The sequence below is a fragment of the Bos indicus genome, chromosome 1 (genome assembly GCF_029378745.1).
Source record: "Bos indicus isolate NIAB-ARS_2022 breed Sahiwal x Tharparkar chromosome 1, NIAB-ARS_B.indTharparkar_mat_pri_1.0, whole genome shotgun sequence".
Classification (NCBI taxonomy): domain Eukaryota; kingdom Metazoa; phylum Chordata; class Mammalia; order Artiodactyla; family Bovidae; genus Bos; species Bos indicus.
Genome location: NC_091760.1, coordinates 143,060,281 through 143,131,779, shown reverse-complemented (window position 1 = coordinate 143,131,779; position 71,499 = coordinate 143,060,281). Strand labels below are relative to the sequence as shown.

General features: G+C 46.9%; 1 protein-coding gene across 2 annotated transcripts; it reads right to left on the bottom strand.

Moving 5' to 3' along the window:
- Positions 1-15,323: 15,323 nt before the first annotated feature.
- Positions 15,324-58,257, bottom strand: UBASH3A (ubiquitin associated and SH3 domain containing A). 2 transcript variants are annotated; one of them, XM_070795337.1, is made up of 14 exons: positions 58,105-58,257; positions 55,900-55,953; positions 51,316-51,502; positions 48,679-48,877; positions 44,038-44,207; positions 42,635-42,843; positions 30,008-30,134; positions 26,073-26,172; positions 24,425-24,547; positions 23,341-23,433; positions 22,258-22,402; positions 21,522-21,628; positions 18,312-18,418; positions 15,324-16,869 (listed from the first exon to the last, which is right to left on the bottom strand). In XM_070795337.1, the coding sequence occupies exons 1-14, from the start codon at positions 58,215-58,217 to the stop codon at positions 16,732-16,734; spliced, it is 1,872 nt and encodes a 623-aa protein (XP_070651438.1). In that variant the 5' UTR covers positions 58,218-58,257; the 3' UTR covers positions 15,324-16,731. The 2 variants fall into 2 exon arrangements, with proteins under 2 accessions (XP_070651438.1, XP_070651444.1); XM_070795343.1 differs by lacking the exon at positions 23,341-23,433.
- Between the last annotated feature and the right edge of the window lie 13,242 nt (positions 58,258-71,499).

Below are 71,499 nucleotides of genomic sequence, written 5' to 3'. Positions count from 1 at the left end.
CTAGGGACCCTGTGAGCAAGGAGCCAGCAACACGGTTGCCCTGCTCTCCCTGGGCCTCCTCCCTGGTGGTTGGGCACTGCCCTCTTCCTGGGGGCCCCATTATTCCCACCAAGATGGGGAATTAAGCCCCCAACTTCACTTCCAGCTTGGAGAGGACAGACCCCCAGAGCTCCTTAAGGATGCTTTTTTTTTTTTTTTTGCCATCTGGCTTCTGGGGAGAGGGCTGCAATTAGGGGCTGGCTGAGTCAGCTGCAAACAGCAGACCCATTTCCACAGTTCTATTTCCCCGAGCCTTTGGCCTCTGTTCTGCACAGCAGGCCAGGGATTTCAAGCAGTTTTACCTCATTAATTCTAAACCACCCATGTTCAGGATTCAATAAGTCAACCTGGTAGATTATTAAACACCCTCTTAGGGCTTGAGCCAAATGTAAACCCCAGATGAGAGAACCTGTGTCAAACATTCCAGCCAAATCTAGGCGTTTTTCCATCCATTGGGTCCAGTAGTCTAACTCCACGTCCACGTGGCCCCCCAGGCTCTGCTGGTGGCACCAGGTGGACCTGTAATCCTCTCCCTGGGGGTGCCATCTCCCGCCCCGCTCCAGTGTGTATGTGGGGGTGTCCTGTGCTTCACCCCTGGGCTCTGCTGGCCTCAGCTCTCTTCTAGGTCTGGGGGGCGTGAGAGGTGATGGGTGGGTCCTGGGCAGAACAGGCATCAGATTGCAAAGCCACCTGCTCCCAGCAAGTGTTGAAAGGCTTTAATAACAGAGGTTGGCTTCCCTAAGGGAGAGACACGAAGGAGTGAAGGAGAAAGGAGAGGAGGGGCGAGGCTGGCGGGGAGAAGGGGAGCGGACCTTCCAGCGGGGTCCACACAGGTCAGAAGACACCCAGCTCTGCACCTGCGAACCCAGCCCTCACCACAGACTCTGGCACCACGTGGACACGCAACAGTCAACCTTGAAGGTTTGGGCAAGAGTTGTTTTAGCAGCCCTATCGCGCAGGCCCCGCCCCACCTACCCAGGCCGCCCGAAAGCGGCGTTGCGCATGCGTTCTTCAGGCTCCTTGCTGCTGGTTGCGTTCCTCTTGGTCGTCTGTCCTTCTGTCTTCTTCCTCAGACATCTGGAGGAAGATAAGAAAATGAGCATTAGTTGAAATGCCGTCTATGTCTCTAGCTTCCCTAAATTCAGGGTCTTCTTTTTCTGAGACTTAAAGAAAAAAAGGAATAAGTGGTTTGCTTACGACTCCACCCAAGCAGCCCACTTTCCGTTGGGTCCCTGGGAGTCCCATCCGGGAGCAAAAATCTGTGCACCCTTCCCCTCCGCCTGGGGGCAGTCCACAGGGGGCCTCTCGCCAAGACCAAGTGTTGATCCTGGTCCTGTGAAAACAAAGCTGGCTCACCAAACACTGCTTTTACAATTTCAATATTGTAACTACCCGGATTACAATTATTGTAATCCGGGTAATTATGCAGTAATTTATTTTCCCACAACAGAAATTTGGCAGGAAGAACTTACTGGTCAGTCTTTACTGAGCTCTTGGGAGTATCCTCAAACACCCAGAAGCCCCCATGAAGGGTGGATGGGGTCCCAGGAGCTTCTCTGGGGAGAGGGTCATTGCAGTGCAGAGCCTCAGACTGCAAGGTGGTGTGTGCATTTTTGAATTTCCGTGTAGTGAAGACCTTATTATTTCTTCATCAAAATTGTAACAAGGAACAAATATGCACATATATAAATACATGATATACATGATGAATGCATATGTATATGTATGCATATATATGTCACGTCATGAGATCATTTTCTTGTCATATAGTGCCTTGCCTTTGAGCAAATCTGACCTGCTGGCCTCAGTTCTCTTCTAGGGCTGGGGGTGTGAGAGGTGGTGGGTGGGTCCTGGGCAGAATGGGACATGAACACCTGATCACCAACCTCAAAGGGCCAGCCTTCCTAATGGACTTGCAATGGGATTCTTTTACAAAGCTAAGTTCCCTCACTGCAGTGGTTCTCAAGCTTAAGTGTGTACTGGAATCTCCTGGAGGGTTGTGAAAACAGATTACTCTTCTCCACCCTAGAGTTTCTGATTCACTGAGTCTGCGGTGGGCCCCAGTGTGTTTGTCACAAGTTCTCAGGGGATGCAGGTGCTGTTGGTCCAGGTGTTGCAGGAAGGGGGACCCCTGCCAGGGCCCGAATGGGGGCCCTTGTCTAGCATTCAGAAATGAATTGTCTGAAGAGACACACGTGATGATGAAGCCAGAGGCTTTATTGGGAAGGGGCACCCAGGTGGAGAGCAGTAGGTTAAGGGAACCCAGGACTGATTTGCCACGTGGCTCACAGTCTCTGTGTATTGCTGATCCTGTTCACAGTGCCAACTGTCTTGGGGTTCACACTGTTTGCTGAACCCAGGGTAGGCAAGGTGTGGGCTAAGAAGCTGGAAGGAGACGCAAGGAGCCATAGGAATTGCATACACATTTATTCTCTCCTGACTGACGCAGCAGTCATAGCAATAGACAAGCTATCTTCTGTCCTCCCATGGCTGACCCAACAGATACAGCTTGCACAATTGCGCAGCAATCGCCCCTGCTTTCTAGGTAGAGCTCACGCAGGCATACAGCACAAGGTAGCCTGTGACCAAGTGGGTACCTTGTGACACGCATTCCCAGTGCTATAAGGGATCTCTGCTGTTACATAATCATTATTTACAAAACAGGGGCAAGAGCGAGAGGCCGTGGGACAAGAGAGCCTGACCATGCCATCTTGGTTCATTTGCTCTTTCCCTATGCTCGGGTTTTATGGTGATGGGATTAGTTTCCGGTTGTCTCTGGCCAATCATTCTGACCCAGGGTGCTTCCTGGTGGTCCATGCATTGCTCAGCCAAGATGGATGCCAGCGAGGAGGATTCTGGGAGGTGGTGGGACATGAGGTGTCTCCTTTTGACCTTTCCCCAGTTATTCCGGTTGGTGGTGGCTTATTAATTCCTTATTAATTCAACGTCCCTTACCAGTACTGCCTGTCATAAACTAACTCATGCAAATAGTTACTGTGGTGCCTGGGCACTGTGACCAGTTTCTGTCAGTGTGCTTCTCCTAACACAGGGACCGAACTTTGAGAACCACTGTCTTAGGGCACTTATAACATGGCTCAGAGTCACGGTGGTAAGGACAAAGGCAGATGCGTCCCAAGCACCAAAATTCAGACACCAGCCTTACAGCCAGCTGGCATCATGATCGCTGCATGTTACTTTTTTTTTTTTTTTCCACTGTATATCTCAAAGAGTTGCCTTAAGGATTGAATGAGAAAATATAGGTAATATGGTTATGTACCATGATGAACAGTGATTACTGTAGCTGTGTGATTAAGTCCACTCACATTCCTTTTATACACCAGCGATCCAGAACATATCTGCTGAACACAATAAATTTATTTGAAAACAATATTCTAGAATTTAGATTATTTAAAGTATGTGAAACAACTTACACTAAATGACTGGATTGTATTGCCTTTTGCGAGTTTAATATAAATATATTTTTCATAAGTGTCACAGAATTATGAAGTCACAAGCTATATTAAAGTCATAAAATGTATTGTAAGTGGGCTATTTTAGGTTTATCACCACAATAAAACCAACTACTGAAATAAAATTATAAGCCATTTTACTCCAGGGATTCTTCTATTTGCTTTTTCCATGACCACGATTTGCAGAACAGAGACTGTGATCAAAATATTGCTTGGAGTACGCACAGGATGGGTAGCTCGTGTCCCATCCATATCCCATCACAGTGTACACGTGTCTGAATAACTCTCAAGTGCAGACTGTAGGGAGGTGTGTGCAAGTGGGGCTGGGGAGTAAGGGGTGGGTGGTGGCCAAGGGGTTGTTGCTCTTGTTATTTCGTCACTAAGTTGTATCCGACTCTTTGTGACCCCAGGGACTGTAGCCCGCCAGGCTCCTGTGTCCATGGGATTTCCCACCCAAGAATACAGGAGTGGGTTGCCATTTCCTTCTCCTGGGGAATCTTCCAAATCCAGGGATTGAACCCTAGGGTTCTGCTAATAACTCTACTGTTCTGAAATGTTTAATATTAAAATAGCCATTCCAGCTTTATTCTGAATAGGGCAAGCATGGTATTTCTTTCTCTATTCTTCTATTTAGAATAAGTTAAAAAACACATACAAAAGATATTTCATGTATGTAGCATATAGTTAGGTCTTGATTATATGTTTATCTATGCTTTTTAATTGGTGTGTGCAAGCATGCTAAGTCATTTCAAACATGTCCAACTCATTGCAATCCCATGGACTGTAGCCCTTGAGGCTCCTCTCTTCATGGAATTCTCCAGGCAAGAATACTGGAGAAGGTTGCCATGCCCTCTTCCAGGGGATCTTCCTGGATCCCAGGAGGACTGAGCTTGGCTCTCCTGCATTGCAGTGAGATTCTTTACCATCTGAGCCACCAGGGAAGCCCCTTTAATTGGTATGTCTTTTTTTTTTTTTTTTTTGATAATTTTATTTATTTATGACTGTTCTGGTCTTCACTGCTTATGGGCCTTCTCTAGTTGCAGAGAGTGGGGCCTACTCTTTAGCTGCAGCTCAAGGGCTTCTCACTGTGGTGGTTTCTCTTGCAGAAATGGGCTCTAGGGCATGAGGATTTCAGCAGTTGCAGTTCCCAAGCTCTAGAGCACCGGGTTGTGGTTAAAGGACTTAGTTGCTCTGCAGCCTGGGATCTTCCCAGACCAGGGATTGAACCTGTGTCTCCTGTATTGTCAGGCAGATTATTTACTACTGAGTCACCAAGGAAGCCCTGGTATGTTTATTTTTTATTTTATTTATTTCTTTTGACCATGCCTTGTGGCTCGGGGGACTCTTAGTTCCCCAACCAGAGAATGAGCCCAGACAACTTCAGTGAAAGTGCCCAGTCCTAACCACTGGACCACCAGGGAACTACATTAATTGGTATGTTTAGACTATTGATATTTATTGGTATTATTTATTGATATTTATTGGTATTATTGATATGGTTAGGTTTAAAGCCAACTATTATTGCCTTTTCCCCTCCTTTTTTGTCTTTTTTTGGATTATTTTTATGGTTCCTTTATCACTTAGATATTAGATATGAATTTTTCTCATTTTTTAGCAATTGTTTTAGGGTCTATAGTACACATATTTAAATACAGTCTGCCTTCAAATGATAGTATACTAGTTCCTATGTTGTATAAGAATCCTACAATATAATCTTTCTATTCGTGTTTCCAGTCTATTGTTGCCCTGTATTTTAATTCATCAGATATTACAAACCCTATCCTACATTGTTATTATTATTTTTGTCTCTCTATCCCATGGTCTCAAAAATAACAATAAGAATAAATATTATGTACTTATCCATCCAATTACCATGGTAGATGTTCTTTATTTTTTGGGTATACATTCAGATTTCCATCTGGCATCATTTCCTTCTGATAAAGAATTTTCTTTATATTTTTTATTATGTGGCTTTGCTGGTGATAAATTTCTTTAGCTTTTTATATTTGAAAAACTTTTTATTTCACTTTTTTTTAATGCATGTTTTCACTTGGTATAGAACTTTATGTTGACAGGTTTTCCTTCAATACTTATAGATGCTTGTCCACATTCCTCTTACTTGTATTATTTCAGACACAAAGTCTGCAGTCATTCTTAAATTTGTGCCTCTGTATGTTTTGTATAATTTTACTCTTTCTGCTTTTAAGATTTCTATTTATTCCTGGTTCTGAACAATTTGATTATATTTTTTCTCATGTAATTTTCATTATATTTCTTGTGCTTGGAGTTTGTTGAAATTCTTGGCTGTGGGTTTGTACTTTTCATCAGACTTAGAAACGTTTCAGCCATTGCTTTTCAAAAATATTTTTTCCCCTTTCCCTTTCAAGGACTCCAGTCCTTCATGCTCTAGCCCACTCAAGATTTTCTTACAATTCACCAATGTCCTATTTTGTTGTCAGTCATTTTTCTCTGTTTTTATTTGGTTGGTTTTTATTGTTATGTGGTCACATTTACCAATCTTTTCTTCTGCAATGTCCAGTTGACCATAAATTCTATCCAGTGTGTTTTTAAGCCTCAGTTTTAAAATTGTAGTTTTCATCTCAAGAAACTTGATTTAAGTAAGTGTGTTGGGGACTTCCCTGGTAGTCCAGTGGTTAAGAATCCACCTTCTAGTGCAGTGGACATGGATTCTATCCTTGGTCAAAGTACTGGGATCCCACATGCTGCAGAGGAACTAAGCCTGTGTGCCACAACTCCTGAGATCGTGTGCCACAATGAAGTTTGGAATACCGATGCAATAATGAGCCCATGTGCCACAACTGAGACTTGAAACAGCCAAAGAAGTAAATAAGTGTACCACTGAATAACTCAAGTTTACCATCCACATATCCCTGGAGTTCTCTCTGTGCAACTTTCTTGTCTGGTACTGGTGAATTCCTGCTGCTTTGTCACTACAAACTCTCACCCATCTCATCTACTCAGGCAGCCTGCTGGGCTTACCTAGGCTCGCCCTCTCTGTACTGTTATCCGATCCTCTCTCCCCAGGCAGTAAGACAGGCGATTGTACAGCCTACCTTGTTTGTGTCTCTCTCCCAGAGTTCATTGTCCTCTGTTGCCTGGTGTAAAAGATCTCAATAACCATTATGTTATATGTATATATTTCCATTTCTAGCAGGAAAGAAAGCCAATCCCTCTAATTCCATCTTGACCAAAGGCTGAATTCCTGTCTAGTAATTTTCGATTATATGTCTGACATTGTCAGTTTGATGCTGAGCTCTGGGTTTTATTGTACTTCATTGAAGACAGTTGGAGTTTTTTTCTGTCTCACAGTTAAGATATTTGAAGACTGGCTTGATGTTTTTGTTTTATATTTGTTTGGAGCAGGTCTAAAGTGTCCTCTTACTCTGCGTTTGTCCCACTGCTAAGGTGTGACTCATGCCATTTATCAGTTGTTTGCCTCTCAGCTCCTGCTCCACCCGTGGTTCTCCTGTGTGGCAGTAATGAAGCTTTAAGCCTGTCTCCTCTTCAATGGGACTTCCCAGGTGACTCAGATGGTATAGAATCCACCTGCAATGCAAGAGACCTGAGTTTGGTCCCTGCGTTGGCAAGATCCCCTGGAGAAGGGATTGGCTACCCATCCCAGTAGTCTTGCCTGGAAAACTACACGGACAGAGGAGCCTGGCAGTCTTCAGTTCATGGGGTTGGAAAGAGTAGGGCATGACTGAGTGACTAACACTTCTCTTCCTCCTCTTCAAAAAGCACAATATTAAGTTTTGTCAGCAGAGGGTGCTGGAAGGAAATTTCAGGAGGAAAGAGCTTCTATTTCTGGTTCTGGCATGTTGTCTTATTTTTTTTTTTTTTAAATGCTGAACACAGTCTGGTCACCGCCTGGATATGGCCCTCCAGACACGGACACCAGGCTTCACGCCACTCTGTTGGCAAGTGGACTTCCAATGTCCCGTCCCTCTCTGCACAGTGGCTCACCAGCCTTGGTCCATCTGCGCCTGCAGGGTGTTTCCTGTTTCCATGGTTGCTGTGAACCAACTCTGGATTGCACAATCTAGCAAAGTTCTTTGCACCCAGTGACTTGCAAATACTGTCTCCAGTGAGGTCTGAACCCCAGCCACAGGGAGGAAGCCCTCCTCCCACAGTTGTCCATTCTTGGATACGGTCCCTCAGCTTTAAGTTGTTTTTTAGTATTCTCTTTCAATTTTTATACTTACTCCCCTGTTACAGTTCATAATTCTTTACGTTAAATGTTCCTGTTCAAATTATTGGGTGGTATCCTGATTTGTTGTTGTTGTTGCTCGTTTGCTAAGCTGTATCTGGCTCTGTGTGACCCCATGGACCACAGCACGCCAGGCTCCCCTGTCCTTCACTGTCTCCCAGAGTTGGCTCAAACTCATGTCCATTGAATCAGTAATGCTATTCAACCATCTCATCCTCCGTCACCCTCTTCTTCTCTTGCCCTCAGTCTTTCCCAGCATCAGGGTCTTTTCCAATGAGTCAGCTGTTCACACCAGGTGGCCAAAGTATTGGAGCTTCAGCTTTAGCATCAGTCTTTCTGATAAATATTCAGGTTGATTTCCTTTAGGATTGACTGGTTTGGTTTCCCTGCAGTCCGAGGGACCCTCAAGAGTCTTCTCCAGCACCACAATTCAAAAGCATCAATTCTTCAGCATTCAGCCTTCTTTATGGTCCAACTGTCACATCCACATATGACGACTGGAAAAACCATAGCTTTGACTAAATGGACTTTGCTGGCAAAGTGATGTCTCTGCTTTTTAATACACTATCTAGGTTTGTCACTAACATGTAAGTTTTTTTGGCCCCTATTGAATGCCTTACATATTCAATGAGCAGTTCTGCATGCTGACTGGGGGAACTCAAGTGTTTCATACACATGTAAAGCTCTGAGAAGTATTTTGCTTATGGTTCAGTGGTCATTCATTGCCTGACTTGGTGGAATTTCTCTCTCCTCTTGCTCAGATGGGAATTCAGCCAGAGACTCAAGGGAGCCTCCATGTAGATTCTAGACCTCTTTCTCTGTGTCTCCCTCCTTTTGTGTTCCTTGTCCTACCATTTCTATCTGCTTCATCCATCACTCAACTCTGGAAGATCTCTAGATTCTGTTTATATTTCCCTCCCTGAATTCTGGTTTATAAATTACTTCTAGGTAGAAAGCTGAAATTATATTAGGGCTCATTTAATTTTTTTTGTTTGTTTGTTTTCCTTTTCAGTCATCACAGTCTCACACTGCCTCTTGTCCAACATTTGAAAAAATTCTATTTCATGTATTTTTGAGACCAGATTTCTAGTTATTCATGGTGAGAAGCAAGTCCCATAACAAGTTACCTTTAGGACTCACTCACTTTTGATGCAGACTCTGCATTTCCATCAAGCTCCCAGGTGACGTCCATCCTTACACAATTTTGAGAAGCAAGATGTTAGATGGCTTATTCAGAGTTTCTTGCTTTTCCTCAAAGACTGGTTGTGTTTCCCCAGATTATAAGCTCTGAGATCCCCGCTTTTTAATAATGATGATGTGAGCCAGGGTACAGTGTCTGCCCTTCTGTTAGCACCCAGACCAAGGACAGCAAAATTTGTTCAAGGACCACTGAAGGCAGTAAAACATGTTTTCCAAAATCAGCGGCTAAAATAAGCTGGGCTCTCTTTCCATAAAGGGTTCTAGGGGAGAGCTTACCTATGGCTCATTCAGAGCACCTCTCTTTGGGGATTTTTTCACTTTTGCGCTACGGTTTCTTTGGAAATTGCAGTATTTGGCCTACTGCACTAACAGATCCTCATCTTATTGTGAATGGAACAGCATGAAAGATAATGAGTTATGAGTTGAAAGAGACATTTTTGGAGGGAGAAGGAGAAATCTGAGATTTCCAGATCATTAATTTGGGGAATGACTTCTTCCAGGACATCTTTACCTCACTGAGAAGATTGTGTGTGTGTGTGTGTGTGTGTGTGTGTGTGTGTGTGTGTGTGTTTGGTTTCTAGCTTTTTGGGAGGCTGAAGTCTTAGAATAAAATGGTACCCAACAGCTGGAAATGGCATTTCCTTGGAACCAGACAGGAATGAGAAGCTAGGGATTCTGGGAATTTTCTGCAGACACTTGCAAAGATCTTTAGACACAGCTGGCTTCCTATTACCCTTTGTGATGGAGCAGCCTTGTAAAACCTACAAACTCTAAATGTCAAATTCAGTTGGTAGTTTGACGCCTCCACCTCCCAGCGTTCACTCAGCGTGTGGAGTATTTGGCTTTGTCTTGCCTCGGAGGAAGTGTGTCCGTTTCCTGTGTGGGGGAGGCAGCAAGTCAGGGCGGGTGGAAGCAGGCGGCATTCAGTTGAACGGGGTGGCTGGGTACAGGCAAGGAGAGAGGCTCCCTCCAGGCAGGGTGCAGGCGCCAGAGTCGCCATCTGGACTGGGAATCCAAAAGAGAGAACCTTGGAGGGATCTTAGGAGCCAAACGTCTGTCCGGAGGCTAGCATTTCACTCTAAACCCCGGCCCCAGCTCTTCTGAGTCTTTCCTCCCAGGCCAGGGCCATGGTCTCTTCTGATCTGGCCCCTTCCTCCTGCCCCTCTCCGCTTTGTGAAAGAGACTGGTTTTCCCCCGCAGGAAGTGGGCACCGGCCTGATGCACTTGCTGCGATAGTGCCCACAGGCCGGTCGAAGCCCCTCCCACTAAGCCAACGGAGCATTGGTGGGCTCAGCCGGTTCACACCAGATCAAGAGAGTGGGTTTTGAAATTCTCAGGCACTTTGTAAATCAACTGTTTCAACACTGGTGGTGGCTCAGAATCAACCAAGGTGAGAGGAGGATTTGCCCTGCGGAAATTAACAAACATCAGAGACACTCCAGATCAGCCCCCCCTCCCCCACCAGCCACCGGTAAGAGAATGAGGCTTCCTCCAGAACAGAGTGAGGGACGTTGCCCTGTGTCACAAAGGTGAGCCCAGGACACACGGAGATTGTGTCTTCAATCTCATGAGTAAAGACAGAATTGGAGCTCACACCTAGGTCCGTTGAACCCCATTCATTTCCCCTGCTGGAGGAAATGTTTATACACAATGCTGGAGGTGTTTATACAGTTGAGTAATTAACGTCGCCTTCATTATGGAACCTATTTCAAGCAATTCTGTTAATCTTTGTGCATCCACACTCTCTGCTGGCCCTTGGGGCCTGGAGAGAGGGGAGTGTAGGGAGGGACTGAGGAGAAGATTACTCTGATTTAGGATCATGCGCTAGTTCCAAGGACTCTACAGCCTTTGGGTGTTCGTGGAAGACTTTCATATGGTATTGCTTTTATGTGGAATCTAAAAATGCGAGCAAATGAACTTACTTACAAAACAGAAACAGACTCAGGAAACAAGCTTATGTTTATTAGAGGGGAAAGATGGTGGAGAGGGATAAATCATGAGGTTGGGATTAACATACATATACTACTATATTTAAGATAGGTAATCAACAAGGACACGTTGTATAGCACAGGGCACTCAATACTCTGGTAACCCATGTGGGAAAAGAATCTGAAAAAGAATGGAGATATATATATATATAATTGAATCCCATTGCTGTACACCTGCTGTACACCTGAGACTACCACAGCATTGTAAATCAACCATACTCCAATACAAAGTTAAAAATTAAAAAACAAACAAACAGACTTTAAAGATCTAGAATTTGGTTGGAAGACTCAGTCAAACACACTAAAAGACTAGAAGCAAGGCTGGGCTGTCACCAGGACTGGCCACCAGGACAGAAAGCTCTGGCCGCTGGACAGAGCTTATCCATGCTGTTCTCGGGCCCCTGCCAGAGCAGCATATCCCTGCCACTCACACATCTGTTCATGGGCACCTCTAGGCCTCCTCTGTCCACTAACTCACAGAGCCTTGCGCTTCAGATCATCACAAGCTGCTCTGCTCAAGAAGGGTCCTATTCATTCTGACATCTGTCTCACAGTAGCACGTGTACCCAGCAGGGGTTCTGCTGGCGTACCTGTGTGGGTCCTGGGGAGCCTGAGTGCCTAGATATGTCATCACCCAGGACCAGGGTATTTGGCATCTCTGCCAAAGGAATGCATCAGTGGTTCTCAACCAGGGCTCTTTTGCTCCCAGGTACGTTTGGCAATGTCCAGAGACATTTGGAGGGCTTCCCTGGTGGCTCAGATGGTAAAAAGAATCTGCTTGCCATGTAGGAGGCCTGGGTTCAGTCCCTGGGTTGGGAAGGTCCCCAGGAGAAGAGAATGGCCACCCACTCCAGTATTCTTGCCTGGAGAATCCCATGGACAGAGGAGCCTGGCAGGCTACAGTCCTTGAAGTTGCAAAAGAGTCAGACATGACTGAGCAACTAAGCACACACAGACACACACACACACATTTTTTGGTTATCGTAATAGGGAGGAGGAGTGCTTCTGGCATCTTACTGGGTCTAGACCGAGGATGCTGTTGAATGTCCCTCAATGCGCAGGGCACCCCCCACAGCAAACCATGGACCCTCCCCAGTGTAAATAGAGCCAAGACTGGGAAACCCTGGACCATGTGAATGGAGTGGGTTTGCAGGTGCATCACTGTCTCAGAGGTGGCTGGTTGCCGCTCTGTGCCCAGGTCCTTGGCTTACAATGAACTTGGCACCCAGTCACCACTGCACTCCCTGAAACAAGTGATGCCCACACAAACAAGTGGCAGCAAACAGCAGAGCAGGGCAGAGCATGGCTGGGCATGGGGGTCCCTGGGGTACAGAAGGCAGAGGCTGGGAGGGTTGGACAGCAGGAGCACTCCCGGGAGGAGGGGCTGCAGGTAGGGAGGAGTGGATGGCTTTTCCAGCTTGTACTTTTAAACTTTGTTTAAGGTGCCTTTCAAAGCAGATTTGAAAAATGTTTTAGTTGAATTTATCTCTTTTTCCTTTTACAGTTCCAGATTTCTGTGTCATGGTTTTACAAAGGCTTTCCTCATACTTTGAAATACTTAAAAAAAAAAAAATTCTCACAGGGTATCTTCTAGTACTTCTACAATTTCACTTTTTACATTTAAATCTTTGATTTTTTTTTTAATGAGTGAAAAAATTTCCTTTCCTTTCCCCAGATGGTGACCCCATTGTCTCAACATTGCTGACTTAACCGTCCAATTACCCCCAGTCATCCCATCACCCAGTTTAAGGAACATAAACCCCTGTATTCTGTTTATAGCTCTGCTCTCTCTGCCTGAAATCCAGCATGTCGACCACACTGTTTTAACTACAGTAGCTCTGTAGTGTGTTTACTGTCTCTTGGGGTTACTTCCCTTCCTTCCCCCCATCTCTCTCTTTGGAATTTGTTCATTGTTCCTGGGATGTTTGTTATTCCACATGAACTATCAAATCCACTTATCTCCCTCAAAAGTCATTTTTACAATTTTCATTTGACTGTGATCCCTCTGTGGGTTCATTTAGGAGACAGCATCTTTGTGGATGTTGAATCTTCCTTTCTGTGTGGAAACTGTCCCAGCCTTCTCTGCGTCCCTCAGGGATAAGCTATGTTCACCAGTCCTGTAAGTGTATTCCTAAGGCATTTATGTTGTGCTGTCATGGCCATGCAAATAGGACATTTCCTGCATTATAGCTCCTAAGGATGTGGCCATAAAGAAAAGCTATTGCCATCTGAATTCACCCTTGAACTCAGCCACATTGCTGAATTCTCTTCTTGGGGTGTGAGGATTTCAGTCTGTTTCATGGGGTTCCAGGCTTGTGGTCCAGGCAAATACTGACAATTGGCTTTCCATGTGACAGTTGCCTGGAAGGAGTGGGGGCTCTGCACGTGCATGGGTGGGAAGGATGTTTCTGTTTCCACTTCATCTTCCACGGCTCCTTGTGCTGATATGGATGGTGTGGGAGGAGCAGTTAGAGCTGTTTGTAGACCTTTGTGAGCCCCTGAGACCAAGTAGTAAAGGGCCTGGGAGAAGGTGAGAACCTCAACTTGTCTCTGTGCAAAGAGGTTCTGGGAGCCCTGGCCGTGACCTAGATGGGTGCCTGGCCCTCCTCCAGGTGGCAGTTTGGCAAAGACATCATGAACTTGGGGGCTGAGAAGGGCAGTGTCCCACAGACCCCTCCTCAAGCACCCATGCTCCCTTGGGGACTCTGGGAAATACATCAGGGTGTCGGCACAGTGTCCCCAGGCCTCATTCTTCCCCAGGGCCAGGGCAGGAGGACCTTTGTGTGGCCTGGGTTCTTGCCTTTATTCCTTGTAAGAGCTGCCCACAGGGAGTCAGATCTTTGTGTTTCCTATTTGAAAATAGGTACAGAAAGAGTCAGAAGAGGTCATGCATGAATCTGGATGCATTAAGTGGGTTCGGTTGGTGTGACATTTATTATCTTCCTTGTGGGAACTGCATGCCTCTGGCTGGTCCAGCCCTTCAGAAACATCTGTTTTTGGCATTTGTATCAGTGTTTTTCACGCTCTGTATTAGTGTCCTGGGGCTGCCTTGACAAAGTGCCATAGGCTGGGCAGCTCAAAAAATAGTTGCTAATTAGTCTTACGCTCTGGAGGCTGGGAATCCAAGGCTGAGGTGTGGGCGGGGCTGGTTCTCCTGAGGCCTTTCTCTGGGCATATGGATGGCCATCTGCTCCGTGTCCTCACGTGGTCATCCTGTGTGTGTCAGGGTCCTCATCTCCTCTTCTTATAAGGACATTGGTCATCTTGGGTTAGGGCCACCCCAGTGAGTGCATTTCACTTTTATTACCTCTTTAAAGGCCTGTCCCCCCCCCCCCCCAAAAAAAGTCCCATTCTCAAGTGCTGGGGTTAGGACTTCATCTGAACGAATTTTGGGAAGGGAAGACAGGATTCAGCAACACAACTCGTAGCTGAAGCGTCTCAAATTTGGCTCTAAAATAAGACTGGCTTCAGCGGAACGTGACGGGTCTTTCTTCTCAGAGAAACTCAGCAGAGTGTTTGCAGGGACTGGTGGCCCCAGAACCTGCGGCTCAGTGCTTCTCCATCACGGGTGTGAGTTCAGGATCCCCGGCTCCTCGGCAACCCAGCCCTAGGCCAACTCCTCCTCCAGCTTCAGCCTCCTCCCTTCTTCTGAGAAAGCTCAGCTGGGAAGAATCCCAGTCATCGCACCCCCAGATTCATAGACAGCGTTTGCTGGGTCGGGGATGCGAGTAAACCACGCTGGGGGGTTCCTTTCAAGTTTTGTTCCTGTCCATAGGTGAAGACATCGAAGAGATGATGTGGGGAGCGGGGAGGGTTGAAGGTGGGAGCTTGTGGGAACAGGATGTCTGTTTCCAGATGATATCAGCAGGGGTCAGATGAGGCTTGTGAACCCTGAGGAGCAGCAGGGCCAAAGGAAAGAAGAAAGTGCTCAGAAATTTTTTCTTTTTTTTTTTTGGTTTCTTATTAGTTCACCAAAAACTTATGCCAAATAATGAAACACTTCCAAAGGCACCTCGCTCTGCACCCCTCCCCAGCACAGTTCTGTACTCCAGCCGCCTCCCACCCACTCCCCCCACCTCCCACTTGAGGGTCATTCTAGAAGTCAAGAATGACAGAAGAGGGCTTTTCTACCTTTGTTGCAGAAGGAGGTCTTGTCAACCAGCATTATAGGACATAAAGAGAACTGTGTCCCTTGCATACTTGACCTCAAGCTCTGAGGTTCAGACCCATCTTGTTGTCTGGTGTAGACGCCCACAGGTAGTCCAGTGAGGAGGAGGTGGTGGTTTGTCTCCTTCACCACTCAGGCCATGAGACCCAGAAGCCTCAGCCCACAGAGGGTGAACCCAGATGTCTTGGGGACCACCCCAAAGAAGTGGCGAATGTGTAAATCCCACGAGCTTGACTTGTGACATTTTTATTCACCATCATGATTAGGAATGTCAGTGTGGCACTGGTGTATCCAGAAAAGAATAGAGGTGTTGGGGTCAGCAGAGTGTCTCAGCGTGACTGCGCCCTCCCTCTGAGCACTCTGAGGGCTATTTCTTCTTCTTGGGCAAGGATGGGGTGAGAGGACGGAGCTGGGTGCCCCCTCCATTGACTGCCTGGACCAGCTTGTTCAAAGTCAGAGCACCCTTGGCTGCACCATCCCTGGAGGCTTCACTGTGCCTGGGTGGGGGTCCTCTCTGGTTTCTCTCTCCTGACAGTCAGGGCAGGACCCAACCCCTCCATTTTTCAAAGCCCTCCTCCCAGCTCCACTGGATCAAAATGGAGCAAAAGAGAAACTGAGTAAGCCCTGCACCAAGGGGATGTCACAAGCCTTCCACCCTGGCCTCTGCATAAATAGCCCAATGTGCTTGGGAGGACTGGGGGTGATGGGCTGAAGGGTGGCCCCTGAGAGGTGCACGCCCTGATCCCTGGGCCCGTGACTGTGTCACATGGTACGGCGAAGGGGACTATGCGGGTGGAATTAAGTTAAGGGTCTTGAGATGGGGAGATATTCAGATTGTTGGGTGGGTTCAGTGTAATCTGAGGGAATTCACAAAAGGGAGATGGGAGAGTCAGCAGCAGAAGGCGATGTGACTGTGTAAGTAGAGGAGCAGGGGGATCTGAAGGGGCGCCACTGCTGCCTTTGAGGATGGAGGAGGGTGCCAGGGGCCAGGAGTGCGGGCACCTCTGAAGGCCAGAGAAACAGAATCAGACTCTCCCTGAGGGCTGTGGAAGAAGAGTACTCCTCTGGCCCATTTCAGAACTGCTGGCCTGCAGGGCTGCAACAGAGTAAATGCGTGTGTGTTTAAAACTTGTGTCTCTAACCACCACCATGGGCTCACTCATTATAGCAGCAGCAGGTCACTGATACCTGGTCTGTGGACACCAAGCTCGGTTCCTGGTTTTTATCTGGTAGGTGGTTTCCTTGCACCATTTTATTCAATATTTTACCTCCTTCAGCCTGTGTGGAAACAGCCCAAGAGTGATTGAAACAGAAAAAGGAAAAATAGCTGGGAACTTGACAAAAACATATAAAGTGGAATTTTCCCTGGGGTAGGCTTGGGGTGGGTCTGGAACCAGAGTCACGGGTCCTCATCTCCCGCCAAGTGGCACGGCAGATGCACAGGGTACAAGATGGTGTCCCCACAGCCTAGCTCGCAGGGTGGCAGTTGGCAGATGACCAACACTCCGGTGTCTGAAAGTGCGTTTTGTGCTTCTGTGAATCACCTCGGGGAAACCCCCATCCCTTCAAGATAGCAGTGCCTCACAGCCTCTGCAGAGTCCCTTCTCTCCAATGTGAGGCATGCAAACAGAGGTGGCATCAGTTGCCCTGGATCCAGTTCCTCCAGTTAAACGCAGAGTTGGAGCCGTGAGTCAGCGTCTTCACGGGTGGGTTCACCAACTCCCATTTTCCTTCCTCTTTGTTTTCTTCACAGAAGCACATACCCAGAGATGGGACCTGGAGCAGAGTTAAATCAGTTATTAATATTCCATACCAGGTTGATCAATTTTAGACTTGTTCTCAAGCCAGCAGCCTTGAAGCCTGGCATGATACATCCATGCTGGCACTGTGACCTTGAACTCGGCACCAACATCTAACACAGTGGCCCCCAGGGGGACTCCCTGCCCCTCCCACAGCAGTGGGGAGTGTCTGCAGACCTCACTGTCTGTCACAACTGGGGGTGCCATGGCATCTCAGGGTGACGGAGGACTGTATTTTTTCCTGGCAGCGCAGGGAGGGGCTCAGAGACCCAAGGGCTTTGCACAGCAAAGAGAGGTGCTGGCTGGGCCAGGCTGGGCCAGGGGTCTGCTCTTCTGCAGCCCCCAGGCCACTCTGGGGCTCAGAGACACCTTGCTGCCCACACCTGCAGCAAACAAGCTGTGGCCGGCAATGGTGCCGTGACCTGGTCAGAGACTATCTCTCGTCACAGGCGTTGTCTGCACTGCTTCACTCCCAGCCTCAAGGCCGGTCAATCAACTGATTAACTTGATGAAAAGGACAAGGGCAGAGGGCAAGTCTATCCCTGAGTAGGTCTCTGGGGCAGGGAATGGGGAGGGCTGAGTCCTGAGTTTGCCTGCCTCCTTCATCTTGCCAATGGGAGGAAAGCCATCTCTGCTTTGCTGGGTGATGCTCTACAGGTTGGTCCACTTGTTATTCTTCTCTACACATCCATCACCCACTTGATTTTTCAGTATGTGTTGAGGGCAGGAGGAGAAGGGGACAACAGTGGATGAGATAGTTGGATGGCATCACCGACTCAATGGACAAGAATCTGAGCAAACTCCCAGAGATAGTGAAAGGCAGGGAAGCCTGGTGTGCTGCAGTCCATGGGGTCCAGAGAGTTCATGACTGAACAACAACACGTGACCCCAGCCCAGCACCAGGCACTCTGACAGCTTCAACAAGCTCCTATGTTCCATGGCTTGATGACTCCAAAGGCTAGAGGGAGGGGCTGCTTTCTGTCTGTCTGCAGTCTCCCCCCTCACCTACCACCATCCCCAGAGCAAGCCAGCCCAGTAACTGGTCTTTCTCTTCTTTCTTAATTTGCTTAACCCCCGCACCTACCCTCACCAAATGGACCATGTGCTCGACTACTAGAGTGGTAAGGACTTATCATATGACCTGATTATAAAAGTCCTCTGTCTTGTTTTTTATATTAACTTGGCAGCAAATGGCCAAAGCTGCCATGATGATAAAGATGACATCCTCTGACAGACCCCTGCCTGAGGCTACCCTTTGCACAAGAGCCAGTGGACACCTTCTCAGGGGACAAGGTGGGGGTGTCCCTGCTGCCCTGGGTTGTTCAGGACATTTGTTTCTGTTCTGAGAAGGGGGTGTGGGGACCCGCATCCTCAGGCTGCCTGCTTCCGTGGCCCCAAGAGAAAAGAGGGGGCGCGTACCTTTCTCACGAGCTGGGCGAAGTCCGCGCAGTCCCGGGGCGGCAGCCCAAGCAGCGGGCGAGTGCAGGTGTCCAGCGCCGAGCTGTGGCCCACGACCAGGATGACGCCTGCCGTTGAAGGAAAGCACCCCGTGTCAGGGCAGGCACAGAGGATGCCCCTTATCAGACAGGGGCCCCAAAGTGGTCGAGTGGAATAAACTTGTGGTACCCCGAGGCCTTGGCAACCCCGGGTGGAGGCAGACATGGTTGGTAACAGGTTAATAACACTGGCAACTGGCCTCTGGTTTGCGTGCAAGGTCTTCTGAGCCTGTCACATCCTCACACAGGGTGGGTGCAGACATACCCGCCCTCGAGCTTCAGGGATGGGACAGTGCCATGCTCTGAGCTGTGTCGACAAGGCCTGTGAACTTGAGCTTAATCAGCTGGTCATCACAATGGACCACAGAGGACTCTCACTTTATGGAAGGACCTTCAAAGTCCAGGGCAACATGTATGGGCAGCCAAGGCTGGGATGAAGCCAGGCTGGGGAGTTAGACCTGCTGCTGAGTCAGGGAGACCCTGCGGCTGTACCCACTGAACCACCTGAGGAGGAAACTGGAACCCGAGCTTCCTTGGAAAGTTCTGGGCCACAGAGTGATCCATTCAGGTGACTGTAAGGACTTCCCAGGTGGCATAGTGGTAAACAACCTACCTGTAATGCAGGAGACACTAGAGACGAAGGTTCAATCCCTGGGTTGGGAAGATCCCCTGGAGAAAGGCATGGCAGCCCACTCCAGTATTCTTGCCTGGAGAATCCCATGGACAGAGGAGCCTGGCAGGCTACAGTCCATGGGGTTGCAATGGCACCATTACTTTGGAGGCCACATCTCGTGCATCTCCTGCACTGCAGGCAGGCTCTTTACCACTGAGTCACAGGTGAAGCCCGTAACATTCTTGCTATTCCAGACATGTCCGCTTCTTTCCTCTTTAGTTTTTTAGTTTAGTTCAGTCACTCAGTTGTGTCCGACTATTTGCAACCCCATGAATCGCAGCACGCCAGGCCTCCCTGTCCATCACCAACTCCCGGAGTTCACTCAGACTCACATCCATCGAGTCAGTGATGCCATCCAGCCATCTCATCCTCTGTCGTCCCCTTCTCCTCCTGCCCCCAATCCCTCCCAGCATCAGAGTTTTTTCCAGGGAGTCAACTCTTCTCATGAGGTGGCCAAAGTACTGGAGTTTCAGCTTTAGCATCATTCCTTCCAAAGAAATCCCAGGGCTGATCTCCTTCAGAATGGACTGGTTGGATCTCCTTGCAGTCCAAGGGACTCTCAAGAGTCTTCTCAACACCACAGTTCAAAAGCATCAATTCTTTGGCACTCAGTTTTCTTCACAGTCCAACTCTCACATCCATACATGACCACTGGAAAAACCATAGCCTTGACTAGATAGACCTTTGTTGGCAAAGTCATGTCTCTGCTTTTGAATATGCTATCTAGGTTGGTCATAACTTTCCTTCCAAGGAGTAAGCGTCTTTTAATTTCATGGCTGCAGTCACCATCTGCAGTGATTTTGGAGCCAAAAACATAAAGTCTGACACTGTTTCCACTGTTTCCCCATCTATTTCCCATGAAGTGATGGGACCGGATGCCATGATCTTCATTTCCTGAATGTTGAGCTTTAAGCCAACTTTTTCACTCTCCACTTTCACTTTCATCAAGAGGCTTTTGAGTTCCTCTTCACTTTCTGCCATAAGGGTGGTGTCATCTGCATATCTGAGGTTATTGATATTTCTCCCAGCAATCTTGATTCCAGCTTGTGTTTCTTCCAGCCCAGCATTTCTCTTGATGTACTCTGCATATAAGTTAAATAAGCAGGGTGACAATATACAGCCTTGACGTACTCCTTTTCCTATTTGGAACCAGTCTGTTGTTCCATGTCCACTTCTACAACATTCAAATATCCCTTGAGGGTAGATTATACATCTTCTTCACTGAGATTTTCCCCATGATGTTCTATTTGATGCCTGACACATGGATGATGTTCACATTTGCTAACTTAAATCTTATAGGATTGGCTTTTCATGTTTCACCATGGACATTTTCATATATACCCCAAAGGCAGGTCTGATGAATCCCTGTGTCCTCATTAGGGAGCTCCAACATTTGCTGATGTTCTGCCCATCTGGTATCATCTGTTACCTGACATCCTTCCCCGTGAGGTATTTTTATTTTTACTGAAGTATAGTTGATGTATAGTATTATATAAGGCATACAATATAGTGATTTGCAATGTTAACAGTTATACTCCATTCATAGTTACTGTAAAATATTGGCTATTTTCCCCGTGTTGCACAATAGATCCTTGCAGCTTATTTTATACCTAGCAGTTTGTATCTCCTGCTCCCCTCTTCCAACTTGCCCCTCCCTACTTCCCTCTCCCCACTGCTTCACTCTCCCACCACTCATTCATTCTCTATATCTGTGCGTCTGCTTCTTTCTGTGTTGTATTCACTAGTTTGTTGTATTTTTAGATTCCATGTACAAGTGCCGTGTTTGTCTTTCTCTGTCTGACTTATCTCACTTAGCATAATGCCCTCCAAGTCCATCCATGTTGTTACAAATGTCAGAATTCCATCCTTTTTATGGCCGAGTGGCATTCCATTGTACATAGGTACATCTTAATTTGTTGGTTGGATGATGAACACTTAATGCAGTTTTTTAGAGCATAGCCCAAACATCACGCTACTTTGCAGGATGTACCACAGTTTGCATCTCCAAGTGAGAACTTCTCATTTTTACACAACTGCCATACCATTACCCCACTAACAAAATTAAGTGTTTTTTAAATATTTCCATATTCACCTTCCATATTTAAATTTCTCTAATGGTCTCAGCCATCAACTTAAACAGATGTTTTGTTTGAATTGTCATTTAGACACGACCCAACATTTGGTAGTTTGGTTCTTAGCTTCTACTTTTGTTTCCTGGGAAGTGGGCATGGGTGGTCTGTGTTGACCCTGTGATCCTGGGTCCCATCGGTTCCGGAATTGGGGGCCCCAGGTTTGGGGGCGGTATGTGTCTCTACAGAGGCAGTGTGCAGCACTCTGGAGGTGGGGAAACTGGATGGGGAGGTCAGGGCATTCCTAGGTTCAAAATCAGCCATTTCTAACTCAGAGGTAGGGGACTCTGGCCCCAGGGGCTGCTGGCACCAAGGTCGCTGGGGCACTTACCATCCTGTGGGCAGGTGCTGACGATCTGTTCCATGCTCACTGCACACCTGTGCACGTAATCATCATAGCTCTCGGCTGGCAGGAGAGAGGCGAGGGGGAAGGCGGGCCTGGAGGAGGAGAGGGGAGCTGCCATTCTGGCCCATGTGTCAACAGAAGGAGTGAGATGGCTCTGCCTCTAGCTAGGGCTCATGGTCAGCAGTGAGCCTCCAGTTTTGTGCCCCAAACCAGCAAAGGGCTGGTGTTGGGGGCTGCAGCCTGCATTGTCACTGAGCAGCAGGCACACAGGCTTGTGGTGGCAGAGCCAGCTACGGGCAGTTCTCTGGCTGACACATGCTAGCCGGGCTCCCTGACCCTCTTCTCAGTGGGCTGGACCTGTAGGCTTCACATCCAACCTTGTGGACTGAGTTCAGTCAGAACCCCTCACCCCCTGTATCTGACCACCCTGGATACCTGAGCAAACTCGGCTCCCCGTCCACCTCCAGATGTGTCTATCCCCCTACCTGTCTGCAGTAAGGATTGTTTAAGGTCTGCAAGAATTGCCCTATTCCAATATGAACTTCCCACCCCACCCCTCTCCTGGTTGAAAAATCCCCACTGGGCCTTGTATTTGGAGAGGAGTCCCATCTCTCTTCTTCTGCCACGCCCCACTGCAATGGTCCCTTGTGAATAACACCTTCATCATCATCTTTAAACAAGCAGCAGGAAGCCTAGTTGCAGACACCGTGAGGCGGCTCACCTGTAATCCAGGCTGACGTTGAAATCCGCCTCCTTCATCTCTTCCAGGGTCATGAGGGTGGGGGTAGTTTTGCCGGCCTCCCATTTGGTCCATTCAAAGATGCCAGGTTCCACTCTTATCTTAACTTTTTTCTCCAGTTTGAACTCTGAATTCAACAGAACACAAGTGTTTATCATCTTCAGGGTTTATTTTGGCTTTCTGTAAAAAAGTCTCTTCCTAGGTCTAAATCAACCCTTTGAGGGCAAAAAACGTGATTTTATTTCACACACAGTCATGCTAGTTCTCAGACAAGAGGCACTAGGCCGCTGGAGGCTATCAGGATGACCCTCTGTCCATCAGGAAGGACCGGAGTCTCCCGGGATCTGGAAGACACCTGCAGCCCCCTGGTGCTCACCCTATCCTTGCATGGGCCCCACTGCACACGGCACTTGGGCTCATCCTCAGGTTAAGAAGGAGCGCACCCATGAGGACTTGGCTGGTCCACTGATCCTCGGAAAAGATGAACAATTGTGGAGCCTGTTAGTCACACAGAAGTGCCATCCTGGCAAACACTTAGCCCAGACCGAGCCAAAGCAGAGGGTGGATCGGAGTCATCTTCTAGAACATTCTAACTCTCCCAACTCACCCTACCCTAGGATTTTTTTTTTAATGAGAAAAAAAAAGCTCCACTTTCTATTGTAAATTAGAAAACTGGAAATGGAAGTCATGATCTGTTTTGCCAAAAATAGCACATATTTTTGCTATAGAAAAACACATTCCATAAACTGATTTTTTTTCACACCTTTGATAACTCCTCCTCCAATGACATCCTTTCCACTGCTCTTCTAAGCTCAGCACCAACCTCTCTTAAAAAACTCATGCATAAGGTGGTCAAAGGCAAATTAAAATCTTGACCTTCCAGAAATGCTAACAGGCTCAGTGCCTCCTCACAGTTCTCAGGGGCTGGTTCGCAACTGTCTTGTAAATTTAGACTGTCATTCACAGCCATCCACTTTCTTTCCACCTCTGCTCACTGCCCTCTCCCCCCAGAGAAGAGCCATGAGGTCACGGCCATGTGAGAAGGTTGCTGCAGTTCTCACTGACCTCCCAGTATATGTTTGGCCGTCTGCAAACAGCGGAGGGCGGGGGAGCTGAAGACTGAGGTGATCCTGATGCCGCTGTCCAGCAGAGCTTCCCCTGGAAAACAGCAGTGGGAAATGTGCCCTCTTCATCACTGTAGCTGCCCAAGGGGGCAACTTCGGAGGGCAGCTTACTACCTGTGGCAGGAAAGCTTTTATGTAGCTCCATGATTCCCACCCCCAGTGTATGCACCCCGTACGATTGTGCCTGATGTGTGGGTGGAAACCGTGATTAAGGTCAGCCAGCATGGCCCCAGGGAGGAGCTGGTTTTAGTATGTTCCTCCAGTTAACCACTGTGTGACTTGGGAAGCCCATGAACCTTCCCGATTCTATATTTGAGTTTCTTAATTCATAGAATGCAGACCAGATGAGCTCAATGGCCTCTTCTCTTCCATAAGGTCAATCATGTGGAACCAGAACCTCAGACAAAACAAAAGCCCAAAGGGACAGATTTTGAAATAAAATCAAAGACAGGATGTATCTTTCAATTTTTAAAATGACATCCTTAGTGTACACAGTGATCACTGATTTTGTTTTTTTTCCCTTTTCTCTCTTGTTCTTTTTATCCCTTTCATTCCTCCTGACTTCCCCACCAACCCATTCCTGGGTCAAGTCTCTGAGCTTCCTACTTGCTGTGTGATCTTGGGTTACTATGTGATCTTGGGCAACATACTTAACCTCTCTGGGCCTCAGTTTCTTCATCAGCAGAGTGAGGATAATGCTATTACTGCCTTCAAAGCATGTGGCAAGGGCTCAGTACCAGTGAGTGATAATCACTGCTACAATCATTGTTACTATTCTCTTGGTTGTTGCTGTTTAATCGCTAAGTTGTGTCTGACTCTTGCAACCCCATGGACTGTAGCCCGCCAGGTTCCTCTGTCCATGGGATTATCCTGGCAAGAATGCTGGAGTGGGTTACCATTTCCTTCTCTAAGGGATCTTCCCAATCCAGGGGTTGAACCCTTCATTTCCTGCCTTGGCAGGCAGATTTTTTACCACTGAGCCACCTGGGAAGCCCCATTCCTCCTAGGTTGAGCCTCAAACATACCTGCCATCCTGGACTGGAAAATTCCACAAGACGATAATGGTGGATCGTTTTCAAAGTCTTTGATGCCGCGGCTCCGTTTGGGCAGGCTGCGAGGGAAGTTCAGGTCTGGCCGGTAATATCTTCCTACAGCATAAATAAGCACCAGTTGTTCAATTCCATCAAGTTAGGTCATACCTGTCCCACTAAATGCTTAAGATCAAGACCCACATTTGAAGCACGGTAATTAAACTGTTGTCAACGGTGTTTTTTCTTGAATGCACCCTGCAATGTAGATTAAATTTCAGGAGGAAATTCTACTCTACTCAGCACACATTTCCTCAAACTCAGAAAACCTGTGTTTCATCTGCAGGCACCACCAGACCTTCTTCATCTTCTCAAACCCCTCCCAAAGATACACTCGTGCAACTGCCCTGATTAAGAACAAGCATCTCCATGACTGACTTAGCTTAACTCAATACGAATCTCAAATTGGCATTAATTAGTTAGATGCAATTCAACCCATCTCCCTGGCTTTAAGGTGTCACATTGCCTGTGGGCCGGAATACAGAGGGCAGGAGTGGGTCCTGCCTTGTGTGCTGTTAGTCAATTGCTTCAGGCTGGAGAATTCCATGGACAGAGGAGCCTGGTGGGCCACAGTCCACAGGGTCGCAGAGAGTCCGACACGACTGAGCGACTTCATGTTCACTTTCACTTTTCACGGGGATTCACTGGGACTGCCCTGCCCCAACCCCAATCCATTCAGAGGCTCAGAGCACTTTGGTTCACCTTGAGTTTGACCTTGAACTCTGCTTGGACGGTCTGGTGCACATCCTGGCACCACCAGTGACTAGTTGTGTATTAGAGGCAGCTGACTGACTCCCCCTTATCTGTAAAACGTGGGCGACGATATAGTTGTTTGAATGAGTCAGTAAGGAGATGCCTGGAGCCCACAGCCTGGCTCAGAGTAAACAGTCAGTAGGGTTAGGTCTGATCTCATCCTCAGATTATCTGTGATCCCCACAGAGGACTCCGTAACACACCAAGCCCTCACATCCTCTCACATGTCTCCCAGACATCCTGGCCACAACAGATTCTAGCAGCCAAATTCCTCTCCCGAGACCTGCTCTATGTATGTCATGTGGCCGGTCAACACTTGTGCCTGAACACACCAGCCCAGCCTTCCAACAGTTCACCAATCAGAGAGAGGTAGCGGCTGTTTTCCATATCTTGTCTTTTTAGGTTCTATGCAAGATTTTTCTAGAAGCTGCCTCCCCAGAATTTCCATTGACAGAGACTTTGCTGGAACTGGAAGCTTTAAGGGCTTTTATTAAATGCCAAAGTGTTAACTGCTTCTGCACGGAAGGTGGTATTTGTTTTCCATTCAAAGAGAAGTTCCGTCATTTTTATCATATTCTCAAGAGCATCTATGACTCCCCACATGTGAACCTATTCTATTGAGTCTTCTGCCTCCGTGATGCTTCATCTGTGGTCACTTTGTGAAGGAGAGGGCAGAGCTCCAAAGAAGCTGAGGATCTGGGAGGAGGTTAGGTTCTGATGGGAGTTCAGTCTGAGTAAAGAATGGTGCCCCAGGGCTCTGACTAAGCATACTGAGACGTGATCTGTGTTAGCTCTAATTCCTCTGTTTGGATCCTGCCAGGACTGTACTTACCATCGGGTGTTGTACACTGCTGCAGCCAGGACTTCCCGAAGATCTGGTCCACCCTCTCCCCATGGCGTACCACCAGGACGCTTCTCCTCACTATCGTGGCCTGGGATGGGGGGAGGAGAGGCGCCTGAGGTTTAACACTGCGTTCTGAGACTTGTCCCCGGCCCCTACTCCAAGGCATCCCTCCCGTCCTTGTTCAATAGCTATGCTGTGCTGTACTCAGTCACTTCAGTCGTGTCTGACTCTTTGCAACCCTGTGGACTGCAGCCTGCCAGGCTCCTCTGTCCATGGATTCTCCAGGCAAGAATGCTGGAGTCGATTGCCATGCCCTCCTCCAGGGGATCTTCCCCACCCAGGGATTGAACCCACGTCTCTTATATGTCCTGCATCGGCAGGTGGGTTCTTTACCACTAGTGTCAGCTGGGAAGCCTGTTGAGCAGCTGCAGCCTGTCTTACCGGGGCCTTTACAATGAGGTGGGAGTAGAATCATCTGTTATTTCTTGCAGCCTTTAATGTTCTGGGCACTAGAGTGCACACAGGAAGTGGAGAGAAAGTGGAATGAATGGTCCACCCCTCAGCACATCAGTTTTCCACCTTCCCTCTTCTTCCAAGTGCCTACCCTGGTCTTGTCCCTTCAGGCTGCTGGAATGAAACATTTTCTGACCCAGGGATTGAACTTGGGTCTCCCACGTTGCAGGCAGATTCTTTACCTTCTGAGCCACCAGGGAAATCCATAATCTATAGTATTAATATAATAGTATAAAATACATATTACATGGTATAATAGATCTATATATATGATACGTAGATAAGTACAGATCTTTTCTTAACTTGTGATGGGTTACATTTCAATAAAACCATCATAAGTTGAAAATGTCTTAAGTCAGAAATGCATTTAATGCATCGAAACTACTGACCATCTAGCTCAGCTCAGTCTGCCTTAACCATGTTCAGATACCTACATTAGCTGACTGAGGGGCAAACTCATCTATCACAAAGCGTATTTTATAATTGTGGTGAACATCTCCTGTGACTTGCTGGATACGGTACTGAAAGTGAAAAACGGAACGGCTGTCTAGGTGCAGCATGGTTATCAGTGTATCAGTATTTCACCCTCGTGATCAAGGGCTAATGGGGCTGTGCTGCCACTGCCAAGCATCAGAGAGAGGACTGGACTACACATCACTAGTCTTGGAAAAGAGCAGAATTCAAGTATTTAAAATTCTACTGAACGATTTGCTTTTACATCATCGTAAAGTCAAAAGATTGTAAGTTGAACCTTATAAGTTGGGGACCACCTGTATCTAATGTATCTGTCTATGTATCTTCTATGTATCTATTATCTGTCTATCTGTCTATCTATCATTTATCCATCCATCCATCCTAGTCTCTTCTGTTGCTGGCACTGGTCCTCTTCTGAGGGGCCCTCCAGGACCACCCAGGTGTTGGCATGTTAAAGATGGTTCTCTGCTTGGTGTCAGGGTATATGTTTAGCTATGAGTAACCAGGGAAGAGGGGCTTCCCAGGTGGCACTAGTGGTAAAGAACCCACTTGCCAATGCAAGAGATGTAGAGAGACACAAGTTTGATCCCTGGGTTGGGAGGATCCCCTGGAGGAGGGCATGGCAACCCACTTGGAGAATCCCAAGGACAGAGGAAGCTGGTGGGCTACAGTCCATGGGGGTCACAAAGAGTCGAACATGACTGAGCGACTGAACAGCAATTCTGGAGCAGAATGGGAAATTCCACATCAGCACAGGCCCGTGGTCTCCTGTGACTTGTGCCGTCAGCATCCGGAGCACCTGTGCCTGATTCTGGGACACAGGGAGTCGTCCACAGGTGCCCCACTTAGGGGGTCTCACTGGGGCTGAGGACAAGCGTGGAAAGATGAGTCACAGATGCTAGAGGATGGAGGGGGAGCAGAGCTGATGGTGCTGCCACAGGAGGTGGGCAGGGGGGACTCCACGGAGGACGCAGGACTTGGTCATGCCTGGGGTCAGGGTCACCAGGGATGTTATAGCACCCACTTCAGGGGCTGAAAACAAAAGTAGCTTGTTCCCTTCTGGTTCTGAAGGCTATCACAGGGCCAGTTCCCCTCAGAAGCTCTAGGAGAGGGTCCTTCCTGCCTCTTTGAGCTCCCGGCAGCCCCAGCATCCTTGGCATGTGGCTGCCTTGGTGTGTGGCTCCAGGTTCTGCCTCCTGGGCACATGGCTTCTCCCTGAGTGCTGTGTCTCCTCTTCTACGCGCATCACACCCCTGCTTTTGGTGATTCGGTTTAGGATCACGGGATAATCCAGAACAACCTCTCCACTGAGATCCTCATCTCAGTCCCACAGGCAGACACACGTTTCCTTGTAAGTTTCACAGGCGGCAGGAATTGAGACCTCACTTCTTTGGGGCCGTTGTTCAGCCCACTACATGATTGTTCTGGCATACCTGTAGCCAGTTTTCCTTTCTCACCATGTGGATGAAGTGGTCTCAGACCAGAGGAGGGTTCCATTCACAAGGACTGGTGTCAGGGTCTCACCCACTAAACACCAGCACGTTCACACAGAGGCTGAGCCTGAGGCTGAGCTTTTCCACCTAACTCCTCTCCTTGTTCAATCTGAAAAGAGGGGGCTCAGCCTCAGGGGGCCCCCAGCCCTACTCTAGGCCAGTTCTCCCCCTCCCCAGTAAGACTGAGGCAGGCAGCCGGTGGTGCCCATCTGTGTCTGCCTGGGGCCGGCAGGCCTCTGGCCCCCAGTCAGTGGCTCCTCTTCCCGGGCTGTGGTCCCCCTGAGGACCGGGCTAGAGGTCACCGTGATGCCCTCACGCTGTTCTGGTTCCCCTGCCCTGTGTGCAGCTCTTGTCTGACCTAGAGGCAGCCTCTGGGGGCTGGGGGGTACTTGGGGCAGGAGTCAGCTGGCTGATGGCAGAGTTAGGGAGAGAGCATGGCAAACTGGGAGGGCTGGGCCTCTGCCCCTTCCCCAGCATGTGTCCTGGCCCCGTGAGTGACTGAGCTTTGGTCACGAGTACTGAGCTTTAGACAAGAGCTGTATGTGGACACTGTGGACACTGTCCTGTGGACACTGGACAGGTTCACAGCCATGTGTGTGTGTGTATATGTGTGTGTGTGTATATGTGTATGTGTAGTGTGTGTGTATGTGTATATATGAGTGTGTGTATATGTATATGTGAGTGTGGATATGTGTGTGTATGTGTATATGTGTGTATGTGTGTGTATATATGTGTGCAAGTGTATGTGTATATGTGTATGTGTAGTGTGTGTATGTGTGTATATGTGTGTATGTGTATATGTGTGTGTATGTGTATATGTGAGTGTGTGTATGTATATATGTGTGTGTAGTGTGTGTGTATGTGTATATGTGTGTGTGGTGTGTGTATGTGTGTGTATACGTACATGTAGTGTATATATGTATATGTGTGTGTATATGTGTATGTGTAGTGTGTGTGTATATGTATGTGAGCATATGTGTGTGTGTGATGTGTATGTGAGTGTGTATATGTGTGTGTATGTGTATATGTGTGTGTATGAGTGTATGTATGTGTATATGTGTGTGTGTGTATATGTGTGTATGTGTATATGTGTGTATGTGTATATGTGAGTGTGTGTATGTGTGTGTGTGGTGTGTGTGTATGTGTATATGTGTGTGTGTGGTGTGTATATATATGTATATGTGAGTGTGTGTATGTGTGTATGTATGTATGTGTGTATGTGTGTGTATGTGTATATGTATATGTGTGTGTGGGTCACCCTCTTCCCCGGATGGACGGAGCAGAGGGATGTGGTAGCAGAAGGATGGGCCCTTTGCTGGCCCACCCAGGCCTGAGCTCCAGGAATCAGTGTCTGAATGAAAGCTGCTCCTGGGGGGCCAAGTCTCCCCGGAGCTGACCCAGGGCATGGTTGCGTGGTTTGTTTGGCATCAAGGGCCCCGTTACCTGTAGAGACTGCAGGCTGCTGAGGCTCCTGGACGAGGATGGTGGGTTGGGCTCCCCGTTCCGTCTGCTGCTGGCCTCGCCGTCCTTTCTGGAGCTCAGGTCAGGGGTTACACTGAAGGTGTATGTCCTGTGGGAGAGGAGAGGGATGTCATGTCACATGGACACTGGGAGGCACTCAGTCATCACGTGATTGAGAACACAGGAGACTAGATGGGTGGGTGGGGTCATTTTGAGGGTGAAACAAAACAATGGTTCAAAACAGCTCTGTGCCCAAAGCATGGCATCTCCAGAGGAATGGTGGTGGTTTGTCTTCTCCATCACCACCTGTTATGGACTGAACTGTGTGTCCCCAGATGTCTAGTTGTGATGCTCAGGACCTCCAAATGGGACTCTATGTGGAGGTAGAGCCTTTAAAGAGCGGATGAAGTTAACATGAGGTTACCAGGGTGGGTGCTCATTCAACCTGCCCGGGTCCTCCTGAGAAGAGATCAGGACTAGAGTGAGGACCCTGTGGGGACACAGAGAGGAGACGACCATCTATACACCCAGGAGGAGGCCTCGGGAGCTTGAGCTTGGCCTTCCAGCCTCCAGGACTGTGAGAGAAGGGACACCTGCTTAAGCTGCCCCGTCTGTGCTGCCTTGTCACTGGGCAGCCAGGGCATCATCCTCTTAGATTCACCTTCCAAAGGCATGAAGATGCTCGTGGTGGGGATGCAGGGCTAAGGGAGCAGAACAGACACATCAGTGCCATGGAAACACACAGAAAAGGCACCCATGCATGAGTGGGCAGGTGGGCAAACTCAGTACCCAAGCAGTTGTAGACAGAGTGGAGGCTGCTGCTGGTCCAGGGGATCAAGAAAGCTGCCCTGGGTGGGCAGTTGCTTGGGAGCTCTGAGGACCACCCAGGGCACACAAGAGCTGTGAGAACCCCAGAAGGCCAGCGGGTGGTGATGCCGAGGTAGAGGACAGGGTAGGGGCCAGAGGAGGAGCGTGAAAGAGGAACTAAGAGCCAATGGTCATAGAAATCCTCCAACAAGAAATTGCCAGGTTCCCCCAGGGGAAACTCAGTTTACAAAGGGAAAGGTCATCTTTTTAAACTGTATGTAAGAATCATCTGGGCTTGCCAGGTGGTGCTAGTGGTAAAGAACCTGCCTGCTAAAGTAGGAGATGCAAGAGACATGGGTTTGGTCCCTGGGTCAGGAAGATCCCCTGGAGGAGGGCAGGGTAATCCACTCCAGTATTCTTGCCTTGGAAATCACATGGACAGAGGAGCCTGGCGGGATACAGCCCATGGGGTCACACAGAGTTGGACAAGACTGAAGCGACTTAGCGTGCACACACACAAGAATGACCCACAGTCATCTCTTGGTTCCCTTTCTTACTGGACCTGAACCTGGGTCCTGGTGATTGTGAGGGGAGGACTAGTTATACTGGAGTATAACTATATAACTAGTAATATTAGCTACACTCATGGGCCTATAGGCTGCTTTATAGCATGTGGGCAAGTTTCAAACAGGGTCGAGCAAAAGACATAGCCATTCAGAGCAAAGACATGAACAGTAGCTAGAGAGGGAAACAGGACGAACTTGTGCTTGGTTTTGTTTTTAAGACAACAGCATCTTTGTCTGCTGGGGGGAGCCATTGGGGAGGGTCTCGTGGGGACAGGTGATGCTGGTACAATGCCCTTGCAGGATGCAGGATGCCCAGGAGGTGTGGAATAAAACACACTATGAACGGGCACCCTCAGCTAGGGGTTGGGACCAAGCAGCACAGTGTGACGAGGGGAGAAGGGTAAATGTCCCAGAGGCTGCAGGTGACCGGAGTGGGGGACATTCTCCCAACGTTCACCTATCATAGCGGATAGGAGTGAAGAATGCAGTAGGTGGCTTTTTTCATCTTTTCCACTAGATAAAAAAGTCAGATGCCAGGCAGCTGGTGAGCAGAGTGTCTGGGATTTATGGTGGGCGAGAAGGAGGCAGACAGTCCTCTCACATGAGTGACTGGTAAGGGAGCATCGTCTTTATTACTATTAACTTTCTGAAAAGCATTATCACCTTGCTCTTTATCTTGTAGTTTTGTCTGTGATTTTAACATAGAGAAGGCTTACAATTTAAGCATTTAATAATCATTATTAAAGATGATCTGATTAAAGATGAAGTCTGTAGCCCAGGAGACAGCACTTCAGATAGCTCTGAAAAAGCAAGAGAGTTCCAAAAAAACATCTATTTCTGTTTTATTGACTATACCAAAGCCTTTGACTGTGTGGATCACAATAAACTGGAAAATTCTGAAAGAGATGGGAATACCAGACTGCCTGACCTGCCTCTTGAGAAATTTGTATGCAGGTCAGGAAGCAACAGTTAGAACTGGACATGGAACAACAGACTGGTTCCAAATAGGAAAAGGAGTTCATCAAGGCTGTATATTGTCACCCTGTTTATTTAACTTCTATGCAGAGTACATCATGAGAAACGCTGGACTGGAAGAAACACAAGCTGGAATCAAGATTTCCAGGAGAAATATCAATAACCTCAGATATGCAGATGACACCACCCTTATGGCAGAAAGTGAAGAGGAACTCAGAAGCCTCTTGATGAAAGTGAAAGTGGAGAGTGAAAAAGTTGGCTTAAAGCTCAACATTCAGAAAACGAAGATCATGGCATCCGGTCCCATCACTTCATGGGAAATAGATGGAGAAACAGTGGAAACAGTGTCAGACTTTATTTTTCTGGGCTCCAAAATCACTGCAGATGGTGACTGCAGCCATGAAATTAAAAGACGCTTACTCCTTGGAAGGAAAGTTATGACCAACCTAGATAGCATATTGAAAAGCAGAGACATTACTTTGTCAACAAAGGTCCGTCTAGTCAAGGCTATGGTTTTTCCTGTGGTCATGTATGGATGTGAGAGTTGGACTGTGAAGAAGGCTGAGTGCCGAAGAATTGATGCTTTTGAACTGTGGTGTTGGAGAAGACTCTTGAGAGTCCCTTGGACTGCAAGGAGATCCAACCAGTCCACTGTGAAGGAGATCAGCCCCGGGATTTCTTTGGAAGGAATGATGCTAAAGCTGAAACTCCAGTACTTTGGCCACCTCATGAGAAGAGTTGACTCATTGGAAGAGACTCTGATGCTGGGAGGGATTGGGGGCAGGAGGAGAAGGGGACGACAGAGGATGAGATGGCTGGATGGCATCACTGACTCGATGGACGTGAGTCTGAGTGAATTCCGGGAGTTGGTGATGGACAGGGAGGCCTGGCGTGCTGCGATTCACGGGGTCGCAAAGAGTCGGACACGACTGAGCGACTGATCTGATCTGATCTGATTCAAGATGAAGTCTGCAGCCCAGGAGACAGCACCTCAGATAGCTCTGAGAGACTGCCCCAAAGAGGCCGTGCTCTACCTAGTCATTCAGTGGTGCCGACTCTTAGTGACCCCATGGACTGCAGCACGCCAGGCTCCTCTGTTCCTGGGATTCTTTAGACAAGAATACTGGAGTGGGTTGCCATTTCCTCCTCCAGGGAATCTTACCGACTCAGAGATCGAACTTTTGTGAAGAGAGGTCACTTCTTCACCGCCTGAGCCACCAGGGGAGCCCAAAAGATGGCTCTGTTACATCTCACTTAAGATGTGCTCCATTGTTTCTCTGTTTTCAAACTCTACCTAGTCCAGAAATCAGAAGTACCGTCATTTAAACGTCCTTCTATTTAAAATAATTTTCATTTTCTGTTTAACTCGACTCAGTGTGTGCTATAGGATCATACAGAATACCACCTGTTTTATACCCATGTATTCTCCTATTTCTGATGCACCCATCAGATAGGAGCCCCTAATATACCAGGTCTCCTGCTCTGCCGTCTCTTCTCTTTCCCTCATCAGTACCATATCATAGCTCTATAACATGCTTTTAATATCCGGTAAGGTAGATGTCTCTTCCCATCACTTTTGTTTCCCAAAGTGTTCTCAGCTCTTCTCTCCTGTTTTTTCTCCCAGATAAATTTTTCAAACATTCAGTGAAGTTCCAACAAATGACCCCATTGGGATTGCCCTAGAAGGTACTTCACTAAACCTGGAACTGACTCTGACAGGATTCATCCTGCTCCATCGTGAACCTGGTGTGTTCCTACTTATTCAGCCCATTGGTAAATGTTTTCTTTTTTCTCTCAGAGAGGCCCCAAGCCCTCCAGTTCTTGTAAGGCTGATGGCTGATGGCTCCCAGGCCTGCATCCCGAGACCCTCACCGGGTCCTGAGCTGGGAGTGGAGCCATTTCTTCTGCATCTCAGGGGCCCACAGGCTCGGTCACCTGCCTTTCATCCTCACCACAGTACACTCAGTGCCCACGTGGGGTTTCAGTGTAGTGAAAGCATTTCTGAAGTCGTCTGCGAGTTGTACTTTCTCTTTCCATGTTCTCTCCTGTCTCGAGCGGTAAATCCTACCAGAGGGGTTCAGGTTAAACAGATTTACTTGGCTCATATTCTTACAGCATTTAGGGCTTTAGCTGGTGGTAAGCAGATGAGAACACGATCCCTGTACTCAGACCATTGACGTTTTCCCCTTCAAGTGAACACGTTCTCAGTATTTGAAGAGCCTCACATTGATACAGGAAACGCTGATTGGTTTCCCCTTCCTGAGGGCGAGGTGGGGCCCCCCACACACACACCCTGCTTGTGGCCCACAGAGCAGGTAGTGAAGCCGCGTTATCTATAAATGACATGTGTGAAGTTTACAGACAGAGAGAAAAACTGAATTTTTTTTGCTAGTCTGTCAAATGAAATACAGCCTAGATTATGATGGGGATGTTGGCAATGAGAGGAAAAAGGAAAGAAGGTAGCATTTCGATATTTCTGTTTTTCTCTTAAACCTCAGAAACCTACTTAATGCTTAACTTACACCATACAGATAGATGCATTTAAATTCTCCCTGACTTTTACCAGGGGTGCAGCTGCCATTCGCGGGTTGTGTGAGCTGTGTCCCAGCGTGTCTTCCGGAGATGCCAGAGTGAGGAACCACAGACGAGGTGGCTTACGGGACAGATACTTATTCTCACACAGTCTGGAGTTTGAGAGCCCAAGGCCGAGGTGTGGTCAAGGCTGGTTCCCCCCGAGGCCTGTCTCCTGGGCGTGTGGATGGCCATCTCCTCCCTGTGAACAAGTGTGATCATCCTTCTCTGTGTGTGTTTGTGTCCTCATCTCTTACTCTTCATATGAGGACACCAGTCAGCTGGATCAGGGCTCATCCTTGAGATCTCCTTTTACCTCAATCACCTCTTTAAAGAATTTCCCTGGTGGCTCAGACGGCAAAGCGTCTGCCTACAATGTGGGAGACCCAGGTTCAATCTCTGGGTCAGGAAGATCCCCTGGAGAAGGAAATGGCAACCCATTCCAGTAGTCTTGCCTGGAAAATCCCATGGACGGAGGAGCTTGGTAGCCTACAGTCCACGGGGTCACAAAGAGTCAGACACGACTGAGCGACTTCACTTTTTCACCACTTTAAGGACATCTCCAAATATAGTCACATTGTGAGGTGCTGGGATTAGGCTGTCAACATATGAATTTTGGGGACCCAGTGCAGCCCATGACATCACCTTTATAACTTCTGAGCCACCACTTGCTAGCCACCAACTTGCTCTGTGGTTTTGGAAACTCATGGGCATGTACTGCTTCCAGGTTGGGACTCTTATCCTGGCTCAGAGAGGATGTGTTCTCTGAGCTCTAATATTCCCAGCTCCTTGTTTGACAGTTATACTACATCCTTCTTCTCCAGGGAGGGTTGAAAACTGCTGTGATTCATGTATGAACTCCATCGTCATCACGCTGGTGGCCTCTGATCTTTTTCTTCAAAATAATGGGCGAAGTAATGGTCATTTTGTTGCCAAGCGAATCCAGAGACCCCGAACTGTTGGCACAAAGACTGAATTGTCATACTGGAGATGGGTCACTGGTGCAGGAAAACTTTTCCTGCTTGGATTGCATGTGCCAAGTGTGAATTCTGCACTGACACTTTCCAAGATATTTATCCACTGTCTGAACAACAGTATGTCTGCCCATAGCCAAGGTAGCCGTGAGACAGTGTCACTGAACTGCAATTTCTTAATTTCTGCTTAAGCAGTTAGCGATGTGTCCTGACATTCTGGGGCCGGTTTCTGATTAAAAATCTCTGAATGGTTAATAAAGTACACTTCTGGCTGTTTTAAAAGACACAGCCAGGTCAGCTGAGTCTGACAGCAGAGCTGGGTCTCTGCCTTTCTGAGCCATAATCACAGGCCACTGTTTGCCATGCATCTTCCCCAGCATGAATGGGGAGCTTCCAAAACACGGTCATCAGACACCCACAGCCCAGCTCAACACTCAGTTTTCTCTTCTTTTGCTGTGATTCTTGTTAATACTTATTTATTTCTACAGGAAACTTGCTTCTAGAAGGAATAGTCCCAGAAATGTCCAGCCTAAAGCTGGAATGGTTATTTTGGTGGCAGGTTACTGACAGATAAACTGTAAGATGAAAAATGTAGTAACCATAAACTCATTTTCTATAGAGTCTTTGCAGCATAGTTGTAGCAACATCCAGCTTGCCAGTTGCCTGGTGCCAGTGAAGCTCTTTTGTCTTGAGCAAGGACTGGAGGACTCACTAAAGGACATGAGCCAGACGGAAGCCCATGCCTCCTGGACCTCAGATGGCCAGTTAGGGTGGAAACAGCATCTTCCGCCTTAAATGGACTGACTGAACTGGTTCTACAAGGAACCAAGTGCTTCCTTAATTGCATGATGAATTGGCCCCTCCAGCTCCCTGGGCCCAAGTATTCTCACCTCTCAGAGAGGATGATGTAGCCAATTATCTCTGCAGTCCCTCGTGGTACCAACGTGCTGTGATTTTGTCCTGGCTACTGGACCCATGGGCATAGCCACATCCAAAAAACTGTGCTTCTCTGGAATGACTGGTGTCCTTGCCCCCGGGATGACTGTGATGCTTTTGTGGAAGTTGTGTCCTGTTCCATGTTGGGTGTGGGAGGGCTTGGAGCCTGAGTCCCACAGCTTGCACGGTGGATACAAAGCTTGGTCCCAGGCTTGTCTGACTTCTCTCCCTTTGACCCAACTTCCTTGTGTTTTTTTTCTTTAAAGTTAAAATTGATTATCTTTCATTTTGAAGAAGCAATGCATTTCTAAGTTTCAAAAATTTTTTTAAATTATGCAGTTGTAGAGATCTAAAAGACCATTCTCCCAACTCCACCTTCAACCCTGAAGGGTAGCTCTGTTGGAAGTTTCTAGAGGTTTTTCCCTTTCAGGGAACTTTTAGGCATCAGTTCGATGCCAGGAGCCAGCGAGAGGCATTCCACTCGTGACAAAGGTCATGAGGAAGGAGGCTTGGCATACGCAAAGGCGGGATTGAGCCTCAGGAGTCCCCCGGATATTCTTGAGCATCTACCCCCAAAAAAACCAGAGTCTGCCTACTTTATTGCTTTGTGCTCTCACCTCTGACTTTACCGGGGGCTGTCCCCCACCACCATCTCGCTCTCTCTGTCAAAGAGTTAACTTACAGCTCCAATTAATAAAGTTCCTGGGCAATTAGGAGTGTTTAAATCTAAACCCCTCAGATAGCTCTCTAACTCGCCTGACAAGTTTACCTGGACTCCTACAGCTATGCATACGATTGTTTACAGTCTCCCAGCCTCAAGAGGAAAGCTTAAGATATTCAAATAGCTTAGAGCCTCTCAGAGAGTTAGAAACTGTCAGAATAAAACTAGTAAAAGATTTCGTTAATGAGCCAATGCTTGCTGCCAAGTTTCCACATCCCCTGAATTGTATCCTTGAATGTGTATTAATTAATATAGTTGGTATGTAGAAAAAATAAGTGGTGGCCTTGGTGTTAGCAACTTTAGACCCTTAAGGTAATAAATTCTTTCCTTTGTTGTAAACCCACTGCACCTCTGCCCTATAGGAATGCAATTTTATCTAACACCTTCGGAAGATGGCGCCAAACCTTAAAATAATTACTCTTAGAGAAAATAAGTCTTATGGTTGACAAACCTTTGTCAAGAGTCATAAAATGTTAATAGGCCTTCTGGCCAGAAGATGATGTAAATCACCTAAACCATTTGTATACGATAAATTTGCAGGATAGAAACCCTGGTTTTTGATAAGGATCAAAGACTGCTGACTTTGCATCCCCTATTATCCTCTATGTGTAACTTAGGGTATAAAAGCCCCTGTTGAAAATAAAGCTACGGGCCTTGCTCACCAAAGCCTGGTCTCCCCATGTCATTCTTTTCCTCAATTTCCAGCTGAGTCTGCATCTGGAGCGCGGAGGTCCTCTGCGACCATTTATTTGCCTGGGCTTCTAAGACCCACTCGAGAAGGTGTCTAAGGTGGGGCACCTTCCGCTATTCGAGAGGGCGCCTGCAGCCTCCGTGGTCAGAGCTAACCTGGTGTCACAGGTTATATTGATTTTCCGCGTAAACCAAGCTACTCAGCCTCTTTTCTCCACTGAATTTTCCTACTGAGCTATCCTCATTCTATTACTCTTTATATCTTTGATGAATATGTAAATAGTCGCCGACGCCGTCTCCCCTTCGAATACCCTGGGTCAGGCGGGGCTGGAACTTGGCAGTTCAGTTCAGTTAAGTTCAGCCGCTTAGTCATGTCCAACTCTTTGTGACCCCATGAATCACAGCATGCCAGGCCTCCCTGTCCATCACAAACTCACGGAGTTCACTCAGACTATGTCCATTTAGTTGGTGATGCCATCCAGTCATCTCATCCTCTGTCATCCCCTTCTCCTCCTGCCCCCAATCCCTCCCAGCATCAGGGTCTTTTCCAATGAGTAAACTCTTTGCATGAGGTGGCCAAAGTATTGGAGTTTCAGCTTCAGCATCAGTCCTTCCAATGAACATCCAGGACTGATCTCCTTTAGAATGGACTGGCAGTCCAAGGGACTCTTGCAGTCCAAGGGACTCTCAAGAGTCTTCTCCAACACCACAGTTCAAAAGCATCAATTCTTCAGCGCTCAGCTTTCTTTGCAGTCCAACTCTCACATCCATACACGACCACTGGAAAAACCATAGCCTTGACTAGACGGACCTTTGTTGGCAAAGTAATGTCTCTGCTTTTCAATATGCTATCTAGGTTGGTCATAGCTTTCCTTCCAAGGAGTAAGCGTCTTTTAATTTCATGGCTGCAATCACCATCTGCAGTGATATTACTTTGCCAACAAAGGTTCATCTAGTCAAGGCTATGGTTTTTCCTGTGGTCATGTATGGATGTGAGAGTTGGACTGTGAAGAAGGCTGAGCGCCGAAGAATTGATGCTTTTGAACTGTGGTGTTGGAGAAGACTCTTGAGAGTCCCTTGGACTGCAAGGAGATCCAACCAGTCCATTGTGAAGGAGATCAGCCCTGGGATTTCTTTGGAAGGAATGATGCTAAAGCTGAAACTCCAGTACTTTGGCCACCTCATGAGAAGAGTTGACTCACTGGAAAAGACTCTGATGCTGGGAGGGATTGGGGGCAAGAGGAGCAGGGGACGACAGAGGATGAGATGGCTGGATGGCATCACTGACTCGATGGACGTGAGTCTGAGCGAACTCCGGGAGTTGGTGATGGACAGGTAGGCCTGGCGTGCTGCGATTCATGGGGTTGCAAAGAGTCAGACATGACTGAGTGACTGATCTGATCTGAAAATAAAGTCTGACACTGCTTCCACTGTTCCCCCATCTATTTCCCATGAAGTGATGGGACCAGATGCCATGATCTTAGTTTTCTGAATGGTGAGCTTTAAGCCAACTTTTTCACTCTCCTCTTTCACTTTCATCAAGAGGCTTTTTAGTTCCTCTTCACTTTCTGCCATAAGGGTGGTGTCATCTGCATATCTGAGGTTATTGATATTTCTCCTGGAAATCTTGATTCCAGCTTGTGTTTCTTCCAGCCCAGTGTTTCTCATGACGTACTCTGCATATAAGTTAAATAAGCAGGGTGACAATATACAGCCTTGACGTACTCCTTTTCCTATTTGGAACCAGTCTGTTGTTCCATGTCCAGTTCTAACTGTTGCTTCCTGACCTGCATATAGGTTTCTCAAGAGGCAGGTCAGGTGGTCTGGCATTCCCATCTCTTTCAGAATTTTCCAGTTTATTGTGATCCACACAGTCAAAGGCTTTGGTATAGTCAGTAAAGCAGAAATAGATGTTTTTCTGGAACTCTCTTGCTTTTCCCATGATCCAGCAGATGTTGGCAATTTGATCTTTGGTTCCTCTGCCTTTTCTAAAACCAGCTTGAACATCTGGAAGTTCACGGTTCACGTTTACTGAAGCCTGGCTTGGAGAATTTTGAGCATTACTTTACTAGCATGTGAGATGAGTGCAATTGTGTGGTAGTTTGAGCATTCTTTGGCATTGCTCAATTCTTTGGGATTGGAATGAAAACTGCCCTTTTCCAGTCCTGTGGTCACTGCTGTTTTCCAAATTTGCTGGCATGTTGAGTTCAGCACTTTCACAGCATCATCTTTCAGGATTTGGAATAGCTCAACTGGAATTCCATCACCTCCACTAGCTTTGTTTGTAGTGATGCTTTCTAAGGCCCACATGACTTCACATTCCAGGATGTATGGCTCTAGGTGAGAGACCACACCATCATGATTATCTTGGTTGTAAAGATCTTTTTTGTACAGTTCTTCTGTGTATTCTTGCCACCTCTTCTTAATATCTTCTGCTTCTGTTAGGTCCATATCATTTCTGTCCTTTACGGAGCCCATCTTTGCATGAAATGTTCCCTTGGTATCTCTAATTTTTTTCAAGAGATCTCTAGTCTTTCCCATTCTGTTGTTTTCCTCTATTTCTTTGCATTGATCGCTGAGGAAGGCTTTCTTATCTCTTCTTGCTATTCTTTGGAACTCTGCATTCAGATGCAAACTTTTCTTTTCTCCTTTGCTTTTTGCTTCTCTTCTTTTCACAGCTATTTGTAAGGCCTCCCCAGACAGCCATTTTGCTTTTTTGCCTTCCTTTTCCATGGAAATGGTCTTGATCCCTGTCTCCTGTACAATGTCATGAACCTCTACCCATAGTTCATCAGGCACTCTATTTATCAGATCTAGTCCCTTAAATCTATTTCTCACTTCCACTGTATAATCATAAGGGATTTGATTTAGGTCATACCTGGATGGTCTAGTGGTTTTCCCTACTTTCTTCAATTTAAGTCTGAATTTGGCAATAAGGAGTTCATGATCTGAGCCACAGTCAGCTCCCAGTCTTGTTTTTACTGACTGTATAGAGCTTCTCCATCTTTGGCTGCAAAGAATATAATCAATCTGATTTCAGTGTTGACCATCTGGTGATGTCCATGTGTAGAGTCTTCTCTTGTGTTGTTGGAAGAGGGTGTTTGCTATGACCAGTGCGTTCTCTTGGCAAAACTCTATTAGCCTTTGTCCTGCTTCATTCTGTATTCCAAGGCCAGATTTGCCTGTTACCCCAGGTGTTTCTTGACTTCCTACTTTTGCATTCCAGTCCCCTATAATGAAAAGGACACCTTTTTTTGGGTGTTAGTTCTAAAAGGTCTTGTAGGTCTTCATAGAACTGTTCAACTTCAGCCTCTTCAGCATTACTGGTGAGGCATAGACTTGGATTACTGTGGTATTGAATGGTTTGCCTTGGAAACGAACAGAGATCATTCTGTCGTTTTTGAGATTGCATCCAAGTACTGAATTTTGGACTGTTTTGTTGACCATGATGACTACTCCATTTCTTCTAAGGGATTCCTGCCTACAGTAGTAGATATAATGGTCATCTGAGTTAAATTCACCCATTCTAGTCCATTCTAGTTCACTGATTCCTAGAATGTCGACATTCACTCTTGCCATCTCCTGTTTGACCACTTCCAATTTGCCTTGATTCATGGACCTAACAGTCCAGGTTCCTATGCAATATTGCTCTTTACAGCATTGGACCTTGCTTCTATCACCAGTCACATCCACAGCTGGGTATTCTTTTTGCTTTGGCTCCATCCCTTCATTCTTTCTGGAGTTATTCTCCACTGACCTCCAGTAGCATATTAGGCACCTACTGACCTGGGGAGTTCCTCTTTCAGTATCCTATCATTTTGCCTTTGCATGAACATGCATATAAATATATATGAGTACGGATGATGTTTTAATTCATCTGTTCCCCACAGTTAGTACTATCCTATACACATTGTTCTGCAATTTACCTTGTGTTTTTTTACATCAGTGCATAAATACCTCCTCGTGATCATTTTTAAAAACTTCAAGTATTCTATTGTATGGGTGTATCATAATTGATTTCAGGTGCTTATTTTCAATTTAATTATCTCTTCCACAGTACTTGCATGCTTCCACAATTTATCAGGTTCAGAATAAGGATGTGTATTTTGTAGTCCTTTGGGGATTATGATCTCAGAAAAGTTTTATAGAGTAATTAATGTCTTCTGAATGTTTTCAGTGGAAAGCCATGAATCAGTCAAGACATTTACCAGATACCTATAGGGATAATGCTGCCAGCACGGAGCAGGCCATTTTCACCAATGGTAGGAATGATCTAGAAGCACACAAGTACTGTGAACACTCTTTCCAGAAGACACTCTCTGTGACTCCAGGAGAGATGTGTGGGCTGCAGGGCGGGGGCAGCACTCACCTGTGTCTCACCCAGGTGTCACACTCGCTGGCTCGCTCTGTGTAGTTCTCCGGCAGGAAACCCCGGCAGCCCGTCCGCTGCGAGATCCCGATCACCCAGCCCTCGCTGGCTTCCTCCTGCTGCGTGGGGTCCACAAAGATGTAGTCCCCGGGGCTGAGCGTCAACTCATCCACGTTCTGGGGTTTGTACTGGAATAGGACCCGCAGGGTCTGGAAAGGAGGCGGGAGTCTTCAGGTGTCAAGTAAGGGCGGGTTCTGTGTCTCCAGGACACACCCAAGCCTTTGGCTGATGTCAGTGGAATGTGACCAAAGGATGCAAAGATTTCTTTGGAGAGATTTAGAAATGGGTATTGGTATCTACCTGTCATGTCTCTGTCTCTCTCATTTATCTACCAAATTATCTGTATTTGTGCTCACTCAGTCATGTCCCACTCTCTGTGACCTTATGGATGGTAGCCTGCCAGGCTCCTCTTTTCATGGGATTCTCCAGGCAAGAATACTAAAGTTGGTAGCCATTTCCTTCTCTGGGGGAGTCTTCCTGACCCAGGGATCAAACCTGAATCTCCTGTACTGGCAGGCAATTCTTTACCATTAGTGCCACCCATCTATCATCTATTTAACATCTATCAATCATCCATCATCTATATTTCTGTATCTATTATCTATCTATCCATCATCTACTAAACATCTACTTACCTGTCTATCCTCTATCAATTATCAATCTATACCTATCTATTTATCTGTCTACCTACTTACCTATCTACCTCTGTTTACTTATTATATGAAAAATCTCAAAGCATAACCAGATGTCACATCCACCCCCATTGGAGTGAGGTTATTTACAGTTTCTCCCATGTGAAGGAACACAGTGGATTCATACTTGTTCCATGGGTCTGAAAAGGAGTATAACAAAATCTTCTAAACCAATCAATCCCATAGGGAGGAAGTCCTGGACTGAGGCGTCACTAAATCACTATTTAAACAAATTAATAAGCAACATAATGCATTCATAAATCTTGGCAACAGTCCATTTTTAATACCAGTCCCACAGGGAGGGAGTCCTGGACTGAGGCTTCACTCAAGTCACTATTTAAACAAATTAATAGCCAACATAATGTATTCATAAATCTTTGCAACAGTCCACTTTTAATACCAGAAATGTTCCTTTTCTCCCCTCCAAATTTATGGATGTCTGCAACTTATAAATAAAAGAATGTTAATTCCAAAATGCAGGCAACAAAATGATTTTCAAGAAGGGATTAAAATTCTTCCTTCTACTGAGATAGCTCCAGCCAAGGGCTCTTGGGGTCAGGGCTGTGTCAGGCAGGCAGCAGCTCACCAGATCCCAGGGTGGGGGGTCCAGTCCAGCCACCCGCCTGGGCTTACCCACCTGGGCTTACCCACCTGGTAGTGTACAAAGCGCATGTCCCGGGAGTAGAGCGTGGCTGTCCACTGGCAGCTGTGGCTGGGGTTGATGGCTCTGGCCAGCTGCTCCAGCGTCCTCTGGTGGTGAGGGTAGAACTTGTGGGCCAGGGTGAGATGCAGCTGCTTGGTGCAAGGCTTCACCGTGCAGTCTGTGAAAGGAGGTACATGGGCACCTTGACCCAGATGGCTGTACTGCACGCCCAGGGCTCCCCGTCCAGAGCGGTTACGCGACCAGGGTGGCGATGCAAATGCTTTTACACAGGGTCCTATCTCTGCCCATTCTCACCCCCGCCCCCTGCACCAGTGCTTTCCTGACGAGGCGAGTTCTTGGCCCAGATGGGCTGCTGCATGGAGGTCAGTTTGTGACGGAGACGGCTGGGAGCGTGCACATCTGACCAGGAAGCAGGTGAGCAGAGAGAGTAGAGATACAGGTTTAGGGGTACATGCTTGGAGGGGGGGTCTGTCAATTTGCAAGCTAGTTGCTCCAACAATTGATTCAAATCTCCCTCGTCCCCTGGGATGCACATGTTTCTTGGTGGCCTGGATGGGTTGGGATCCCAGCCAGGTCATGGTTTTTTGTTCAGTTGCCAAGTCTCTGGAAGAAAACATCCCAGCACCTCTAATATCCATCTGGCTTTGTGAAGCAGGAAGACTTCAGAGTGGCCAGGCCCTGGCCTTTTTGAGTGACCTCTGTCCCCCGGGCCCCAGCTCTCCTGGTCCTCATTCCAGGGCCCTCAGGTCAGTGGGCGGTGGTGTCCCCGAAGCAGCCAGGATCTGATTTCAGCCAGGCCACAAAGCGGCTCTGTTCTGGGGAGGCAGTGATCAGTGGAACTGCACAGACTCGGGAAGCAGATAGACCTGACTTTAGACCCACCTGCCCCGTTTGGCAGGTGACCTTGGGGAGTGTCTTGGTCTGACTCAGCTTCAGTTTCAACAGCAACAACCTGAGGGTGAGGATGGCTGGTGTGGCCTGGGAAACCAGCCTCTTAACTCTAAGGTCCCCCAGAGACTTCTGGTAGACAATAGTTGCTTGCATGTTCAATTGCTTCAGTCGTGTCCGACTGTGTGCGACACTATGGACTGTAGCCCGCGAGGCTCCTCTGTCCATGGGATTCTCCAGGCAAGAATACTGGAGTGGGTTTCCATGCCCTCCTCCAGGGGATCTTCTCAACCCAGGGATCGAACCTGCATCTCTTATGACTCCTGCATTGGCAGGCGGGTTCTTAACCACTAGTGCCGCCTGGGAAGCCCAGATATTAGTTACCCACGGGCAACACTGAGAGGCACACAAGGACGTGTCCTCAACCGAGCAATGTCAATGACGCACTTCCTGGAGCCCAGACGTGGCGGCCCCACTAATGTCTTTATCCTCTGTCTGAGCCTTTGGTAGTAAAAGAGAAACCGCTGAGGTCTCCATGCCCCAAGTTGCGGGGATTGAGGCGCCTGAAATATGAGAGTGTGTGGGCGGCAGGGAAATTCCTTTTCTCGGGTGTTCCAGCTGTAGTGGGGAGGGCTGTCTTGCCGGGGGTGAGTCAGCATAGCCTGGGAAGGGCCCGCCACGATAGTCATCCGAGAGATCACTGAGTCACTGGCCTTCTGAATGGACACTTGTGTATCTTCTCTCCATGGCCCATGCCCCTGAGGACTGTGCCCTGGGCAGGGACACATGTGCTGGCAAGGCCCCCTGGAGCTGTGACTGACCCCTCCTGACCCAACAGGGTCAGGCCTGGGGCAGTGGCCATGGAGGGCAGGGCAGAACCAGCTCAGAGTTGGGTGATGGACAGGGGGTCAAAACCAGCTCTCGCAGGACAGGGGCTGGTCAGCAGGAGACCCAGGTGGAGCAGGAGAGGGCTGGACTCCAGGGCCAGCTTTAACACTCACTGGCTCGGGGACTTTGTCGGTTTCCTGCACTGATGTCACAAATGACCACACACTGGGCGGCTTAAAACAATGGAGATTTGTCCTCATGGTTCTGGAGCTGGAAATCCAAAGCCAAGGTGTCACGGGCCACCCCCTCTGAAGGCTCTCTGGGAGGGTCCCTCCTTGTTTCCTCCAGCTCCTTGGCTCATTGCCGCATCACTTCAACGCCTGGCATCTCCTCTGTGTCCCTGTGTTTTCTCGTCTCACGAGGACACTGGCCACTGGACTTAAGGCCTGTCCTACACTAGTGTGACCTCAACTACTTACATCTACAAAGACCTTATTTCCAAAGAAAGTCCTTTTCAGAGGTTTTGGGAGATGTGAATTCTAGGGGACACTCTTCAACTCATGATAGTGACCTCAGGCGGGTCACAGCCCTTCACGGCCCTTGGTCACTCCACTTTTAAAATGAGTGGCCATTGAGAGTCCCTTTGGGGCGGGAGCAGGGGGCTGTGAAAGTAAGGCAGGCACTGGTTCTGTGTGAGGGCTAGCAGCTGACACACTGCATGCTGACAAGAGCCATGTCATCCTTTTAGAGACAAGGGGACTCCAGAGTCATCATCAGAACTCAGGTTTACATAAAGGAGATCATTCCTCACAAATGACAACTCGCTCCAGTATTCTTGTCTAGAAAATCCCATGGATAGCGAAGCCGGGTGGGCTACAGTCCATGGGGTTGCAAAGAGTCAGACATGACTGAGCAACTGAGCACTCCTCAAAGACATGGCTAAGTTTATAGCTATCTAGAACATATGACCCCAGACTCGTCAAGCCAGCCTCCAGGTGGAAATCTGGGATTGATGAAACTAGTCATGTGGCCAGGATCGAAGTTCATACCCGTCTTGGGGGCAGAGGGGGGTCCTCCCGTCAGGGTGCCATGGTCTCTCTGAGTCTCAGACACAGAAAACACAGCAGTGCTGAGCACCTCTGTGTTCTAGGACCACTAGGACGTTCCCAGACAGGTTGCACTGTTAGAAGGTTGGGCCCAGTCATTCGAAAAGAAAGATGACTCAAGGGTCAGAAGACATGATTCAGGGTCACATCACCAACCAGGAATGAGGGAAAATTCACACCTGAGGTCAAGTCCAGAACACTTCCCACTAAACCCCAGCTGGAGCCCCAGTCCCCAGACCAGGGCTGCTGGTTGAGAAAAGGGAGTTTGGCTGATTCTCAAAGTGAGTCTAGGTAATGCACCTCCCCCTCCATCCCCCTACCAAGAGGCCAAGGAGACTAGACTATGCTCATACCTAAAAAACTTAAACAAATCAACTAGGACTTGTGTTTTACACATAGTGCTGGCCCCTTGAGGACAGGTGTCCCAAGTGGGATGTGGGGCTGGGGGAGGCACCCCAGCCTACAATCCCCATCGTCATGTGGCCGCACAATGACCGCCCGGGGCCATTTCCCAGCAGCTGAGTGTTTTGAAAAACCACATCAATACAACAAGGCTATTCTCACTTAGAGAAGAGCCCTCTGCTTGCTCGGAGGCTATTTGCTCACTTTTCTTAAAAATTAAATTATTTTGGCATATCAGTTCAGTTCAGTCGCTCCATCATGTCCGACTCTTTGCGACTCCAAGGACTGCAGCGAGCCAGGCTTTCCTGTCTTTCACCATCTCCCAAAGTCTGCTCAAACTCTTGTCCATTGAGTCAGTGATGTCATCCAACCATCTCATCCTCTGTCGTCCCCTTCTCCTCCTGCCTTCAATCTTTCCCAGCATCAGGGTCTTTTCCAACGAGTCAGTTCTTCACATCAGGTGGCCAAAGTTATTGGAGTTTCAGCGTCAGTCCTTCCAATGAATACTCAGGACTGATTTCCTTCAGGATGGACTGGTTGGAAAGTCCAAAGTCAGTCAGTTATGCATATACACGTATCCATTCTTTTCAGATTCCTTTCCCATATATAGGTCACTACAGAGTACTGAGTAGAGTTCCCTGTGCTGCACTTGTTTAGTTGCTCAGTCGTGTGCAACTCTTATAGTGACTCCATGGACTTTAGCACACCAGGGGCCCATGGGATTTCCTAGGCAAGAATACTGGAGTGGGTTGCCATTTCTACTTCCAGGGAATCTTCCCAACCTTAGGATTGAGCCTGCATCTCCTGCACTGGCAGATGGATTCTTAACCACTGAGTCACAGGGGAAGTCCCATACCACACAGCAGGTTCCTACTAGTTATCTATTTTATACGGAGTAGTGTGTATATGTCAATCCCCATTACCCAGTTCATCCCTTCCCCCTTCTTGGTAACCATAAGTTTGTTTTCTACTTCTGTGACTCTATTTCTGCTTTGTAAATATGGTCATTTGTGCCTTTTTTTTTTTTTTTAGATTCCACAGATCAGCGATATCAAATGGTGTTTGTCTCTGTCTAACTTACTTTACTCAGGTTTCTGAAGGACATTCTGGCATTTTATGGAGGTTCTAGGTAATTGTTAAGCCACAGGCTAAGGCTAAGTCATAGCTGTTGGCCGTAAAGGGCCAGGTGAGGGCTGAAGTGGCCTGGTGATGGTGTAGGCACCCCCATGTCCCGCCACCAGACTAGCTCGCAGGCTGACCATCACTGCACTGGGGAACAGCCTCACTCCTGCTGCCCTGGGCTCCACTCCTACCATCCGAGTGTAGCGAGCCCAGCCCCAGGCACAAAGGGACTCCCTTCTGTAAACCGGGGCTCTCTGCGCACCACTGCCCAGGGCTGCCTACCTGCCAAGACGGAGGCTTCTGTGGCGAACATCACAGCAAATTCCCGGATGATGTCTGCAGGGCTGTCGTCCACAAAGAAGCCCAGGTAGCTAATGGAAGAATGGAGAACCAGAGGCACAGCCGAGGGGAATGCGCGCAGGGTCCTGTCCCCAGCTCTCTTCAGTGCCTCGTATAGATACTCCACCTTCTGGTCCTCGCACTGAGGGACAGAGACAGGTCGGTCACCTGTTACCTTAACTGATGAGAACCAGGCAGCCATGGGAGCCTCCTTTTTGCTCCCGACACTGTAACACAATTTACCTGGTCCCAGTGTTTGGGATTATGGGTCTGTTCTATAGCTGGTCCCCAGTTCCTTAGGCAATTCAGGTCAAGCTCTTATTGGAATGGAATAGCCTCTAAGTGCCCAGGCAGGAAACCCCGGGTCCCTTGAACTTCGTCCTTCACTCCATCTTCAGTTGACCCAACGCCCCCATATTGCATCCTGAGCCCCTCTCCCACTCCCATGGAGCACAGCTATGCTCAGAACTGCATTATTGGCTTCTGGAGGTTCCTGTAGGCTCCACTGATGCAGTCCTGGGGTGTGCTGCTCAGAACGTAACCTACTGAGGAGGGTTGTAGCCTATTCCTTGGCTGCTGGCCTTCAGACTGGGCAGCAGGCCTCGCACTTGGCCGGTGATCAAACCATCCTTGTCTACAAGGGTCTCCTCTGATGTGGTCTTGGCTTATAAGCTCCCCATCAATCCCCACTGTCACCCACACACCCACTATCTGGCCACACAGCTCTTGGCTCAGTGAGGAAGACTCCATGAGGCCATGGGGGACCCCAGTGAACCCCAACACAGTGACCCCCATGGGGAGCTGGCTGATCCCTCCTCTCCCCAGCAGCAGGCTCCCCTGGGTTTCCCATAGCCCCCCTTGCTCTCTGAGCTATGAACCTTATCATTGTTGTTAACACACACCCACAGCTCCCCACTCACCAGAAGCTCACTAAATTCACCCCTGCCATATATTTGCAGCCCTCACAGGCCTGGAAGGCATGGGATATACCCACAGGGCACTCAACTCATAACCGCCATGTAGATGAACATATCTGCACACGTATTTCTTGGCCTCAGGCATGTAACCTTGAAGCATGGAGCCACGTTATACATAGAGCTGTAGTTGACGCCACCATTTGGTGGCTGTATGTTCTTAGAATCAGACAAAGAGTGAATTCCTGTTACACTCTTCTGCCGGAAAAGGACCCTCAGCCTCTAGGGCAGGGTTGGGGAAAGCGGGGCAGCTCCCTTGGGAGAAGGGAACTGTGTGTGTGATGTGTGTATGTGTGCACTTGTGCCCATGCCTCAGTGGGCTGTGAGGAGCTGGAGCCCCAGGTCAGCTTCCCGGTGGTCATGACCAGGCACATCCATTTCTAAGGTCATGTTCAGAGCTGGCTTGGCTGCCACTCCTTTCCCTGATGAGCTCCCAGGACAAGCCATAAAGGAACCCAGTCGCTGGCCAAGCAGGGTGACCAACTCACCCAGCTTACCTGGACTCTTCTGGATTCAACACCTGGGAATCCCTCCCCACCTCATGGCAAATGAGGGTGTTTATCAGGGGCTCTGGGAGGCACTGCTTCTCCTGGGCATCTTCTGGAAACCATCCTGCACAGGTGTGCAGCCCCCTTTCTGTGCAATGCAGAGGAGCCTGGAACAAAGGATTCCTTGGGCCCCAGTGGGATGCTGAGAGTTTGCTGACAGCAGAGCCAGGGTGGTGCGGCGTGTGCCCTCTACATTTTTCTGGTCAGGAGCCCCAGTGTTGTCTTTCCCTCCTCATTCTCATGCCTCCCTCTTGTCTTTGAGCAATCCAGGTCCTTCCCAGGACGCCTGCAGAACTGCCTCCTGACCTCTTCTGGGCCAGAGAGCTGGTCCCCAAGGCAGGAAGAAGTCCTGCATCTGCAGCTGGCCAATCTGTTCATTAATTGATCCATCACAGGTTTGTGAAGCTCCCACTCAGGCTGAGGCACTTGCTAGTCTCTGCAGGTACAATAGTGAGCGAAGCCTCCTCCCTGCCTTGAGGGTTTCAGTCCAGTGAGGGATGCCAAGTTGCATCAGACACACTGCCGTGCAACAGGGAAAGAGCCACTAGATAGGGAACAAAGGGATGGTGGGAGCACGGAGCACACAAGGCTTCTAGCTGGGGAGATGTTGCTGTTTAGTCACTGGCTCTTTTATGGCCCCATGGACAGTAGCCCATCAGGCTCCTCTTTCCATGGGGTTTTCTAGGCAAGAATACTGGAATGGGTTTCTATTTCCTTTTCCAGGGGAGAAAAATAGATTCCTGACCCAGGGATCAAACCTGCATCTCCTACATTGCAGGTGGATTCTTTACCACTGAACCATCAGGGAAGCCTGCCTGGGGAGGGGGGGGTAAGACTCAAAAAGGGAGAGGATAAATGATTTGGGTTCTGAAGGATGAATAGGAGTTGACCAGATGAAGACGAGGAAGAAAGTAAAGGCTATCTCACGCAAACATCACTGTTGTGCACCACTCTATGAAAATAAACCCCTTAGTTTTGCCCCATCACCACCTAGTTATTGCAGGAAATGACTCAGCTGCTATGTTAATGAGAATTAAATGTGCCTTGGGCCAACTCACCGTGAAGAAGTCACAGAGCGTTATATGAGGGAAGACCTCGTGGGCTCTGTTCTTGGCACACTGCCGCCTGCTTTCTCTCCAGAAGTCTTGAAGCTTGTCCAGCAGGGGACCGGTGGGGCAGAGGAACAGGGCGTACTCCTGGGGGATGGGGTCGTCCAGAGAAGGGTCATTGCAATGGCAGTGTAGCCTGCAAGAGAGGAAGGGACACTCACCTGGCACTGTGGCCAAACGAGTCTTTCCCCAGGGAAGGCAGAGGGCAGTGCTGATGGTGACTCAGAACAGCCCGCCATGTGTAGAGCACCAGGGTGTCTGCACCCAGGCAGAACTCACCGAGCACAGGGCTGAGTGTGATCGCAGAGGAGCTGGGCATCCACCCAGGTCCCTGTGCTGTGCTAAGTCACTTCAGTCGTGTCTGACTTTGCAACCTCAAGGACTGTAGCCCTCCAAGTTCCTCTGTCCATGGGATTCTCCAGGCAAGAGTACTGGAGTGGGTTGCCCTTTCCTTCTCCAGTGGGTCCTCCCAACCCAGGGATAGAACCTGTGTCTCTTATGTCTCCTGCGTTGGCAGGCAGTTTCTTTACCACTAGCGCCACCTGGGAAACCAGGTCTCAGACCCTGGCTAGTCTGAATCCCAGGCTAATAACCAAGACAAGGTGAGAAGGTGACCAAAATACTCAAAACCTGGTTTTCTAATGGTCCCTCCGGGTCAGGTATCTCCTTAGGGTTGAAGTTTTCTGGGAAAAACCTGCATTTTAATTTTATCTCAATCTTCAAATTAAGTATAAACATCAAAGCCCCAAAGACCTAGACAGAACTTAGGCAGCTACTCTATTTTCTTTGAGTTCAGAAAGTTATCTATGTTTATTTGGCCGCCGCAAGCTTTGGTTACGGCACGCGGGGTCTTTCGATCCGGCGTGTAGGCGTCAGTATTTGTGGCATGTGGGCTTAGTTGCTTCTAGGCATGAGTGATCTTAGTGTGTCCACGCTGTTGCAAGGTGGGTTCTTAACCACTGGACCACCAGGGAAGTCCCAGAAAGTTATTTAAAATACTATGAAAGATGACATACAGCCCCCAAGTCAGGCTCCTTCTCACCAATAGTAAAAAATGAATAAAATTGAGGCAACTGAGAGATACCATTTTCCCACTTGTAAAATTACCAGAATGCCTTTCAGAGGATAAAAGCTAAGCTTCGTTTTGTCAAAGGTGCCCAGAGACTGAAGGATGAATTTCTACAACCTTTACATAAAGCAATTTGCCAAGATGTATCAAGAGCGTTAAAATACCCCTTCCATTTGAACTAATAAATCCTTTCCAGAAATTTATTCAAGGCAAAAAGTGTAGATAACACTGCATGTATAAAATGTTTATTATACCATTATTTATAACATGAACGAAGGAAAAAACTAGAAAAGTGATAATAACTTTATCATGTAGTCACTGGAAATTACAGATTCGAATAATTTTTGATGGCTCAGAGAAGTGTTTGTGATATAACATTAAATTTAGAAATCAGGGTACAACCAGTGGAGAAGACATGAGATACACACAAATACTTTCTTCTTAACAATAAAAAAACACCAAGGAGGAAGCTTTGCTCCCTTTATCACAGCTCACTTACCAGCTCTAGGAGAGGAAATCTCGACTCTTAATCTGCTTTGTGTTCTCACAGACATTTAGGTAACAGGTGCATGGATAGCACTTGTGTGTATTATTTAAATCAAAAGCTATTGTTCAAATCATACTACAACTCGCATTTTTTACTCAGCAATATGTTTTTGTAATCTCTCCCTGTTGATACACATACAACTGGTTAAGTGTGTCAGAGTGAACCTTCTAAGGGCTATAAAACAGTCCATACTTCATCCATCCATGCCACTGATGGGCATTTAAATTGTTTTCTTCTTTTAAAACTTCATAGCACTATGATTAAGATCTTTTCACATTCTTTATTTTATTTTATTTTTTTTTGGCTGCTCTCCGGGGCATGTGGGATCCTAGTTCCCTGACCAGGGATGGAATATGCAGCCACTGCTTTGGAAGCAGAATCTTAACCACTGGACCAGCCACCAGGGAAGTCCCCTGCACACTCTTTTTAGGCTCTTTGTGTTTCTCCAAGGAATGTACTAAGACATGAACTGCCAGGCAGCATCTACTCACATTTTCAGTGTTGATATTCACCCCAAGTTGCAACCAGGAAAGTGAGAGAGAGACTACCTTCCCCTCATCCTCACCACCGCTTGAAGCTGCCTTTTGTTGTTAACGGCATCCTAATTTGCAACCCCATGATTGCCAGTGAGGTTGGGCCACTCTTGCACAGTCCAGAAGACCCACGGTCTCCCTGATCCTTGGCAGGTCTGCTGATGTCTCTGGCTGAGTCACCATCAGCAGGGACCAACCACGACTCTCACAGCAGTACGTTTATTTTTTACTTCCAATTTGGCCACTGACTTTAAAATAAATTCAAAATGGATTAAAGATCTAAATGTAAGACCAGAAACTATAAAACTCCTAGAAGAAAACATAGGTAAAACACTCTCGGACATAAATCATAGCAGGATCCTCTATGACCCACCTCCCAGAGTAATGGAAATAAAAGCAAAAATAAACAAATGGGACTTAATTAAACTTAAAAACTTTTGTACAGTGAAGGAAACTATAAGCAAGGTGAAAAGAAAGCCTTCAGAATGGGAGAAAATAATAGCAAACGAAGCAACTGACAAAGAATTAATCTCAAAAATATACAAGCAATTCCTGCAGCTCAATTCCAGAAAAATAAATGACCCAGTCAAAAAATGAGCCAAAGAACTAAACAGACATTTCTCCAAAGAAGACATACAGATGGCTAACAAACACATGAAAAGATGCTCAACATCACTCATTATCAGAGAAATGCAAATCAAAACCACAATGAGGTACCGTCTCACGCTGGTCAGAATGGCTGCTATCCAAAAGTCTACAAACAATAAATGCTGGAGAGGGTGCGAAGAAAAAGGAACCCTCTTACACTGTTGGTGGGAATGCAAACTAGTACAGCCACTATGGAGAACAGTGTGGAGAGTCCTTAAAACACTGGAAATAGAACTGCCATACAACCCAGTAATCCCACTGCTGGGCATACACACTGAGGAAACCAGAGTTGAAAGAGACACGTGTACCCCAATGTTCATCACAGCACTGTTTATAATAGCCAGGACATGAAAGCAACCTAGATGTCCATCGGCAGACGAATGGATAAGAAAGCTGTGGTACATATACCCAATGGAATATTACTCAGCTATTAAAAAGAATGCATTTGAATCAGTTCTAATGAGGTGGATGAAGCTAGAGCCTATTATACAGATCGAAGTTAGTCAGAGAGAAAAACACCAATATGGTATATTAACACATATATATGGAATTTAGAAAGATGGTAACAATGACCCTATATGTGAGACAGCAAAAGAGACACAGAAGTAAGGAACAGGCTTTTGGACTCTGTGGGAGAAGGCGAGGGTGGGATGATCTGAGAGAATAGCACTGAAACACGTATATTATCATATGTGAAACAGATCGCCAGTCCAGGTTCGATGCATGAGACAGGGTGCTCAGGGCTGGTACACTGGGATGACCCAGAGGGATGGGATGGGGAGGGAGGTGGGAGGAAGGGTCAGGATGGGAAACACATGTACACCCATGGCTGATTCATGTCAATGTATGGCAAAAATCACTACAATACTGTAAAGTAATTAGCCTCCAATTAAAATAAATTAAAAAAAAGAAAAGAAATAGGCAATTCAAATAAAATAAAATAAAGTCAGCCTAGTCCAGAGGGTCCTGGGTGTTTCCTTTTTTCCTGTACAGGGGTTGCATTTTTACCCTTGAGTTTTGGAGGCCTAGAGTTTTTGGAGGAGGAGGGGTTTCCCGCTGAGGACACCCTGAGCCCCCAGTGCTCGCCATCCTGCTCTGGGAACGGGCCCCCAGCCAGTGGGACCTGGGGTTTCTGTTTGATTTTCTGCAGCTATTCCAGGGTGGAGCACAAGGGGACTTCCCACCGTGGGACAGAATGATGGCATCACGGCACATGCGGGCGGGCCTGAGTTTTAGAGAACAGGGCGTCCTCTTTGATTCCTGGGGCAGGAGAGCAAGGCTCGTAGCAGTGGGCGGGTGGCAAAGCCGCAGAGCTGGAGGCTGGCAGGGCCGCCTGGAACCCAGAGCTCCCCTGCACCCAGCACCCTTAAGGTGCAACGTGCCAAGGCCTGGGGGCTCTCACCACCACCTGCCAGTTCTCACTCCATCAGAAGTGGAGAGAGTGGCGACCTCGATTTCACATCAGCAAAAATGTCTCTTTCTTGTTTATTCAACAACAAACCACATGAATGTTTCTCTTCATTGATAGTCACATTGGGATCATATCAGAATTTTAAGAAATCTTAAGAAAGCGTTGTTCAGAGTTTTCTCTCTTTTGTTTTCCGTTCTAGCTGGGGGTTTTTTACTGCTTTCCCTGGGCACCGTGGGCTGTGTAGAGGTGCCCGCCCGCCCAGGGGATCCTGGGGACCTCCCAGCTCCCCTGCAGAGACCCTACAACCTGCAGGCCCCCCACTCACCAGTTTGACGCCTCCTCTGCTGTCTTCCTTCCAGTGGCTGCCAATGCCTTGAGCCTGTGGGAGGCAGAGTGCAAGGAGCTCTCAGAACGCTAACTTTCATTCTTTGGAAAAGGTCGGGGTTGGGGGGCTGTCTCCACAATACAGCGGACCTTCAGGAGGGACCCCAGAGGGCTAGATGGGGAGACCTCAGAGTGTGATGCAGTGCCCAGACCTCCACCCTCTGCGCAGCATCACTGTGGTTTGGGAAACAGACTGCTTGCATCTCTCCACTCCCACCCATGATTTCCCTTCCCTGACCCCACCCCCAGTCCCTGGCATGGAGACCAAGGGTTCATGTCCTGAGGTTCACCCATGCCTGAATCCCACCTCCCTGACCCTCTCCCATGCACTCTCAGATCTTCAAGGTAGCCATGCAGGGCCACGTCCCTGGCTTGTACATGTGCCTCCCTGACCACATGCCCTAGGGGAAATGGCACAGGGTCTTCCAGGCTTGGCTCAGGTGTTCTTCTTCCAGAAAGCCCTCCCTAAAGTGCTCAAGGAGGGTGCGCGTGCAGCTCTCCTGTGCTTCCCCACCACACACATGGCACCTTGCTCCTCATCCTCATGGACTCGTGTTCGCCTGCCTGTCCAACCATCTGTGAGCTCCCTGGGCTTAACCATGTCTTACTCATCCTTGCTGTATGTACAGTGAATTGAGTTTAACCGAAGGGGCCCAAACTAGACAGAATGGAGTTTGATGAAGGCAGTTCATCCTCAAATTTAGCCTGGATATCGCCAGGAACCTGAGATGGCCACTGCCCAGTGGGGCTATTTCAGAGGATGCTGGTGGGCCTGAGGCCTTCTGGAGAGGTTAGCAGGAGACTTACCGGGGTGCTCCCACCCCAGGGAGACACTTAAAACAGGTTTCTCCAACTCCAACACATAGCTAATGTTTAAACTGGAAGGAATTGGGTTTATTTTGGTCACGCTTTGCAGCATATGAGATCTTAGCTCCCCAACCAGGAATTGAACCCACACCCCTTGCACTGAAAGTATGGCGCCTTAACCACTGGACCATCAGGAAAGTCCTCAAATTGGAAGGAATTTTAAGTATGTGTCTAACGGCAACTTCAGTCACATAATAAAGAGTGAATGTTACAGGCACTGGGACTGGGGTTTCAGCCCTGCCCCTCCACTACCATCCCTTTCTTGCCTCTATGTCCTCGTCTGCACCTGATGGACGGTGTCCAGCCTACGGCAGGCACCCGTGCATGCCTGATCCTGTTCCTGTCTCACAGACTCCCGGTTTACTATGAACGCGACGTGACAACAAAGTCCTGCTTTGGTTTGGGGAGAAAAGAGGTCTAGCCTCAGTCATTCCGTCCAGTTGGGCAGGGGTTTGTTATCTGTTTAAAGTGATTGCCCCCTCCCACATCCACAGTCACCTAAGGGGACTTCTGATGCATTTCCCATGTGAATACAGGCACGAAAAGGACCAGATCTAAGAACAACGTGGAAGCTGCCACCACTGTCAGGCTCAAAGCTCATCATTCTGGGGGATCTTTCCCTGGAGGAGGGCATGGCAACCCACTCCAGTATTCTTACCTGGAGAATTCCATGGACAGAGGGGCCTGGCAGGCTATAGTCCATGGTGTTGCAAAAGAGTTCACATGACTCACACCTTCACCCTCCCTCTCTGGTGGGGATATTCAGGGTGGAGTCGTCTCTGTGTGGCCCTTCTCCTAAGATCACATCCTCCCTGCTTGGGGGCTTCCTTAACCATTTCTGTTCATTATCACACAGTCAAGAACCCTTACCCACAAGGGGTTTCTCTGCACATTTAGAAGTAACATTCCTGTGTATTTCAACAGGTCCCAGCATCAGAGACCACCCCTGACCGACTTAGGGGCTTTTACAACGAGTCTCAAAAGCCATCTGTGATTATCCAAACTGCTCACAGAGAGGGTACAGCCAGGCGTCTCCAAACCCTGGTTCCAATTTCACAAACCTCGGGATCCCACCATCACCAGACAGCAAAGTTTGTCTTTAAAAGGCAAAGTGCGTGTCGTTTATAAAAGCAGAAAAGGCCTCATTTTGAGATGAATCTCGGGCCCGCAGGGTGCACCCCTTGACAGGAAGTCAGGGCTCTGAGCCGCCCGCAGTTCTGTGGCCACAGCAGGGTCAGCTTGGGGTCCGGGGAGCCAGGCCAGGCCAGGCGGTACTCACGCGGTGTGCGCTGGGAAGCCCATGCCCAGGAGGGGGTCCAGGAGGGAAGGGGTGCTGCGGCCCTTGAGTTTATTGAAGACTTTGGCATAGAGCTGGGTCTCGCCTGCTGCCATCGCTTCCTGCTGCAGACTGAGGCGAGCAGATAAAGCTGAGAGGCTGAGGCTGAGAAGAAAACCTCAAGCCCTTTCTGATCTTTCTGACAAAGCTAATATCCTGTTTGCATGAGATACTGCTTTTCAGAGTTCTCTTTGCAGAGTGTGGGTGCAGGGCCCACCAAGCCCCTTCCACAGTGGGGTTTGGGGTCAGGAGGTCATGGGATCGGCCTTGGTTCTGACTTGGGCTGCACTTGGGAGGAGTCTGCCTGGCATGGGTGGGAAGGGAGGCTGGGGGAGGGGAATCCGGGGTGGGGTTCTTTACTGGGTCCCACTGGCGGCAGAACCCTGAGCCACCTGGATCTTAGTTTCCCTGTCTGTAGAAGACATTAAACTACCCTGTATCAGCTGTCCCTCATAGTTTTAAAATTTCTGGCTCTTTTAGTTGTTCATTGATTTCTTTTCTGTAAAAACGTTATAAAGTTTAACACGCATGCAGAAAAGCTGGTGAATCCTACGGGTAGAGCTCCTTGCGTTTTCATAGTGGACTCACACCCCTAATCTTTTAGGACCAGCAGCAAAACAGAGGTCCTCGACCTGGGAGTTTTGGCCCCCATTCCCAGGGACCACTGGCATTGTTGGAAGACATTTTGATTGTCACAACCAGAGGAGGGGGTGTTTGCTAACTGTGCCTAGTGAGGGGAGGCCAGGAACGCTGCAGCATACACGACAGCAAAGAAGGGTCCAACTCAAGATGATAACAGTGCCAGAGTTGAGTGCCTCTGTTCTAAACATCATCAGAACCTTGGAAGCCCCCGGGCCCCAGCGCCCCACCCCCAGCCTCCTAGTTTTCTCTTCCCTTTCCTGTAGCTGTTGCTCTCACTTGTATATTAATTTTGCTCATCTTTGAACCTGACATAAACAGAACCGTATAGTGTGTTCTCTTCCATGTCCGTTCCTTTTGCCCAAAATCACGAGCATGAAATTTATCCTTGTTGAGAGTAACCATATTTCACTATATTCCTGTATAGTGTTCCATCAGATAAATGCACTATGCTTTATTTCTCTAGTTGTCAGCTGATGTACATTTGGGTGCCTTTCAGACATTCTTGGTATATTTCTTTGAGTACCCGATGCACACATTTCTGTTAGGCACCTGTCTCAGGGTGGGATTGCGCGATCACAGGACGTGTTCGTCCTTCATCAGACACCGCCAAGCAATTTCACTCAGCAGTCGTACCAGCTCGCCCCCTCAGCAGCAGAGGATTGAAGTTCCTGCCCACACTTGATGTTATCATTCTTGCAGCCAATCTGGGGGTGTGTCGTGGTATCTCACTGTGGTTCTAATTTTTGCATTTCCCCAAAGGGCGATGACACTGAGCACCTTGAGACGGGTTACTGGGCATTTGGATTTCCTCTTAGGTGAAGGGCCTCTTCTAGCGGTCCGCCATTTTTAAACTAGGTTGTTTGGGCTTTCTTATCCATTTGTGGAAACTCTGGAGACGAATCTTTTGTTGGATGACTTTATTTATTATTTTATTTTTAATTAATTTTTAGTTTTTATCATTTTCAAAAGATTTTTTATTGGAGTATAATTGTTTATAATGCTGTGTTTCTGTGGTACAGAAAAGTGAATCATCTATATGTATACATATATCCCCTCTTTTTTGGATTTCCCTCCCATTTAGGTCAACACAGAGCACTGAGTAGAGTTCCCTGTGCTCTACAATAGTTTCTCATTAGTTATCTATTTTATACATAGCAGTGTAATATGTATAAAGCATCTACTTCTGCTTCATTGACTATGCTAAAGTCTTTGACTCTGTGGATCACAGCAAACTGTGGAAAACTCTTAGAGAGATGGCAATACCAGACCACCTTACCTGCCTTCCAAGAAACCTGTATGCAAGTCAAGAAGCAACAGTTAGAACTGGACACGGAACAACAGACTGGCTCCAAATTGGGAAAGGAGTACATCAAGGCTGTATATTATCACCCTGCTTATTTAACTTGTATGCAGAGTACATCATGTGAAATGCTGGGCTGGATGAAGCACAAACTGGAATCAAGATTGCCGGGAGAAATATCAATAACCTCAGATACGCAGATGACACCACCCTTATGGCAGAAAGTGAAAAGGAACTAAAAAGCCTCTTGATGAAGGCAAAAGAGGAGAGTGAAAATGCTGGCTTAACACTCAACATTCAAAAATGAAGATCATGACGTCTGGTCCCATCACTTTATGGCAAATAGATGGGGAAACAATGGAAGGTGACAGACTTTATTTTCTGGGCTCCAAATTCACTGCAGATGGTGACTGCAGCCAAGAAATTAAAAGACGCTTGCTCCTTGGAAGAAAAGACAGCATATTAAAAAGCAGAGATATTACTTTGCCAACAAAGGGGTGTCTAGTCAAAGCTATGGTTTTTCCAGTAGTTATGTATGGATGTGAGAGTTGGGCCATAAAGAAGGCTGAGTGCTAAAGAATTGATGCTTTTGAACTGTGGTTTTAGAGAAGTCTCTTAGGAGTCCCTTGGACTGCAAGGAGATCAAACTAGTCAATCCTAAAGGAAATCAGTCCTAAATATTCATTGGAAGGACTGATGCTGAAGCTGAAGCTCCAATACTTTGGCCACCTGATGTGAAGAACCAACTCATTAGAAAAGACCCTGATGCTGGGAAAGATTGAAGGCAGGAGAAGAAGGGGATGACAGAGGATGAGATGGTTGGATGGTATCACTGTCTCAGTGGACATGAGTTTGAGCAAACTTCAGGAGATGGTGAAGGACAGGGAAGCCTGCCATGCTGCAGTCCATGGGGTCACAAAGAGTCAGACACAACTGAGCAACTGAACTGAACTGAATAACTTTTTCTGGGCTTCCAGCTCAGTGGGTAAAGACTCCTCCTGCAATGAGGCAGATGCAGAAGACTTATGTTCGGTCTCTGGGTCGGTAAGATCCCTTGGTTGAGAGCATGGCAACTCACTCCAGTATTCTTGCCTGGAGAATCCCCATGGACAGAGACATCTCAAAGAGTTGGACATGACTGAAGCAACTGAGCACATGCAATAACTTCGTCCAAGCTGTGGTCTGCTTTTTAAAAATCTCTTAGTAATGTCTTTGGGTGGAACAACATGTAATTAATTTAGCAATCTTTTCTCTGATTGGTAGGATTTTCTACATCCTGTTGAAGAAATCACTGTTAATACAATATGGATGTAGGTAGATTCATGGGGTCGCAAAGAGTCGGACATGACTGAGCGACTGATCTGATCTGATCTGATGTTTTCTTCTTGGCATTTTACCAAGTTTACAATTCATATTAAGCTCTACTATCCATTTGAATTAATTTTATATATGGTGGGAGGTAGAGGTGAAAGTTCATTTATTCCCCACGTTTTTGTTCACTGAAAGGACTATCCTTTGCCCAGTGAATTGCAGTAGAATGTTTACTATAAGTCAGTTGATTGAATATGTATCAGCCTGTTTCTGACTCTACTATGCTTTATTATTTGATTGTTCAATTTTGTGTCCACATTACACTGTTTTGATTACTGTGGTACCGAGCCCTCTGATTTTGTCTCCTCCTTCAAGGTTGTTTGCTTCTCTACACCCTTTGATTTTTCATATAAATTTAAAAGTCAAGTTGCTGTAGTGGGCCATTGGAAGGTGCAGAAAGACTCTCATATGTTGCCAAACTGGTTCTCAACAAAGGGGCCAATGTAATTCATAAAGTGTTAGTCACTCAGTCGTGTCCAGTGCTTTGTGACCCCATGGGCTATAGCCTGCCAGGCTCCTCTGTCCATGGCATTCTCCAGGCAAGAATACTGGAGTGGGTTGCCATTCCCTTCTCCAGGGGATCTTCCTGACCGAAAGATCGAACCTGGATCTCTCCCATTGGCAGGCCAATTTTTTACAGTCTAAGCCTCCAGGGAAGTCAATGTAATTCACAGAGGAAAGGATAATGCTTTCAACAAATAGTGCTGTTAACTGCACATCAGTATGGAGAAAGTATGAATCTCAACACTTTCTTCACATCGTGTCCCCAAATTAACTCAAAATGTATGATGGACCTAAATGTAAAAGCTAAAACTGTGAAACTTCTAAAAGAAAAAAGAAATCTTTCCTATGTTGGAGATTGCCAAGTTTTCTTAGTACGTAAAAAGAATGAATCATACAAGCAGAAAATTGATAAATTTGGCTTCAAAATTGAAAACATTTACTCTTTAAAAGACATCATAAGGAAAATAAAAAGACCATGCACAGACAGGGATAGGATATCATCATAAACACACCTGACACAGGACTTAGATCCAGAATATAATATAATATAATATAATATAATATAATATAATATAATTGCATATGTATCCACTTGGGTGTAGTAGTGTTAGTCTTTCAGTCGTGTCCCACTCTTTGTATATATATATAATTTTCTCAATAATAAGAAAACAAACAATCCAGTTTAAAAATAGGCAAAAGATCTAAATGAACACTTAACAAAAGAAGATACAGAAATGGCTATTGAGGACGTGAAAGCTATTGAATATCATTAGTCATCAGGAAAATGTAAATTAAAACCACAACGTGATGCCGAATACACTTACTGTGCTGTGCTTAGTCGCTCAGTCGTGTCTGACTCTTTGCATCCCTATAGACTGTAGTCTGCCGGGCTCCTCTGTCCATGGTGATTTTCCAGGCAAGAATACTGGAGTGGGTTGCCACACCCTCCTCCAAGGGATCTTCCCAACACAGGGACTGAACCCAGGTCTCCCACATTGCAGGCAGATTCTTTACAGTCTGAGCCACCAGGGAAGCCCAAATACACCTACTAGAAGAGCTAAATTTGAAAAGACAGACAGTACCAAGTATTGGCAAGGCTGTGGAATAATTGGAACTCTCACAAGGCTGTGGAATAATTGGAACTCTTGTACGGTGCTGGTAGGAATGCAAAATTGTCCAACATTTTGACATTTGAGTTTCTTATAGTTAAACATACATTTGCTATATGACCAAGTCATTCCTAGCAATCTTCCAGGGAGAAATAAAAATGTATGTCCACACTAAAACTTTACATGAACCTCCCTGATGGCTTTATTCACAGGAGACCCAAACTGGAAAAAATTCAAATGTCCATCAACTGGTGAATGGATACAAAAATTATGCTATATTCAATCAGATCAGATGAGATCAGTTGCTCAGTCATGTCCAACTCTTTGCGACCCCATGAATCGCAGCACGCCAGGCCTCCCTGTCCATCACCAACTCCCGGAGTTCACTCAGACTCACGTCCATCAAGTCAGTGATGCCATCCAGCCATCTCATCCTCTGTCGTCCCCTTCTCCTCCTGCCCCCAATCCCTCCCAGCATCAGAGTCTTTTCCAATGAGTCAACTCTTTGCATAAGGTGGCCAAAGTATTGGCGTTTCAGCTTTAGCATCATTCCTTCCAAAGAAATCCCAGAGTGGATCTCCTTCACAATGGACTGGTTGGATCTCCTTGCAGTCCAAGGGACTCTCAAGAGTCTTCTCCAACACCACAGTTCAAAAGCATCAATTCTTCGGCGCTCAGCTTTCTTCACAGTCCAACTCTCACATCCATACATGACCACAGGAAAAATCATAGCCTTGACTAGACGGACCTTTGTTGGCAAAGTAATGTCTCTGCTTTTCAATATGCTATCTAGGTTGGTCATAACTTTCCTTCCAAGGAGAAAGTGTCTTTTAATTTCACGGCTGCAGTCACCATCTGCAGTGATTTTGGAGCCCAGAAAAATAAAGTCTGACACTCTTTCCACTGTTTCCCCATCTATTTCCCATGAAGTGGTGGGACCGGATGCCATGATCTTCATTTTCTGAATGTTGAGCTTTAAGCCAACTTTTTCACTCTCCACTTTCACTTTCATCAAGAGGCTTTTTAGTTCCTCTTCACTTTCTGCCATAAGGGTGGTGTCATCTGCATATCTGAGGTTATTGATATTTCTCCCGGCAATCTTGATTCCAGCTTGTGTTTCTTCCAGTCTAGCGTTTCTCATGATGTACTCTGCATATAAGTTAAATAAACAGGGTGACAATATACAGCCTTGACGAACTCCTTTTCCTATTTGGAACCAGTCTGCTGTTCCATGTCCAGTTCTAACTGTTGCTTCCTGGCCTGCATACAAATTTCTCAAGAGGCAGATCAGGTGGTCTGGTATTCCCATCTCTTTCAGAATTTTCCACAGTTTATTGTGATCCACACAGTCAAAGGCTTTGGCATAGTCAATAAAGCAGAAATAGATGTTTTTCTGGAACTCTCTTGCTTTTCCCATGATCCAGCGGATGTTGGCAATTTGATCTCCGGTCCCTCTGCCTTTTCTAAAACCAGCTTGAACATCAGGAAGTTCACGGTTCACATATTGCTGAAGCCTGGCTTGGAGAATTTTAAGCATTACTTTACTAGCGTGTGAGATGAGTGCAATTGTGCAGTAGTTTGAGCATTCTTTGGCATTGCCTTTCTTTGGGATTGGAATGAAAACTGACCTTTTCCAGTCCTGTGGCCACTGCTGAGTTTTCCAAATTTGCTGGCATATTGAGTGCAGCACTTTCACAGCATCATCTTTCATGATTTGGAATAGCTCAACTGGAATTCCATCACCTCCCCTAATTTTGTTGGTAGTGATGCTTTCTAAGGCCCACTTGACTTCACATTCCAGGATGTCTGGCTCTAGGTCAGTGATCACACCATCGTGATTATCTGGGTCGTGAAGATCTTTTTTGTACAGTTCTTCTGTGTATTCTTGCCATCTCTTCTTAATATCTTCTGCTTCTATTAGGTCCATGCCATTTCTGTCCTTTATTGAGCTCATCTTTGCATGAAATGTTCCTTTGGTATCTCTGATTTTCTTGAAGAGATTCCTAGTCTTTCCCATTCTGTTGTTTTCCTCTATTTCTTTGCATTGATTGCTGAAGAAGGCTTTCTTATTGCTTCTTGCTATTCTTTGGAACTCTGCATTCAGATGTTTATATCTTTCCTTTTCTCCTTTGCTTTTCGCCTATCTTCTTTTCACAGCTATTTGTAAGACCTCTCCAGACAGCCATTTTGCTTTTTTGCATTTCTTTTCTATGGGAATGGTCTTGATCCCTGTCTCCTGTACAATGTCACGAACCTCATTCCATAGTTCATCAGGCACTCTATCTATCAGATCTAGGCCCTTAAATCTATTTCTCACTTCCACTGTATATTCAATCAATGGGATAATATTTATCTATAATAAGGAACACACTGTAGATTCGTACAATATCATGGGTGAATTTAAAAGAACGTTATATCAGCTAAAAATAGCCAGAGACAAAATCATGCTATATGATTTTGTTTAAATGAAATCCTAAAAATGATAAAACTAATCTATAGAAACAGAAAGCAGATTAAGTGGTTGACCAAAACTAGTGTATCCAGTGTTCTTGCCTGGAGAATCCCAGGGACGGGGAAACCTGGGGGGCTGCCGTCTGTGGGGTCGCACAGAGTCGGACACGACTGAAGTGGCTTAGCAGCAGCAGCAGCAGCAGCAGCAGCAGCAGCAGCAGTATATTTAGGGGCTTTGCGGGTAATGGAAATGTTCTATTCCCTGATTTGGTGGTGAGTAGATAGGCACATAGATCTGAACTAAACATGTAGAATGAACTAACTAACACTTAGGATGAATGCATTTTATAGTGTGTAAACTAAACTTCAATAAAATTAATTTTAAAAAAGGAAAGAAAGGGAATCCAAAGGACAATAAAAAGCAGTATGCCAATTTCCACCAAAAAAAAAACAAACCAAAAAGCAGATCCTGCTGGGATTTTGATTGAGATTTTCCTGTCTCTGTAGATCAGTTTCAATAATACTGAGCCTTTCATTCCATAAATACGGTGTGTCTCTCTATTTGATTTCTCTTAGTAAGGCTTTGTCGTTTTCAGGGCTTTGTACTTCTGTCGTTAAGTTTATTCCTCCATGTTGTTTGTTTTTGGTACTATTGTTTAAAAATAATTTCTACTTACATTTGTTTGTTGCCTGTGTATAAAAACACGATTGATTTTTATGTACTGACATCACATCCAGCAATCTGACAGAGGTCACTTATTAATTCTAATATTTTGTAGATTCTCTTGAATTTTCTATGTACACTATTATGTAATCCTCAAATAAGGATGGTTTCCCCCTCACTTTTTAATATTTATAAACTTCATTTATTTAATATTTATGAACTTTATTTCCTCTTCTTGCCATATTGTCGAGCAAAGACCTCCATAAAAGTGGCTTTTTGGTAGGCATTCATTATCAAATAAAAGAAATTCCTTTTCACTCCTGGTTTACTGAAGTGTGTTAAAATGTCATTAATAGATATTAAATTTAAATCTTATGTTTTTTCTGCATCTATTGAGGTGATCATATTGTTTTCCTTCTTTATTCGATAATTATACCAATTGACTTTTTAAAAAATGGACAAATTAAAATAATTTTATTAATCCACTTTAAAATAGCAATAATAAGCCATTATATGTTAATGTAAATATCATATTTTGGTAACAGAAAACTATATTTTACAAAACAAAAAAAATTACTGATAAGATTGGCATGTTTTATATTTTATATTTTTGCAAATCTCTTTTGCAAGTATCTGCCTGCAATGCCGGAGACCTGAGTTTGATCCCTGGATGGGGAAGATCCCCTGGAGAGGGGCATGGCAACCTACTCCAGTATTCTTGCCTGGAGAATCCCCATGGACAGAGGAGCTCGGCGGGCTGCAGTCCATGGGGTTGCAAAGAGTCGAACACGACTGAGTGACTAACGCTTTCTCTTTAAACTGTAGATTTAATTTAATTTATTTAAGTGGTATAGGACTAGTCTTCTTCTGTTTTCTCATATTGTTTTTCAAGGAATTTGACCATCTTATGTGAGCTGCCCAAGTTCCAGGCATTTCCAATTGTTACATAATTTCTGTGTCCAGATTGTTGATCTTAAAAAAATACAAGTCAGTTATTTTACCAGCAAAAATGGGTTCGAGAATAACAAAGAATTACAATTTGGGACAAGCAAATCAAAGTAAAAATCATGGACGAGTCCGGTAAATAAAGGAGAGGAACATTACTTCATAGCTAAAAAAGAGGAAGTTGGGAGGGCTTATTTTGAACTAAGTCCATTGGAGAAAAGAGAGAGTGCACGATGATGATGGTTTCTCATTGGCTGAGTTACTGAGTTGGTCAATTCCTTGAAGAAGACGCAGTGTGCCTCTTTTCTCAGTAATGGGGCCTCATTACTGGTAATTCCTTCCTCTTGATGATTCTTCTGTTGGGGTCTGTTATTGACAATTTGTCCTGTAACTGGCATTTCTAACTGTATGTCTGCGAGAGCGCCCCCTTCTGGCCTCCCAATTCTATTTTAGTGGGGTTTCCCTCATTAATTTTCACATTTTGCAATATTGATTCTATTATTCTTAGATATTTGATTATTATTGATGCACTGTAAATTATATCTTTTTGAAATTTCACGTTCTGATTCTGTTGCTCAGAGATCAAAATACTACTGGTTTCACATTATTTTATATTTAAATTATATTCACCAGTCTTGCTTGACTAACTTGTTAATTCTAATATTTATCTTTAGAATTTTAAAGATATTCTATGTGCAAAATGATTTTTCTATCAATCAATAATAGCTTTATTTCTTTTTATTAACCAGTACATATTTTCTTTTAAAAATTCTCCATCCCCCTCTTACTTCTTTCCTTCTCTCTTTCCTTCCTTCCATTGTTCCTTTCTTTTTTCTTCTCTTCTTTCATCTTTTTTCTTTTTTCCTTATTCTTTATTCCTCCCCTTTCCCTCTCCCTCCTCCTCCTTCTTCTGGTTTTATTGCCCTGGTTCGGATATCAAATGTTGAATACATATGATACATATCTATGTAGTGAATTTCCTTATATTGTTCTCCACCTCAGGGGAAAAGGCTTTTCATATTTCACCTTTAAGTGTGAAATGTAAGAATTATATTTTAAAGTATTATCTTCTTCCCTTGAGGACATCAAAAGATGAAATCATTTCAAAAATCAAATGAATTGCAAATCTTACATTTGAACATCTGAAAAGAGACAAAGCTTGCTACCCAAAGGGAAAAAGGCAGCTTTGGACTCTGAAATACAGCTTCTACTCAAACATATTTTTCTCTTCTAAGGGTGAACCACTTTTAGAGCAATGATGATTATAACACTAAAATATATATTTATCTTTTTTATTTTTTTAAAAAACTTACTTCCGTATACCAGGAAATGCCTTATCGAGGTTAACTCACTTTTCTTAGAATGAAAAGCTATCTTCAAAGGCCAAAAGTGAGAAGACTGACGCTTCCTGCCAGACGGTCTCTACTGTGACTGACCCCTCCCTTCACTCACCAAAGTAATCAAGGTGAAAACAGGCCACACCTGTAACTCCAGCTGTCTGCAGGTGGTCCCCACAGCTTCACAGAGCCCAGGGGGTGCCCTCAGGGGAGGATGGCCCTTCTCACACCTCCAAACCAAGACCTCTGAAGACAGTGGCTTGGGGAATACCAGGTGCCAGCCCTAGGCATGCTGATTTCTATTTTCTTAACATTTATCTTGAGCTTGATGGAATTGAATTGTAAGTTACCTTTCTGAAAGGCTACTTCATGGTGGTAGCAGTTCAGCTACCTCCATGGGCTCTTTTCCTAATACTCCCTTGGTGAATTGTCTCAATCTTTGACCTCATCTGACACACGTGCCAACATGTGAACACATGTTAATATGACCTTGTGATTGCTTTTGCTTCCTGCATGTCTATTCAGTATTGTTCATCCATCTTAGTTTATAATCAGCTCATATACATGGAGACCCATCATACACTCATCATTGTGCTGAACACCCAAAAGTACATTCTGGACTCTGTCCTCCAGGGATTGAACTGCACTTGGGAGCAGTCCCCATGACATCTGGGTAAAAGCAAAGAAAGGATGAAGTTCTAAGTTTCCTGTCATTGTCTTTAGGAGTAAATATTTCTTCAAGGAGGCTTCCCTGGTGGCTCAGATGGTGAAGAATCTGCCTGCAATGCAGGAGACCCGGGTTTGGTCCCAGGGTCGGGAAGATCCCCTGGTGAAGGGAATGCAACCCACTCCAGTATTCTTGCCTGGAGAATCCCATGGACAGAGGAGCCTGATGGGCTACAGCCCATGGGGTTGCACAGAGTCCGACATGACTGACTAACACTTTCACTTTTCATTTCATTCCTTCAGGGACTGGAGATGATAGTTAAGAAAGAATGAAAGTGAGCCACATCTATGCCACATCTATGAGCCTGTGCTTTAAAGCCTGAGAACGGCAACTTTTGAGTCCACATACCACAACTACTGAAGCTCAAGCCACTGCAACAAGAACCCCACACACCGCAATGAAGAATAACCTCCACTCGCCACAGAACTGCGCGGCAACGAAGACCCAGTACAGCCATAAATAAATGCATAAATAAAAATGATGTTAAAAAGATCACCCCCAAATCCAGCCCTGGTCTCCACCTGCACCACCAGCGCCTGGTCATGGCTGCAGGGGCCCAGGTTTCCAGTGGCCTCCTCCTGCCTCTCCACACCCACCCCTGACCCTACACACATGGGTAGATCCTACCTGACCCTGCTCAGCTCCTCCAGCCTGTCCCTCACACAGATGCCAGACCAGAGTCCTTCCAGGGGCCCAGGCCCTTACCTGCCTATCCGCCTCTCCAGGCACAGAGGCTTCCCTGAGTTTCTCTGGCACCACTAGCTCACTCCCTCCACTGGGCCTTTGGCATTAATGTTCCCGTGCTTGGAGCCACCTCCCCTCTTTGCTGGGATCTGAGACCGTTATTGCAGTGCTTGCTCCTGGACAAACGTCTCCTCAAGCAACAAAATACAAAGAAAGTATAAGGGACTAAAAACAACTGCATGCATGCACAAAGGTGACAAATTCTGGACAAGATACACAAAATAGAAAACCAAAACAAAACCACCCAACTGCCACTTCTGAAGAGCTGGGAGCAAAAGCAGGGTACTGCCCATGCCCCCTGCCTTCAACATGACCCAAGGGGTGGGCAAACCACCTAAGCCACCCCTCTGGCCCGTCCACTGGACCCACTCCCACCTTCGACCTGTGTAAGGAACCAGGTCAAGCCTCCTCAAGGAGCAATCAAGGGAAACTCTTCCTTCTTTTTCCTCCTTCCTGGGGCTGCAGGAGCCCCGATGAAGCCTTGCCTGAATTTCTCATCTGGCCTCTTATCTATTTCTGTTTATTAAGGAGGTCAAGAATCCTGGTCGGTATCGAGCTCACAAGATCCACTTCATCACGTCATCAAGGGCTGCTAAGACGTCACTTCTTCCTGGAGGCCTTCCTCCACCACCCTGTCCCACGATTCTCTAAGCCTCTCCCAGCCTCATCTCTTCCCAGTATTTTCTTCACCTGAAACCACAGGTGAGTCCTTTGACCCCTTCGCCATCTGCTCTGCGTCTAGATGGCTGGCCCATGGCAGATGGCCTGTGAATGTCTGCTAAATCAATAAATGCCTGATTTCCATCTAGCTCACATTCTCCCCAGCCTTCCAAAGGGGCTCCTAGTCCCCAGCCCACAGCAGCAGGGCTCTGTGGTTACACATAGTTGAGCTGTATTGTGTGCGGGAGCCTCTTGGGAGGCAGAGGCCCCTGCAGAATGGAGCCAGAAAGTGTCTGCACTGTGCTGACCGCGGGTCCCTTGTTTTTTGTCTGCAGAGCGGCTGCAAGTCTAAACCTAGGCTCAGGCATGCAGGGCATGCAGGGGGCTAGAAACACCCACCAAGGCATATCCCTGCCCCCTGGGTGAGCTTGCTCAGCATCGGGCAGGACCTCTCAGTTCTTTTAAATAAAAGGGGTGCCTATGACCCAAAGCCTCTCGGATGAAAAGTGTCTGAAAAGGTTGCTCACTTACTAATTAAAGGCGAGCCACGCTTTCCCCTCCTGGTTTCTGCAGTCAACTCCCAGTGGCTACCTGATAGTCGCTGCCAGGTAGGGTTACACAGAGGCCCGCGATCTTGTCATTTGCTGCGATGATTGAGTCGACAAGGCTGAGTGACTCCGTGGAAATATTTCCCGGTTGGACTAAGCTGTTGGCGGCCTGCTTACCATCGCACTTGCATTTATAATGAAAAAGGAAGCTATTTCTGCTTTGAAGGATGGCGGCTCCAGAAATGGTGAGTGAAGTGGGTGGGTGGAGAGAAGGTGATTCTAAAAGTTGACTTCTCAACATTTCTCAGTGGAAACCTCCCAACCATGGCCCTTTGG

Excerpts from the sequence above, each read along its gene's own strand:
- UBASH3A (XM_070795337.1), bottom strand. The coding sequence starts at position 58,217 with ATGGCAGCAGGCGAGACCCAGCTCTATGCCAAAGTCTTCAATAAACTC. Across the intron at positions 23,434-24,424 it reads TTTCCAGTCCAGGATGGCAG|GGGAAGCTCTGCTGGACAGC; the intron begins GTATGTTTGAGG and ends GCTGTTTTCCAG. Across the intron at positions 22,403-23,340 it reads GGCCAAACATATACTGGGAG|AGTTCAAACTGGAGAAAAAA; the intron begins GTCAGTGAGAAC and ends TGTTGAATTCAG.